We start from the raw sequence: 72,089 nt of genomic DNA on the forward strand, positions 1-72,089 counted from the left end.
GTTGAATAGGTTCACGAGGGATGTTTGAAATATTGATTAGTGTACTTGAAGCAAAACCTTTCTTTTGAGACATGTGTTCTTAATAGTATTGCCATGATTAATCTTTTGTTGCTGCTATGTCTATTGCCTTTTGCTTGAGGACAAGCAAAGATTCAAGTGTGGGGGAGTTTGATGAGTCATTAATTAGTTTATTTTATTGCATTATTTATTTTAGTTTTATAAAAGATTTGATTTTATTTTATTGCAATTTATTTCCTTTTTGAATATTTTACTTCAAATTGCTTTTTATTATATTTTAGGAACAAATATATGGTGGAAGGTGTCTTGGAGCAAAAGAAAGAGGACTGGAGCAATTACAGTGCGAAAATACGAAGATACGGGACAAAAATATATTCCCACCAAGTTAGAAGCTTGGCACGGCCCGTGCCAACATGTGGCACGGCCCGTGCCAACATGTGGCACGGCCCGTGCCAACATGTGGCACGGCCGTGCCACCTCCAGAAGCCACTTTTGCTGCTTTTCTTCAAGCCCAAGTTACCCTGTTGCAGCTTTAATGTTTTGCCCTTTTAGTTGCTTAGTTTCTAAGTCGATTGTAAAGCTATAAATAGAGTAGCTCTCCACCATAAACATTCACCTTTCCTTTGAATATTTTAAGAATTATTTCAATAAAGTCTTTTATTTTATTTACTTTCTTCTTTGCAATTTACTTTACCGTTTTCTCTCTTCTTCCCCCATGTCTACGATGAACATGAGTGAGTAGACTTCTTTGTCTTGGGATTGTTGGATAAGTCTAATGACGTAATCCGGATCAAGCCAAGCCTTAAACCCTAATTATATGTTACCTTAATTCCTAATCTAAATTCACCGCTTTAACATGAATTAATTATTATCAAACTGTGGAAGCGAACGCGGAGGGTTTGATAATGGTTAATTCATCATCTCAAATATCAATTCATAAAGCGAACGCGGAGCTTTGATATTCGAACAAGTGAATTTAGACAAGGTTTACGAAACATGAGAATAGTCTAGCAAACCTTGGGACACATAAAGTTTCGATCTTCAAGGGTCCCAAAGGAAATCACCCATGAGAATAGGTGTGGTTGTTGGAGGGATACACTCACTGACTTCGAGAGAAGCTGTGATATGCTAAAGAGAAACTTGTCCTTAGAAATTAAGATTAACGCATAATTATAAGTTTAAGGCTTGCTTGTGAAAAGATTCGTTATTAGGATGAACCAATGATCCCAAGGCTCTTTATCATTATTGTTATTTACCTTCAGCAAATAAACCTCCTTTTACTAAACTTTCTTCTCCTCTAATCATACTTTAAAGGTTAATTGAATTAAACAACTCCCTAGCGGAACGATACTCTTCTTACTACTATTACTTCGATAGGCCATGCACTTGCAGTTTGGCCCTATCATGAATCCTGAAGGAGACGACGTGATCCTCGACTCTACGATCGATACTCATACCACTACCGTGAGGAAAATGACGGTTTTCCTTCCACCTTCTCCACGTATGAAGAGTTTTCGTCCTCCTCCTCCTCCTCTTCCTCCTCTGTCTTCTCCGATTCCTCCACGGCACAAGACAAATGAGATCCTGACGAAACTGACAAACCTCCTCCAGCAGTAGAATGACAGACTCGAATGTGTAGAGAAAAGGTAAATATTCTGATAATGATCCATACAAAGAATGAGAGCGTTCACCGTAACAAACGCGATTAAACGCTGGTTACGGTGAATGGTACCGCCTAAATCCCAAGGAACCACTGCAAGAGCAGTAAAAGACTTTCCGACGGCTTGAATCAAGAAAATAGTTGGCACTCCCACCACCATGCTAACCATTTTGAACCTCCGAAATGTCCAAATAACGAGGGCCGCCCTCACAGTCGTAAGGTTATTTTGTAACTTCTAGGACAAAAAATTTTGTAACTTCTAGGACAAAAAATTTTGAGTTGTTCCTCGTGACACTGCACAACGACGTCAACAGAGGAACTTTCAAAGAGATGCGACTGAAAAAATATAAAGTCACACGATCAAAGGAAAGAGACGCGAAGGAAAGGTCAGTGAAGTTCAGCCCCGCTAATACCCTGAGCACCAAGATGACATGCACTCGTGACGTTTGTAACAACACCGCCCTCGAGGCGACCTCTGCAAGAACCTCGCAATCCAAAATAAGTCATGGATCGGGACGACAAAAAATACGAACAACCAGGAACGCCACACTTATGAGAAAAAGAAACTGTAAGAAATGACGCTTAAAAGAAGACCGTGCCATGGGAGAGTCGACCAACGGGGCAAGGAATACACCCCGTTAAATACATCACGGGAAGCCATCCTCCAAGAATGTCGTGGCAGGGAGTTCAGGGAGGCAGGAATCACCCCCACCTAGGTCGTTGAAAGAAACCGTGAAGACAAATAAGACAAGGTATTGCCAATACCATCAATCATACGACCACGACACCGACGATTGTTATCAGCTTCGTGAAGCGATTGAAGGGATAATAAAGAAAGGGAGATTGGGCTGGTTCACCAGGAACATGCTGGAAAAAAGCAAGACATGAAAGGAATCCCCGTCTCACATGACATGAAGCGCCAATTGCATTCCGAATCGAGGGCGCATAAGAGCTCACTTATCCAAGAAGGAACGAAGAAGGGACATAAAAGACGAGGATCAAAAGACGCCTACCATCCTAGATCCAAACCCAAGTAGAACATCCAAAAGGAAGACTACTGAACCAAGGGTGGCAAACGACGCGACCTAGGCCGCGAAAAGGGCGAAGACAAGACCAGCCTTGGGATTCACCGTTATTAACACCAACATATTGTGTCACAAGACAAGATAAATGGAGACCCTAACTGGGCTTTTCCACTCGTTATTAACACCAACATATTGTGTCACAAGGTGGGAGGATGCATCGTAGACGAAGGCAACCCTGTTATTAATACCAATATATTACGTCGAAGTCCCATTCCTGGTGATCACCGACGCCTCTGTCTACAACCAGCACCCTACTCGCTGCGCTGGATGTGGTGGCATCCACTGTCCAACTAAAGACGAAGTACCGGGATGAAAGTGGAAAGGTCGTAACCATCCATGTTGACCTCAGCGGCACCAGAAGGCTCTACGAAGCCCTCTAAGATTCCGGACCCCCTTCACCCAAAAAGAAAGACAGAATATGCGACAACATCTGGCGAAAGAGGGGGGGTTCATCCGGAAGGTAGCTAAGTACGAATGAACTCCTAAAATGTGAACCATGAATTTTCAATTACACGAACACTCGAATAAATACCATTTTATAAACATCATCACAATATTAATAAAATGAGCACCTTCGCTTGCAATAAAATGTGTTTGTTTTGTGTGATTGACATGATCGGAGGTCAGAAACTCGCTGGATGATGCAAAGGCGAACGATTGGTATGGCTTCTTCTTTTAGGCAGAACGAAAGCCTAAACAATCGTGGAAGGTCTACCTGGGGGCTAGCCACCCTTCAGGCAGAGTGTCATACCCCTAAATCCCTATAAAGGGGGACTAAACCTTCCCCGGTTGTGTTCCCCAAAGGCATAAAAACAGAGATTCGGTGGACAAGACAACTATTGCATGAATCAAATTGCTTAAGGAAAAGACAAAGAATGGAAGCGCAGACGAAGGAACTCGTCCGAACACGGTGTGAAATAAAACACATACGCAAATAGGGGGAGAAAAAGGCACGCGATTGAGTGCAAAAGCAAGGAGGTGGTGTGCTACAATTGCAGAGATGCTGGACATATTAGTACCAAGCCAAAGAAGGAGAAGTCAGGTGGAAAGGTCTTTGCATTAAATGTCGATGATCATAGGTATTTGATTTATTAACAACACTCATTTGCTTGTTATTATTGATACGGGTGCAACTCATTATTTTACATCTCTTGGTTGTGCTAAGTGTTTGAATCTTATTTTGTCTCTTACGTTGAGAGAAATGGTCATCGATACCCCCGACAATGGATCGGTGACCACTTCCTTGGTTTGTTTGGGTTGTCCTGTGAATTTTGGTATCGTAGATTTTAAGTTGGATTTAGTTTGTTTACCTTTGGAGCACATGTATGTGATTTTTGGTATGAACTGATTGTTGTCTTTTGGTGTGAACATTAATTGTTTAACCGAGAGTGTTACGTTTTCCAAACCGGAGGAGAATGTGGAAGGGAAGTTCTTAACCGCAGGGTAAGTAGATAAGTCTTTGGGTGAGGAAGCTAAGGTGTTTGTGATGTTTGCTTCTTTGAAGGTTGTACATTACCAAACTACTTTGAAGGTCCTACTACTTCCTTCTTCTTCTCAGCTTGCACGTCCTGAAATATTTCATAGCACAAAAACAAATGTTAGCACCCATCTACTTTGTAAAAAACAATTTTTATTTTCATTCTCTAAAACATGTGCTAATTTTAACTTATTAGTAAAATAAGGTGACACTTTTAAAATGAATAATTTTGATGGAGAGAAGATGAAATATTAGTTAGAGATGATGTATTTTTTGAAAATAAATTTTTTGGTATTTTCATTATTTCCAAAAAAAAAAAATACACAAAGTTGTTGACTTCAAGAGTTCAATGTCTTCTATTCTTTTGTCAAGTAGTCTAATCGCTATAACTTCTTCATTTAAGGTGTATAAGTGGGAAATCTGAGGATCAAACTTCACCCCTTGCATATATAATGTAATGGGCTTACCAACTAGTTATGATCATGTGAACTCGATATCTTCTTATTAGTGAGGAATTCTACTATGGTTACAAACATAAATGAATGGTATTTGGACACGCACACATTAATTTTTTTTTTCTTTCTAATAATAAAAAAAATCGATGGTAAAATGATTTAGTATTTGAGAAAAAGTCTTTTTACATGTGTGTGACCAAACACTGTTCATTTATGTTTGTGACTATAAAAGAATGTCTCCTTATTAACAAGTAAAATAAACACAAACTTTGAGAAATGAAAATATAAAATATTTGCCCAAATTAAACATGATCTTATGTTTTCGAGAAATATAATGAACTCCATATTGTATCAAGTAAAATCATTTTATTAAACAATTAATATCAAAAAGAAAATGTACATGGAAATTCGATTTTTGAATAATAGTAAACCTTCAAGATAATCATTTTGTATTTCTTACTAACAAGATTATATAGTTGTGAAGTTTTGGCAAAACAAAATTATAACAATAAATTAATTAGTAATTGACTCAAAAAATAAAAATTAACTAGTAGTAAAATATCTATGCTAGTCACTTTTGTTGGACAAACATATTGCACTCACTTATAGTTGTATTTATTTGCTTTGCAAACAGTAAACATTTTCTAAGAATAAAACATAAAACATATTTGTATAGAAATGAGAATTTTAATCTAATTTGAAAATAAGATTACTCAAAATAAGATATTCCGATATCTTAGAAAGTACAAAACAATTTCAAGTACACGGAAAAATCCCTAAAAAAAAGAGCACAAAGAAAGAATTTAATAAAGGAAAAAACTTATATATTTTTTTTTTTAAAGAAATCAAACTAACCCATCAAAATAAAAAACTTTTGTTATTAAAAATTCATTAGTAACTAAAATTACGAGTGTTGCGAATTCGATGAGAAAACACACCAATAACAAACTTGATGTGTGGAGCAAGGGATAATCAAGCAACCAAAACAAAGTGTATGGAACAATTATAAACACAAGCCAAAAGTAGAAAACAGCGAGAGAAAAGAAGAGAGAACACAAAAGAATTTGTTGACCCAGTTCGGTCCAAATTGACCTAGTCTGGGGGAGAGAGCAGCCCTTCGTTCCACTATATGATGAGTAATGTTACAAAAGAGATATCAATGGGTTACAAGAATAAGTCTCCCGCCTAATTCTACCCAAATCCCAGCCTCTTCCCGTAACCAAGAGACTCAATCCTAATAGTGTTTCCCAAGGTGAATCAACCTTCAAACCCTAGTTTGTTGCCAAGAGACAAACTCTATACAAACCCTAGTTTGATTTCTAAACCCTTGTTTCAACCCCTTCTATCTCAAGGTTTACACTGATACAATGCCTATATTTATAGTAAAAGTAACTCCCATAAAATTGTAACAAATCTGGCCCAAAAATACATTTTCGAAAAAAACCTGCACGCAAAATCGGGCCCCGATTTTACCAAATCGGGCGCCGATTTTTCCAGCACCAAACTGCTCCAACCTGCAGCCAAAATCGGGCCCCGATTTCTCAAATCGGCCACCGATTTCCACTTCCAGCAAACATCAATTTTGGCCTCCAAACTCCAATTTTGAGTCACTTTCACAACAACAAGAAACAATGCAGTTTGTCAGGGGCAGATTCCCTGGGAAAAGAGCAAAAACCCATGTGAAAAGGACGTTTGCCAGGGATTTTGCTAGGGGTGGATTCCTGGGAAAACACTCGTCGCAAACAAAAAAACGAGAGGTTGGGCCCTATCAAATGCCGTCGTTTTTTCCCTGTCAAAAGCCCTGTTTTAACCCCTGTCCTTCTACCTGATGCATTTGCTTTTTCTGCACACTGTTTTCTAACACACCGTTGTACTCACGCAAGATCAAATCTGCATGTTGACAAAAGCGAGGGGTTTTGCGAGGGGTTAAAACCCTGTGAAACAGGACATTAATTTTTTTTTTAAAAAGGTTTTATTTTCTAAAATTGATTTTTCAATAATTAATTAATTGTTTTAAAAATCATTTTAATTAACAAAATTTATTTAAAATAATAAAAAAATGTTTTTTAATTGTTTTTTGAAATATAATTAATCGTTTCTAAAATCATTTTAATCAATAAAATTTATTTAAAATAATAAAAATATTAAATATAATTAATAGGCATATAATTAAAGTAACACCACACATACAATATTAAGTCTAATAGGCATTTATTAAAAAAAAAGTCTAATAGGTATGAAATTAAGATTTGACTTAAGTAATATTACAAACAATGCATCATGAAAGAAGCAAATAAAAATTGTGCCAGGAAGCATAACAACTTCCCAAAATTTTACAAACCATTAATCAAAAGACAATAATTAAAACACACAATAACCACCATCATCATCACTCCTCCTCGTTGGTCTCGACATCATCCTCTTCACCGAACACATCATATGGGTCATCATTATCATTGAAGGCAGGTGTTGGCATTACCATGCTGCTCATTCGTAGGCCAGCCTTGCTTTTGTCTAAATTGTGTCAACTGCTCATCAAAGTAATTTTTATGTTTTTGCAGCAATCGTTGCACAAGCGTCTGTTGGCTGGCCATTTGAAGCACAAATTGCTCCTGAGTCAATTTTTGTGTCATTTCCTGCATTTCAGGAGTGAGCTCGGACTGCCTTGAAGATCCCTCTCCATAATTCAAGGTGAGGCTAGGAGTTGCAGCAATGCCCTTGCGGTAGTTGGCTTCTAAGTTGATGGCGCTAGCCTCATCAACTGAACAACCACGGGAGAGCGCATCTGCTAGCTTCCAATCATATTCTTCCTGCAATAAATAATAACAAAATAGTTAAAGACAAATAAAAATTAATTAAAAATTATAAAATAATTGAAATTAATTACTCCCTCCGTTTCATAATGAGTGTCATTTTAGAGAATTTTTTTTTTCAAAATGATTGTCACTTTACATTTTCAATGCAACTTTAATTTATTTTCCAACTTTACCCTCAATAAATACTCCAACTTTTCTCTCTCACAATTTTTAATGCAATTTTAAGTTTGTCTTTCTCTAATAAAGGAAGGGTAGTTTAGTAAAAATGTTATGTCTATTAATTATTTTATTCCATTCCTTAATCTATGTGTCAAAACCTTAAACGACACTCATTGTGAAATGGAGGAAGTTAAATATATTTATGTAACAATTACCTGGCATCTCCTAGAGCGATCATCGACATACGAACAAGAACTGTATGCATATGTTTTCTTTTGGAGGTCATCACTATCATTGAAGACAGGTGCTCTCACATTTTGGGCATTACCATGTTGCTCATTCATAGGCCAGCCTTGCTTTTGTCTAAATTGTGTCAACTGCTCATCAAAGTAATTTTGATGTTTTTGCAGCAAACGTTGCACAAGTGTCTGTTGACTGGCCATTTGAAGCACGAATTGCTCTTGAGTCAATTTATGTGACATTTCTCGCATTTCAGGAGTGAGCACGGGCTGCCTAGAAGATCCCTTTCCATCAGTCAAGGTGAGGCTATGAGTTGCAGCAATGCCCTTGCGGCAGTTGGCTTCTAAGTTGATGGCGCTAGCCTCATCAACTGAACAACAACGGGAGAGCGCATCTGCTAGCTTCCTATCATCTGTTTCAAAATGAACGTCACTTTACATTTTCAATGCAACTCTAATTTATTTTTCCAACTTTACACTTAATAAATACTCCAACTTTTATCTCTCACAATTTTTAATGCAATTTTAAGTTTGTCTTTCTCTAATAAGGGAAGGGTAGTTTAGTAAAATTGTTATGTCTATTAATTATTTCATTCCTTTCCTTAATCTATGTGTCAAAATCTTAAATGACACTCATTGTGAAATGGAGGGAGTAAAATATACTTATGTAACAATTACCTGGCATCTCCTAGAGCGATCGTCTACATACGGACCAGAACTGTATGCATCTGTTTTCTTGTGGAGCTCATTTATAAATGGCTCCCTTCCAAGCTTCTTGGCCTAATTGACAAGAAACACAAAATTATTAATTAATTAATAAACATTAAATTATATAGCCACACACACAAATTAAAAATGACTACATATTCCATCCTGTAAATCCATTTATTCAAAATTTCAATTTTAATATCAAAACTTAAAATTGCATGTCATTATTAGGGTGAATTAGAGCTCTAAATATTAGGGGCCTAAAAACTATTAAAAATTCTTTTTTCACTTTAAAAATTGCTTTCTAACACCTTAAAAATACCAAAATGACCTCAGTAGGAGTTAATTGCCGCTTGTCTCCACTGGCAGTTAATTGTCGCTCACTAAATGAACAATGACAATTAATTGTCGATGTGTTCTATTTATTCCAGAACAGCAACAACATCCTCCACTTTTACACAAACTCAAAATAACACACACAATTCCCTTCAAACTCCCTCAAATCAACTACATTCATCCAATTTCTTTCTGAAAAGTCAAGCAATTTATCAAGAATATTACAAGTAAGTACTCCTAATCCCTTATTTTCACATTTTTTATTTTGTATGTTATTTCTTTCAAAATTTGGTGGAAATATTAGTGTATAGGGTTGGATACATTATAGAAATTTTGGGTAGTTTGTGATCTTATATATGCATGGTATTATTATAAATGTTGTTTTATTAGGTTTAAGTTCAATGTGGTAGTTTAAAATTTGAAATAATACAATGAATCAATGTTGGGTTAAAAGGCCCCCACGTGCAAGCAGACCATGAGGCAAGGACACCATGAGGCCTCTAGAGCACACTGGGAGAGGCAGGCGGCAAACCCTATTACTAAAAGGGGAAACAGTTGTGGGAATGGTATGGAGTGTACTATTGGAACAAAATTGTCTTTGTATAATTCCTATAGAGTTTTGATGATAACAAAGTATTGAAAAACAATTGGATATGCTAATATATATTCAAGCATGCAGGACCACATATTAAAATTTAATAAGGTCTGAACATGTATAAGAGAAATCAGAAGTGCAAGAGAAGCTAGAAGACTTGGTAGAAGATTTGAAGAAAGGTCAAACATAAGTTAACACTTTGGATCAGAAGAAGGAAGTCACTCAGAAGCTGAAGATCTTCATCAGACTCTAAAGACCATCAGACTCTGAAGAACATAAGACTCTAAGGGTTCCAGAAGCCACGTTAGATTTTTCTTCTTTTGTAGTTATCTCTATCAATCTTTGATAGTACATTTTGTCTTCTTTTGACCACGTACATACAAAGAAATTCAAGGAGAAAGAGAATTAATAGATAACTCCAGTTGCAGCAAAGGAATTTAAAATGTCTATTCAATGGCATTATCCATATCAGGAAATATCCCAACGTCCTTGATTTGAAGCTTCTCAACGAATCTTAAAGCGCTGGCACCTCTACAACGTCTCTCAAATCATTGTCTATATAAGGAGTTGAAGACTTGAAGAATGACAACAAGACTCTGCTGTTTTAACTGTGCCCTTACTCTGTCAAATTCAAAAATGCATAGAACACTTAAGAATTCCTTACTAATTTCATATCTTAGAAATTCTAAGTTCATAGAGTCTGTTCTGTTTGTAATTGTTTACACCTCTAATTGTATATTAAGTGTAAGAACAAATATTTTATTTGTATGCTTTCAGACGTCTACTTCAGTTGTGATTAAGCATTATAAGTCTCTTGCTTTTGTGCTTGAGCACAAGAAGGCTCTTGGTTGTGTCCTTGAGCATTTGTAATAAGTTGTGATTATAGTGCAAAATCCCTTGGAAGTGCAAGGGGACTAAACTACTCCTCGATTGTAGGAGGAAACAGTATAATTTCTTGTGTCTGCCCTCCCCCCTCTCTCTGTCTCTCTCTTTCTCTCTCTCTCTCTCTCTCTCTCTCTCTCTCTCTCTCTCTCTCTCTCTTTATCTTTATGTTTGATTTTATCTGCTACTATCAGACTCTGACCAGTGCTGAAACACTTAGAAAAAATTGAAAAAGTCAACACAATTCATCCCCCCCTCTTGTGTTTTTCTCACCTTCAGTTGGTATCAGAGCACGGTCCTTGCTCATCCACTTAACCGTGTCGCAGTTAAAGATCCAGAGAGAAAAACATGTATGCTGATAAGAGAGGTTCTGGACCTACTGGTTCATCCTTCAGTAGAGATGCTACTAAGTTTTCATGGTGGAAGATCAAGATGTACAATTATATCATAGGTGTTGATGATGAACTTGGGATATCATTGAAAACTGATGTTAGCTTTGATGTTGATACAGAAGGAATTATGGTAGACAAGTAGAGTTTGACTGGGCATCAAAGGAAAATATACAAGAAGCATCACAGAGTACGAGGGATTCATGTATATGCTTTACCTTATTCAGAATATACCAAGATATTTGATAAGTTTACTACTAAAGCCATTTTTGAGTCACTATGCACTACCTATGAGGGAAACCAACATGTAAAAGAGGATAAGGCTAACTAGTTGGTACATCAATATGAGCTTTTTAGAATGAAGGAAAATGAAGATATTGAAACCATATATTCAAGGTTTCGGACTCTTGTATCAGACCTTTAGGTTCTAAGCAAAAGGTATATTGTTCCTAATCATTTTATGAAGATTATTAGGAGTCAGATTTAGACCAAAGGTTACAACCATTCAGGAAGCAAAGGATTTAAACAAGCTAAGCTTGGAGAATCTGATAAGCTCTTTCAAGGGTCCTAAGATTGAGCCTGTTGAAGATGAACTTGATAAGAAGTCCAAGTCCATTGCTTTGACTTCTAAAGGAAAATCAGTTAAAGCTCTCCTGGCTGCTGATTCAGAAGAAGAAACTCCTTATGGAGGTTTTAACAATGATTCGAGTGATGAAGATATGACTCATTTCACCGAGAGTTTTCATTACCTTACCAGTGGGTCAAAGGGATCGGGTTTCAAAAGAAAAAAAGAAGATCAGTAGGTATGCTTTAACTGCAAGAAACTTGGTCACTTTATTGATGTCTGTCTAGAGTTACAGAAGGACAAGTCAAAGTAGTAAAGCTCCAAGAAAGAAAGTTACAGGAGCAAGCTTAAGAAGAGTCTTAGTCAGAATCTAAAAAGGATAATAAAGAATCTAATATGGGTTTAATGGCCACAACAACTTCTGATGTAGAATCTGGTTCATACTCTAATGATGATTATGAGGTATTATCTAAACTAGCTCATGGAGAATTTGTTGAAATTGTCAAAGAACTTGTAGGGTGATGTCTAGACAAATCAAAAGCTTTAAAAACATTAAAGAAACATTTTGATTTGTTGACAGAAGAATAGAAGCTCATGGAACATCAAAACAAAAGTCTGTCAGTTTACAATGAGAATCTCAAAATGAGAAATAAAATTTTGGAGAAAAATGAACTTTCAAACATCAAGAAAATTGGCAGACCTTTGACTAAATATGATAATGCTCTTAAAGAGCAACTTCCATAATGATGAACTTTCAAAAGAAGTGTGCGTGTGCGTGCGCGTATGAAATCATACTTCCCTTCTCGTAATTTCCTTAAAAAAAATTGATTTTAAGAATTTTATATTTTTTGTTTTATTGAAAAAGAAAATTATTTTTATTATATTTGTTTTTTTTGTATTGTTGGTATAACATAAACATAGTTTGTACTATTTCAAAGTTACAAACATCTATACATATGATTTTAATCAACATCAAAATTTCATAAAAAAAAAAAAAACATAATTCTACAAAGTAAGCATTACTTTGATGACTTGATGTTTTATATATTCTGAAGGATCTCACCTTGACTCCTTTTTCAGCATTCTTCTCTTTTTTTCTTTTCCCTTTAGCTTTGCTTTTGTGGTGCGGAAGTAGTCCATATTTTTCATATCTCCCTACTTCTTGTATAGATCGTAAAGTGAAGCCTTTCTTTTTATGAGAATAGAACTGCAACAAATCACATCACATCACATCAAATAAAATTCACTTTCTATTTCATTTATTGGCAATAGAATTGCAACAAATCACATCACATAAAATAAAATTCACTTTCTATTTCATTTAATGGCTAACGGAAATTCCTTATCAGTAGATAAAATTTGTATTATCACTACACAGGAACGACCTCAACATAGTGGTGCAACGGCATCATCAGGGCACAATGAGATATGTAGAGATTATTCTACTTTGTCTTTATATATCATAGATTTAGAAGTAAAAAGGAGTTCATAACGAGATAAATATAAGTTTTTAGAGAGAAAATAAGAGATATATTGCACGATAATTGAAAAAATTATCATATTTGATTCTAATAAAACAATTATGCCCTAACGACAAAATTATGCATATGTACGACTGCATATGCGACCATATTTACAATTTAAAACTGTGGTATAAGCTTTACAAGAACCCAAAACACTTTTACCAAATAGAGCTATGATCTTCCACTATATTTTGTTCAATCGAGAATTACGGTCTAATAAATCAGATGAGATTTTGAACAAATTGAGTGGCCCATAGAGAAACCACCCAAAAGTTGACAATGTTGAATCGCTATGTTCTCATACTATATTCTTCATAGAGATAGTATCTTGGATTTCACTATTTTCTTGGATGCTCTTATATACACAACCCTTCTAGAATTTACCCCTCCAAGAAACAGACGCGGTTTGAAGGAACCTCACTTACATTACAATTCTATTTACTTCCCATTCGATGAAGTTGTTATGCCCTGCACCATTCCTCTAGACAATATTTGTCAAGGACACAACATATCTTTTTAAGATTTTATTAGGAAAAATTATAGATTATACTGGAAAATAAGATTTAAATAAAATATATTAAAGATTTATTTTTACATAACAAAATAAATTAAAGATAATTTCGTCTTCACAAAATTTGTTTTTCTTAAGTTTTTTGTTGTCTTTGAAAATAATTGTGACAAACTGAAAATTAAAGATACATTTCATCTAATTAAATTTTTACAAGAGAGAAAATTTGAAAGATATTGTTTAACCTATATCGCTTAAAAATCAAATTGTGGCAGTAAAACTTAAAGTATATATGTTATTTACCTATAACTCAATAAGACGAGTTAAAATTGGAATAAAAAATTATAATACATTCCATTCCGTCTACTTTCCAAACAATGGAGTGGAAAGTTAACTCTGTTCCATCATGAAATATCCAAACGATGGAATGAAATCTCTGTTCCATTCCGTTTCGTTCCACTCTATTCCGCTCTGTTAGTTTTATGTTATCCAAACAGAGCCTAAGTGAAATGATTTTTGACTAGGTTTTACTTATCTTCTGGGATTACCAGAGTCTCTTTACCTTTACAAATAAAGGGTTAATATATTTTTTTTTATCAATATTCCTTTTTTTAAATAAAATAAAATATATGAATCAACTATAACTACAACACCCAAATAAAAAATAAAAGAGTTACAAAAAGAAGGAGAACAACAATCTAAGCCTTGAAAGCTAAAAAAAAGAAATTAAGAAAACCTAATTTGTTAGAAGACTCTTTTCATAACTATAACGGTTAAATAAGTTTTTCGTCCCTGTAAATATATCAAATTTTGATTTTAGTCCCAAAAAAATAAAATTATATGTTTTCATTCTCATAGAATTTTTTGTTTTATTTTTGGTCCCTAATCGATATGTTTTTACATTTTTTGAACATAATATGAATATATAAAAGTTGAACATAATAAATGGGCATAACATTGATACAATTTGAACATAAAAGAGTTATAATCTTGATGTTCATATGAAAATAAAGTGGCCATTAAGGACCAAAATCAAAATAAACAATTTTGTGAGGTTGAAAACGTTCAATTTAATTTTTTAGGGACTAAAATCAAAGTTTGCTATATTTATAAGGACAAAAAACTTATTTAACCCTAACTATAATAATTAACTGGCTATAAGTTACCAAAAAAATATTTCTTAAGCATGTTCTTTGGGGAAATATATACCTATAATTAGTCATTTTCCATTGTCTTAACTAACTATCACACAAAGAAAATCAAGAAACATGTTCATTTTAATTTTGGGTACATACCTTGTCAATCCTCGTTCCGTTTCTCCGCGATTTCTCTACTACCTCCCAGTTGTCATTCCATTCAGCAAGAAATTTTTTGAAGCATTTTGTCTTTGGTGAAATAGACATGGTTTTCATCTAAATATGTATATGGTAATTATTAAGGTATTAATAAAATAAAAATATGTTGGAAAAATTGTACAGCAAAAGAAATCTACTTAACAAGCAATATGCAAAAAGTACTTTAACCTATTAACATAAGAATGTAAGTTAACAACACAAATAGGAAAACAACATCTGTCAAAGAAGAAAGAGATGTGAGTGTAATAAAATACACCGTTAAAGTAATATTCTACCAACATAAAAACAATTCAAACTATTGCTTAGATGAACGTAATCTAGACTTGTCCAAAAAAATAAAATGAACGTAGTCTAGTGTACTAGTGTCTTAAAAAACAATGATGACCATTGTTCTTAGTTCAAAATCAACAAGCTTCTCAATTCCAAACTTAATTTATAATTATTTTGTTATATAATTTAGTTATAATCTTTCAATGTTAATTTTTTCACTCATCGAAACTTGCAATAAATCACCAAATGAAAATAACGAAAAATTTATGAATTTATAACGAAAAATTCATAAATTAAAATTATTGACTAAACATTGATGAATAATGTGGTGATAAAAAATGTGAGCAATAAAGACTGAGGGGAAAAGGAAAGGGTGGCTTGATGTAGTGATGTGGTGGTGGCCCGATAGTGGTAGTGGTGGCATAGGTATGTAGAATTAGATAAGAGAGATGAAATGAAGATTTTATAAGAGGGTAATTTTGAGAGAAGAAGAAGAGAGAAGTAAAAACAGGGAACAAGATGATGGGAGGTCGCAATCAAAAACCAGGTTAAACGCAATTGATAAACAAATATTTTTCTCTTTCGGTGGATCCTTATGAATGCTCATGATCTGAGATCGAATGATTACCTCTTGTAGCACGATTGACAACACCTCTATTTGTCCACACGAGTTGAATACCTTCAGTCACAATGCGAGTTGATTCGAATGAAGGCTTAGAGAGAGAGAGAGCAGCTTAGGTTTAAGAATGGCTAGGGTTTCTGAAAAAGGAATTAGGTAAAGTGTCATTTGTTTCGGCACAAGGGTTCTATAGAAACACTTGTTTCATCTACAAGCTAAGAAAATCCACATAAGCACATTGTACCTTGTGGTGTAACATATTTTACTTAAACGCATTGTACCTTATGGAGTACCACGTTTCTCTAATTAGCGCCAGTGCATCGTATGACTGCATCACAAAATAAGTATTACCTGTTTATTTAATCTCTCATCATTCTGCTCTTTATATCTGTGACCCAGTAAGTTCTTGTAACCTTGCCAATAATATTAAACCACACATTTAATATTACTAACAGTGAGTGGTATCTAGCAACATATCATTGCTGCTCAAGTGACAAGAATGTCATTTGATCTGAAAAAACCTTCCAATAATAATAATATGAGTATACTTACCATTTTTCCCTCATGTTTATATTGAACACAAGGCATAGACCTTCCAGTTCAATATTAGGGCCTTAACAAATCCTCCTGTTATATATTAAGGGCAAATTTATCTAGGTCAGTCATGTTCCTCAACATGATTTTGGTGTTTTAACTTCCAAGAAATAAAAAATTAAAAGGATTAACTACTCAAGGATGTATATAGTGGTCACAAAAAATGTTGCCAATAGAGATATAGGATAAAAGGTAGGGCCGACGTGACAAATGTGTGGCAATGGCGCGATATTGGCAATGTTAACATGAGTATGGAGGATTGGATATGGGAGAGAATAGGGAGAGTTCACGAGAGGGTAATTTTAGAATAGAAAGAAGAGATAAGTAAACAATAAGAAATGAGGAAATTGGCCATGTTGTTGAATTTATATACATGTTTTCTAGATGCCCTCCAGTAAACCCTTGAAAAAAAATAGTGACCCACTAGTAGTGAAAACATGAATCCCGACGACAAATATTTGGATTTCAAACTCCCACACAAGGTTTTCAAGGGTTAAACCCCTGAAAATTTAATTTCAAATAACATTTTCTTTCTTTATCTTTTATTCTCATGTTGATTTTTTATGTTCTAATATTACTATCGTCATTTTTTACATATAAATCGAAAAAATGCATAAAACAAATCCCAAAGTAAAAAACTCACAAAATACCCAGAACATCATACAAAAGATCAGAAATCCAAATTTCATTATTTTTTTCCTTGACCTAAATGATAAAAATACCCATTAATGTTCAACTAGTACAAAAACCACACTGAAACCCTTTTTCCAAAAAACCACATCGGTATATTAGTAGATCGGCTTATTACAATACTAATCATATAAAGATAATAGCATTTCAACACTTATCCAAAATCATAGATTTTTAAAACGGTGAAAATCAAAATTTTCTTTCAGATCTATTATCACATGGACCTGATCTAACACATTAACAAAGGAAATGGGTACAAAAAATAAAAAAAAATCACAACACCCCCTTCGTTAATGGAGTTAGGGCACAAAAGATAAGGATAGGGGAGGGAAATTGTACCTCTGTGAAGCTAAATACTCCTGGGTGTTGATGGTTGATCCAATTGCAAGCTTGACTGAAAAATTTAAGTGAGAAAAATGGAAGAAAAATGACGTTGGAGAGAGATAGAGGGAGGCTGAGAGTGAGGTAAGTGAGGAGAGAGAGAATTTTCGTAAAACGAGTCAAACAAAGTAAATTTGGTGTATATATATACAAGGAAATAATAATAATAATAATAGTTTTCACTAATTCATGACAATTTATTATTTGAGTTGTGTTTTTTGAACAACTATTTATATGACAACTTATGGGACAACCATAGATTTACTAAGAATAATAAGTATTGACACGAAAATCAAAGCAATAGAGAGATAAAGTAAAAACATAATGTGAATATGCGAGTGTTCTGGACCAGTCAGAAGACCAACCGTATGCTGACACGTGGCATAACTTATACCGCCTCAAAGGCTTCGCACATGAAGGAGCACGTTAGCTTAAATGCACTACACCACACAGAAGCGCGCCCCGCACGAAGATCACCCTACATGTGTCCTCTAACCGTCCCTAGTCACACGCTGTGTGTAACACCCTATTTCTATTAAGCGGTAAAACACACGAATATATCAGAAATATTCTAGAAATAGATGCTACGTCTCCGGATAAACCACAAATCATACATGCATAAAGATCATGTTACACAACATAGCAGCGGAACAACATATAATTCATAGACATATCTGGATCTCCAATAAAATACAAATGTATTCTCCAAACTCCAAATAACATAATAGCTCAACAATTCCAAAATACAAAGTCAAATAACGACATGCAAAGACTATCCTAGATCAGAGCCCTAATCTAGACACTTGCATGAAAAAGAGGACTCCACTCCTCGGCATCAACAAGAAACACTAAGCATCCTGCACTCCATCTACCCGTCCATACAGAAAGGTAGGTGGTAAACCACTGAGGGTTAGCATTACATCATCATAATTCACGAAAAACATTTATCATGAATATTGGAAATGGAAGGATATATTCAAGAATAACAATTCATGCATATTATTCATAAGTAATATCAACATATACATACTATCATTCCAAGTTCATCTCCACAAGTGTATCATACACATATATCCAACTCACCTTGTCAATCAACAATTAACAATCAATAATACAATCCACAATTCACCGTTAGCAGAACAATCATCAAACACATTGCAAATGCAATTCAACCCACCAACAGTTTATGCAATGATTCTAGACTCATTTAGATGCATGTGGTACCAATCACTCCAAGGTCGTCACCTTCGATGCAACAAAAACATCGTACTCACCTCAATTGGATATAAAATCCGCCACCATCAGTCTTGGATATAAAATCCACCACCATTAGTCTTGGATATAAAATCCACCACCATCAGTCATGAATGCATGAACATATGACTCAACTACAAATGCATATGTTCACACAAACAATAATCACCTCACCATCACCAATACATGTATATATGCAATCATCAACAATTCATCACCAATTAACACATATACAATCACTAACAACATCAAAAATCACACAACATAGAGTTGTCACATAATTGCACCACCAATCATCTTCACATAACATAGAACATTTCCCCATAAAGGATTCACAATCAATTGATTCTCAAAAGTCATCTTTAGTCAAGTTCGTCTCTCCAAGTCATAACTTAAAATTAATCGAACAATTAATTCAAAACCAAGTAAACCAGCTCAATAGCCTATGCCTTGTATTCTCACAGTCCACATGTGCGTGCAGTAGAGGATACATAAGCATTTCATCGGCCAAATCCGACGAATTCATAAAAATCACAAAGTTCGTCTCCATTATCATTTTTCAAAGAATTTCCCAAAAAAAAATGAGTAGGTTCACCTCAACACAGCTTAACCATCACTGTTGCACTCTTAAAAATCAAGTTTTCAAAGATTAAAAACATTCCACAAGGATTGGGTCGACTTGGAACGAGTTACGCGGGATTTTTCAATAAAACGTTTCAAGAGTAGTTTCCCCATAACTTGCAAACCAAAAATCGTATTCAAGTCAAACCAACGCCCTTAGAAAGATAAAAATATTCTCTACAATATTCATGTTTTCACCAAAAACCAGTTCAAAACAAAAACGAGTGAAAAGGCACGAAAACGCAAAAACAGGGGGCCTGCACTGAACAGCTCGCAACTGCGAGCAGGTTGCTCGCCATTGCGAGTGCTCGCATTTGCGAGTAAACGTTACTCGCCAGTGCGAGTTGTGACAGGTTCCTCTCGGGAAAAACCCCATTTTCACCCCAAAACCCCAATTTTGACTTCCTAATGTCCAAATTTGATCCCAAAGTTTGTCTAAACATTTCTAAACATGAAAAGGCACTCAATTCCATATAAAATTTGCCCCAAAACATTCTCTAAACAAAAATCATCATTTGACCCATTTTTCATCAAATATTCAAAAACAACACAAAATCATCCAATTATGATTACCCAATGTTTTATTCATCAACAACAACATATATCAGCAACAACAGTAGCTATATCTCATGAATTTACCAACAATTCATCACAACAACATCTCATATCACCATTTTTGGACAAAAATGCAAAGTATACATATAACCACCACTTAAGCATGTAATTTCATCACTAACAACTCAATTATCATTCAAATTACATACTCAAACATTGCATCAAAACATGAACACGAATTTGAAAACAAATAGGTTCAATTCAACAATTTTACAAAAATGGGTAAAGAGAAAAAGTTGTGAATTATGGTTGAAACCTAACCCTCTTACCTCTAACACCAAGATTCTCTAACCCAAGCTTCAATTTTGCTCCTAGATGTTGAATCCCTCTTTGCCTTCTAACCTTTGTTGTTGTTGTTGCCTCTAGTCTCTATCTCTATCTCTTTCTCTTTCTCAAATGAAATGAAATGAATAATGTTTGTAAAACCTAGTTTTACCAACAACTAGAGTTTACATACTATCTCTACTCAATTGGGCTTATCTCTTAAACCTTAATGGGCCTAACCCATTTCTATTCTAACACCCCAAAATGTCACTACTCACTTAATGGTAAATTATAACACTAACGGTCACTTAATGGTAATTAAAATAATTACTACCCCCTCTCTAGTAACTTGGTAAAATAATACTCTTACTAAGCACTAAAAAAAAAAAAAACTTTCTGCAAAATTACAAAATTGCCACTGCCCTCAAATGACCAAAACGCGCCTAAGTTCACGATGACTAAAATACCCTTCTACACCGAATTCTACAATTCCCAACCAAAAATACACACAGAGGCAAATAATCACATAAGAGCACATATAACACACATAAATAAATAATAAAATAAAACTAGCGAAAATCGGGCTGTTACACTGTGAAACTTGGAAGCAGTTATCACCAATGTGCGACAATATAAGGGTGAACTTGCTTCATCCTCAAGGTATGATTCACTTTTCACAACACTTTCTACACACTCTTTCTCAGTTCCATTACTAACTTGAGCAGGCACCTTTCGTTCCACCGCAAGGATTCATCTCCGCCGTACCGAAAACCTTTGACTGTTCTCACCGAACATATCATTTGGTGCTATAAGGAGGGGATCATTTGCTAACCACCAAGGTCAAACGATCCTCCACCGTATCTGTTTTCAGTTACGCGCTCCTTCGTTGTAACCATTTTAAGTTACATGTTCCTCCACCACAACAGTTGATAGTTACCGCTCTTTTTTCCGAAGAAATGGCCGAAACTCGTAGGAGAGCCCCCACAAGCCGCTCCTCCACCGCACAAGAATCACGTCATGTGATTTAAATCCTCAAAGACCGAACAGTTATGATTCTCGAACCAGTGAATCCTGAAGGAGACGACGTGATCCTCGACGCTACGATCGATACTCATACCACTACCGTGAGGAAAACAACGGTTCTCCTTCCACCTCCTCCACGTATGAAGAGTTTTCCTCCTCCTCCTCTGTCTTCTCCAATTCCTCCACAGCACAAGACAAAGGAGATCCTCACAAACCTAACAAACCTCCTCCAGCAGTAGAATGACAAACTCGAATGTGTAGAGAAAAGGTGTAGATTCTGATAAGGATCCATACAAAGAACGAGAGCGTTCACCGAACCGAACGCGATTAAACGCCGGTTACGGTGAATGGCACCGCCTAAATCCCAAGGAACCGCCGCAAGAGCAGTAAAAGACTTTCCGATGGCTCTAATCAAGAAAATAGTAGGCGCTCCTGCCACCATGCTAACCATAGTGAACCTCCAAAATATCCAAATAACGGGGGCTGCCCTCACAGTCATAACCGCCTCGAGAATTTCTCATGTCCACATGGCGAAAGGATATTTCGTAACTCCTATGACAGAAAATTTCGAGTTGTTCCTCGTGATTAGGGCTGGCAATGAACCGAAGCAACTCGATTAGAGTTCGAAATTCGATTCGACAATTGAGTTGTCGAACTTGGTTTATGAACCAAATGAGCCGAACTTGAGCTGAAAATTAAGTTCGTCAACTAATTGTGTTGAACTTGAGTTATATGCAGTTCGACTCGTTTGATTCACGAGATGACTCGATTATATATATAATACTTTAAAAACTAAGACAAACACTTAGCAATAATAGGAATAAAATGAGTTACTTTAAAATAGTCCTGCATCGGAACATGCATGAAAAATGGAGGATACAATTATCTATAATAAGATAAACATATGACATAAGAAGGCGAAATCGGATTTGATGGAAGCATACCGGTGTTAATTACTATGTGTAATAATAGCTAAATTCTTTGACTTTGAGTTATGTGGTTCAAGTGACTTTACTCATTTCCATCCTAAAGTTATGTGCTTTGAACAAACGAATTGAACCTAATGAGCCGAACCAAATTGTTCGTGAACTTTAAACGAGCCAAACTTGAGCTGAAAAACAGTTCGTGTCAAGCTCGAACCGAGGTTCGAATCGAGCCAATTCTTAACGAGTCGAGTCAAGCTTAAACAGGTTCGATTCGACTCGACTCATTTTCAGCCCTACTCGTGACACTGCACAATGACGTCAACAGATGAACAATCAAAGAGCTGTGACTGAAAAAATATAAAGTCACACGATCAAAGGAAAGAGACGCGAAGGAAAGGTCAGTGAAATTTGGCCCCGCTAATACTCTGAGCGCCAAGGTGACATGCACTCGTGACGTTTGTAACAACACCGCCCTCGAGGTGACCTCTGCAAGAACCTCGCAATCCAAAATAAGTTAGGGATCGGGACGGAAAAAACACGAACAACCAGGAACGCCACACTTATGAGAAAAAGAAATCGTCAAAAATGACGCTCAAAAGGAGACTGCGCCATGGGAGAGCTGGCCAACGGGGCAAGGACTACACCCCGTTAAATACATCACGGGAAGCCATCCTCCAAGAATGTCGTGGCAGGGAGTTCAGGGAGGCAGGAATCACCCCCACCTAGGCCGTTGAAAGAAACCGCGAAGACAAATAAAAAAAGGTACTGCCAATGCCATCAATCATACGACCACGACACCGACGATTGTTATCAGCTTCGTGAAGCGATTGATGGGATAATAAAGAAAGGGAGATTGGGTCGGTTCACCAGGAACATGCTGGAAAAAAGCAAGAAACGAAAGGAATCCCCGCCTCGCATGACATGAAGCGCCAATTACGTTCCAAATCGAGGGCGCGTAAGAGCTCACTTATCCAATGAGGAACGAAGAAGGGACAGAAAAGACGAGGATCAAAAGACGCCTACCAACCTAGATCCAAACCCAAGTAGAACACCCAAGAGGAAGACTGCTGAACCAAGGGTGGCAAACGACGCGACCTAGGTCGCGAAAAGTGCGAAGACAAGACCATCCTTGGGATTCACCGACGACGAAAAGATAAATGGAGACCCTAATAGGGCTTTTCCACTCGTTATTAACACCAACATATTGTGTCACAAGGTGGGAGGATGCCTGGTAGACGAATGCAACCCTGTTATTAACTGTAACACCCTATTTCCCAACGATAATTATTAAATAATAAGAATATATTTAATAGTAAGGATGTTACAAAACTCGACATTATATAACAAAATAACGATAAAATGTTTTCTTTTAAAATAAATCCACTGGAGAAGTAGAAAATTATTCACTGATCACATTAATAAATTCATACTTGTCATTCAATAATCATAGATAGGAAAATAGCAAAGTTTCCAAGATTCAACTGAAACTGCAATTAAAATTTAAATCGGCATCCCCAACCCTAGTGTTACAATATCAGAGCTCGTAGTGACTACATGCTTATTCAACTACTAATAACAGAACTAAACGGAGGGCATCTCCTCATCTCCACTTTCTAAAACGTCTCATAGCTACTCCTTGTCAAACTGAGTATCTGTACTCAAGGTACAGCCACCATACAGAAAATAACACAACAAAATAAGGGGTCAGAAATCCTGCCACAACATAATAATAGGGAAAAGCACACATATTAAATAAATATCAAAATAATATAATCTCCACCATATCTTCACTCTCAACAGTTATTATGCACAATCTCTTCTTTCACAGATCACTACAACACATCATTTTCACACTTACAACCACCAAGCACAAAACATCATCATATATATGCATATGGACACTCCTATCGACCTATATGAATGTGGTACCACCCCTACTCGTCATTTTTCCAGAGTTATGTTACTGGACTTTCACTGCATATTTTGCCAGAGGTATATTACTGGACTTTCACTGCATATTTTGTCAGAGGTATATTACTGGACTTTCACTGCATAATTTGCCAGAGGTATGTTACTAGACTTTCACTACATAACAATGCAAGACATCATGCTCTAGACTCTACATGGACGCATAGAATTAAAATCAACAAGTATTACAAGTATACACTCATCACATAATTCCACATACTAATGCAAGATTTCCTCTAAAATGCATGACTCTAATGCAAGCACACAAAACATCATCGCCACTCTCATCATCATCATAGATAAATATCATCACTCTCATCATCGTCATAAATTAGTCATCGATACTCTCATCTTCACAACAACATAGACATCGTCATTCTCACCACTATTATAATATAACCTCATCATTTCTAATCGTACTAATTTCTTTATATATATATATATATATAATATTAATCGTCATCACTCTTTGTTACAGTTATAGGACTCCTCCTTCTTAGTCTTAAGATATTTACTTGTTCATTACCATTGCATATAACGTCTCCTCTCTTTACAACTAGGTCCTGCCCACTACAAGAAATGTTGCATATTGCCAGGGAATAATGCCAGGAGCAAGAACTCCTGGCAAATTTGCCAGGAGCAATGCCAGGGATACCCCTTGGCAACATGACTTTAGAAAAGGTGGGACCCGATTCTTATAAAATAGGGGTTTAACCCTCACAAATTAAAATAACCCCTGGCAAAGTGTAAGGGTGGGACCCGATTCTTTATTATTATCATTATTTTTATAAGGAAAATGGGATATGATTAGAAAGATGGTTCATGTGTTCTCTCTCTTCTTACACGACACAAACCTTCACCAATATTCTGCTTTCTACTATTTCACTTCCTCCTCCATCAAAACCACCGTTGCCCTTCCTTTTGCCTTCTGCGACTTCGTGTGACATCGTATGACTGCACCGCCACCACCATTGCAACCCTCTCTTCTTCCTCTTCAAAAACCACCTATTTATTTTGTTGATTGGGGAGATTTGAAAAAACCCCAATCATCACCTTCTCTCTTATTACCTTGCCATTATGAGCCTCCTTCTGAGAAACTAAGTTGATAATCTTACTCCTCGCCGTTTTCTCAAGAAAACCCCTATGTTTATTTCGAGATTGGAGCACTTTCACCGGCGACCACCGTGCCTGAGTTCACCTCCGCCGCGTTGGAGCTCGCCTCAGCCGCACCGGAAAATTGATTCGCGGCCATTTAATCACTTGTCTTCTTCTTGGTGAGCTTTTCGGTAACAAACTTCGTTGGCGGCGTCGGAGGTACACCCTCACGCCACCGTGAACCAAGGTATGTTCCAAGGATTTAGTGTTTATCGATACAATACACTTCAAAATCTCATTTGGCTTTATTTGATTTGAGTGTGTTAATTTGTTTAAGGAACAAACAGAGGGTGAGTTTCAATTTCTAGAATTTGAACAATTCCCAAATTAATGTAAGGAGTTTCCACTCTTGTTATTAATGAATCCTTTTCTTCTAGGTAATCTTAAATTCATGAAAATTTTGGGTTATGTGAGTTGTTCTTAAATCAAATTGAAGTTTTTTTCCTTTCCTTTTGGGCGTGTGAAAGTAGATTTGGGTATTTCTAATCAGATTTTAGGGACTTCTTACGGCTTATAGTTTTGATTCATGTTTATTGACATGTTGATTTTATAGAATTTTCTATTTTAGTTTTCAAGACAGGAGCAATTTATGTAACTTATCAAAAAGTAACGATAGATACATTGATCCTAGATATCATATTCATAATTATCATCTCAGTAGAGCAATAAATATGAGATGGTGCTGGTTGTTCAATCAAAGACTAAGCTCAAAATGCCTGTTCCTGTAGTCAATGATTGGTGTCAACTCTTAGCATTTGAGTAAACAATTTTCATAATATTTTATTGTATATACTTATTTATTGTCATGGATATAATGAATGTGAATGATATACCTTACCTTAGGACTGTCTGGTAAGCCAATTCCAGCAAGGGCTTTCGAGCACTAGAACTAGAACTACAACATGATTCCTAACCTTAGAACATGAATTTAATCTCATTCTAACTTGTGTACACTTTTATGATGCGAAGGTATATTAGTTTGTGCAACATGAATGATACATATTTGGAACAAGAAGTAGAGTAATTAGACTCTAGAGTCTAGGTTCTAAATGGCACTTTATTTTATCATTATGTAACTTATTCTACGTGTGATATTTATGTTTTCATTTTATTTGAAGAAGAATACTAACATATTTTTGCAATGAGGCAGAGTTTGAAATCAACCTCTTTATTTGGATAATCTCTTAGAGCGTCATCAAAATCAACACTGAAGTTTCATGGACAAAGAGTACTTCAGTCATAACCAAATGTGAAATTAGCGACAGTTTGGTGAGTTTCTTACATGTGTGTTTTATGCGTAGTTGAATGAGTCTGTTTGGGAGAAGCATTGAGAACAATTTCTTTCAAAGTGAAGACAACTTCTTGTGGTGGAACACAATGTGTTAACTCTTTTGGGGATGAGCAGCTTGCAGTGGATATGATGGCTAATAATCTTCGTTTTGAGGTTAGACAATATCAATATTAGTAACGTTGTCAATAAGTACACAAATTATAAAATGAAGCTGTATTGAAATAATTAAACTGATTATGTAGTGGTTACATTAATGAGTTTCTACCTAATGAAACAACAAATTATGATTTTTTAACATCAATAACTCATCTGCTTCGGGATTTTCCGTAAGATTCTGATACTTTTGTTTGATTTTATGCATTGCGATGTTGAATCTTAATTTACAATTCAAGTTAAGCGATTCAAATTAAACAATACAACATGTGGTTAGACAAGACAACTTGATTCACTAGTGATTTTCAAATGAAAGAGCTGCTTGATTTGTGTTCATATAACAGGTAGAAATTAAAACTAAACACTATACTATAATGATATCATGTCAGATACTTTCTATACCATGCAATAGTAGTTTTAGGACAATTTTGTGTCATAAACTTATTCATGATAGCGTTAAGGCGTCAATGGTGTACACGAGATATGTGATCTGTCAATGTCATAAACTTGTTGAAGTTATTAAGTTGCTAGACCCTTTATTTGTGTGACTCTATTAGTGATATAATTAGGTTGCCAGACCCTTTATTTGTGTGGAAATGATCTCAAACATTTAAGAAGGCCAAATCATAATTGTTTCATGTTGACTGATGGTGATACTTTTGTGGCAATTAGGAGATAAGGACATTATGTGAGGCACCTTGTTATGAGGGTCTTGTAGAACGATACCCGAACCTATTTTATCATCCATGTTTCAGAAGCTCCTACGTGTAAGGAGCATATATTCTTACTTTTCATTTTAAATTTTCATTACTGAAACATTGTGAATTGAGATATGCTACTAACTTGGTTGGTTTTTTTAATCTTTTTGAAGGGTCTAAGTTATCTGCACGGAGTCAGATATTTAGTTCACAGAGACATAAAGCCTGCTAATTTACTTGTAAACCTCAAAGGGGAGCCGAAAATTACTGATTTTGGTATTAGTGTTGGCATAGAGAATTCAGTTACAATGGTCAGTCACAGTTTGTTGCTGTCATGCTTTGCTTCAACATACCGATTTGCTTCCACACTTTGTTTGCTTGACTGATGTGTATGTTTATAAGAAAATTCGAGTATGAGTTATTGCATTAAGTATTAGACTATGCTGTTAACGAATTATGAATTGTGTTTGAATTGTTTAGAAATGTTTGAATTGTTTTGCTCCTATAGATAGAAATTGCACTTCAAAAGATGAGCAAGTCCGTATTGAGGATCTTGTTGAGCTGTGAGAGAACGACTAGATTATCTCATTGTTGAGAATGTATATGTTCTTATCAATTTTTATCAATGTACTGTATTAAGTATTAATTTTGGGCCATAAAAATGGCTACTATCTATCTAATAATCATTCCCTAAAAGAAATATCTATCTAATTAAAAAAATTAAATTATTTTTTAAAATTATTTTAATTATTAAATTTTAGTATTTTGATTTTTTAAACAATTAAAAAACATTTTTTTTTAAAAATTCGTACACATTTTGCCAGGGGTTAACCCCTGGCAATGTTCCTGGCATGTTTTGAAAATGACTGCTGACACAGTCTGCAAAAGCCTGCACAACGCCAGAAAAGCTGCATGCAAGCTGACACAATTTGCCAGGGGTTAAGCCAGGGTCTGTGCCAGGAGCGCATTTGCCAGGAGCTAAACCCCTGGCAGGACAATTTGCGATGAGCAGATTTGCTGGTGATTCTGCTCCTGGCAAAACCCCTGGCAAACGTCCAGTTGCCAAGGCTTTTAGCATTTTACCAGGGCTTCTGCCCCTGGCAAAATGCAACATTTCTTGTAGTGACCTCACCATCGTCATTAACTCCTTCATACTTATTCTTCTCAATAAAACGACTTTATATCTTATTACTTCATTCTCACATTTGTCGTCATCTATACATCGATCATTCTCTTAACCTTAACTTCGTTCTATTTTAAAGTTATTATCTTATCTTATAGTTACTTTCGACTTCAGCAACTTTTCTCACTAAGACTTCATTATAATTTAAGGAGTTATTCTCTCGATACCGGTCTATTTCGTCTTATCAATTCTCTCAACATCATCTACCTTCTTAAATCGACCACACTCATTTTATTTTAACCTAAGGTCGTTACTTCACCAATTTCATTATTCCTAACATTATCCCCTACGTTAATTTAAGCCTTTATATTTCCATTTACCTTGTCTTATCCCTTCACCTAGAATCTAAATATATTGACTCATCTTCTTCACCGTCTACTGCCTTAGGCCACTAAAATCATATGCTTGTTTTACTTAGTTTTTGTATTCTTTAATTTTAACTTATGTTATTAGACTTAACCTTTATTCCTAGGTTCTTTTATTACCTCTGTCTCCTGTCTATGAACTATTCCTAATACAATCCTCTTTTCTTCATTGATTCTCGAATTCGGTCTCGCTATTTACACCGTTATGATCTTGTCCAATTATTCATGAGTAACTCGACCTTCATCCTTACCGCGACAGACATCCCTCACCATATCCTTTATTCAACGTACACCCATTTATCATCGGTTCCCTACACCTCATCGTATATTTATCATTACCATTTACCTTGACTCTTCTTCTCTTCAACCTAACAACTTTCTTACGCTCTCGCTCTACATATATACTCGTCGCTACATTTATCCTTTACTCTAATTTAATATTATTTTCATTTTTATTAGTTCATGAATTAACCTTTTACAACTCTCTTTACTTTACCTTCAAGTCTTTCATAAGCATCATTTATTACGTCGTTCATCGTCGTCATATAACATTTATACTATCATCTTACCTCACCATATTACAACGTTAACATCTCATACATCGATAGACATCATATGTACATAAATATATATATATATATATATATATATATATATATATATATATATATATATATATATATATATATATATATATATAGGGAGCATATCAAGTGAGAATGACTATTTTATGTGAGAATGATAGGAATGAATGAGAGACATCAGATTAAAAATAGATGGAAGAGATTAAAAGAGTCATATTAAATAACACATGTGCCCACATCCACTATATCCATCAGTTTTGTCACTCACATTTCATCTTCTTTGCCTTTCACACCCAAGTTTCATCTTCTCCAATCTATAATATTAATCTTTCTCAAATCTATGGTACACTTTCAGATTAAAAATATATGCCTTTATTTTGTTCTTTTTGAACCTGTAAAACGCAATTTCAATTTTAATTTTAATTTTGACTTTAATTTTAGCTTCATCACCATTGAAGCAGGTCGGAAGAAGATTGGAACGTGATGGAAGATGGAGGTTTAATTAACATGAAATTGAAGCCTGTATATTCATCAGATCTGTATTTTGGCATTATTCTTTTTAATTTTGAATCAATTTTTCTCAAATAAAGACTCTAACACCTTATCACGACACAGTACGTCGGCGACCCTTTTATCACAACGAGAGAGATGTGGAGAGAGTCGTCGTGATCCTGTGGTGGAAGGTTAGGGGCGCCGCCGTGATTTTGTATTATATGCGCTGCCGGAATTGGTGGTGGAAGGGGTGACAACCATCCTATGGTGGTGGAAGGTGAGGAGAAGAATAACGTTGAATGAGAAATGAAGAAGAAAGTTTCACGTGAGAAGAAGGGTGTAACATCCCGCTCGTCAGCTAATGGAATTTTATCTGTTAAATGTATCAGAGGACTGATGTTCATGGAAAGCGAGCATGATGAAGAATGATATGTACGATGGAAGATATTAATATGTTGTCAGACGATATCAGTTAAGTAAGAAGTTATGTATCAGTGCCAGGTCAGACACGATTAAGGCGGAGGGCAAGATGGTAAATAGCCGCAAGTAGTTATATAAGGCCACACGGGCCATTTTCCTTCATTTTTACCAACACTTTCTCTCTCTAGGTTTTGAGAGAAAGGATTCCTCTCCTCCTTCTCTCTAGCCATGCCTCCCCCTCTCCATCATAATCATCCAAACTTCTTCCAAATCATGATCAAGCATGGATTAAGGCAAATTAGCAAGCAAGAAACATAAAAAGGAAAGGATTAAAGCATGGTTTGGTTTGAAAGCTAAGGATCAAGAATTGGATCAAAACCTAGGGTTTGGGCTTGAAGCTTGAATAGATGCAAGAAACATGATTAGGTGAGTTCTATAGATAGTTTACCTTCCCTTGGTTGTGTAAATTCATGTTAGAAAGTAGTGATTTATGTTTATGAGAGGTTTAGAACCTTAATGTACTTTTGATAAATTCTTGTTGATTACTTGTTAGTTTTCCATGAAATATGTTTATAAATGTATATATATGTTGCTGGATGATTATGGTGCATTGCATGATTGATTTGAATGAGTTTTGGGGTCAAAATTGCAGATTTGGTACCACAGATCCGAAGAACTGCGCTATTAGCGAAATCTACGCTAATAGAGAAATTCTTCAGGATGAGCCACGCTCCAGGGGAGGTATTAGCGCAGCTCTCTGGTTTGGCCAACATGCTTTCGGCCTGTTGGTCCATTCTAGGGTCCGTGGTGCATTCCGAAGCTTTTCTTTCAATGTTTTACAACTTTATAACCCCAAAACAACATCTAGGCAATGCACATAACATCAAACGATTCTTGAAATGAAAATCATGGCAAACTTAATAAGAATGGCAAGAGTGAATCAAGAGAGTTTAAGCCGAATTACTCGGGTAGCAAGGAACTAGGAAAGGAATGAAAGTAGAGCCTTGACATAGCTTGTCAAGAACTAGAATAGCTTGTCTAGAACTAGAATCGTTAGTAAAGAAATAGAATGTTAGACTTGAGTTTACGCTTGATTAGATGCTTGATTAGATGCAGAATGGAATAGATTGTTCCCTTCGTATCGAAGATAGAAAGCCATACGAGTATGGCAAGACGTGAATTGATTAGATATCTCTTCACATAGAAAGTTAAGCAAGCATTTAGTTTACCTCTAGATGGATCTATTAGGAATCCGAGGTAAAATAGATAGCATGTATAGATTTAACACTCCTGCATTTATAGACTCAGACTTTATTAAAGCTGTGAAGCGATTAGATATCTATTCACATAGAAAGCTTAAACAAGATGTAGGTGTCATGTCTCTTGTGATCCACATTAGGTTGGACATAAGGGGTTTCCACTAGGTGAAACAGGGTTAGCCGTAAGGATCCCGCACGCCACTGCAGGAGTGCCGTTGGTGATACCTTAGATAGGTTCCATCGGTTAGATATGGATTGTGCTAAGGGTTTACTCCACTCCGGGGCTCTCCGTAAAATGAACTCAGATAATATTTGTTGTTACACGCTAACATAATCAATGAATCTGACTATGCATAATTATTAGACATGTTTATGTTATGTCATATAGCCTTGACGTAGATTGTCAAGAATTAGTAGAACCTTGGCGTAGATCGTCAAGAACTAGCATGATAGCAAGATAGAATATGTTGTTAGAAACAACGTATTTATGCATAGAGCAATAGAGAAAGTTATGCCGAGGACGATCTTAGTTTTCCCTTGATCGTCCGGTTTAGAATCGTGTCATGATTATGTTATGCTTAGGCCTCGATACGTAGAGCGTAATCTTAGCAAAGCGGTCCTAGAATCCCCTTAACCGCCATGACACGTATAAGAAGTGAAGCCTATAACAAGGTAAGAAGAATCTTATGACGGCCCTAGCATGCACGACCGTCTAAGTATGCAAGTCCCCACACACGTATAATCAACCGGTAGGTTGTATTGTAGACACGTGGTGACCGTAGGTTTTCCCTGAGGTTACCTATAGCCTACGATTAGGTAGAACTCACTGAGACATTATGTCTCACCCCAATCCTTATTTGTTTCAGATAAATAGGTTGGATGTCAATCTAGTAGCCGAATGGATGTATCAGCATGTGTTCATTCGTACCCGCTGTAGGATGATATGGATATGCAAGGACGCATTCATTATTTTAGAAAAGTTGTGTTACTTTATTATTGTACGAATGCACATTATTGTATAAGATTTTCATTCGGAGTCTTTATGTTGTAAATTGTTTAATGTATCCAGTACTAAATAAATGCACATGCTAAACTTTCTAGGTACGTTTAGTATGGGTATTACAAAGGGTGAAAGCCTAGGTTTGAGGAAAATTTGGCACATGACTTGCACATGACGTACTTAAGGTGTATGCTATAATCACAATAGTCTCTTTTAATCTGATGGCTCTCATTCATTCTTATCATTCTCACATAAAATAGTCATTCTCACTTGATATGCTCCCTATATATATATATATATATATATATATATATATATATATAGTTTATATCATCGTTATTTCAACATTATTCTTAGAACACACTTTCATCTTTAGTTGTATCTCCATTTTCTACATCTTTTGCCTTAGTGACATGTCTTACCCTTCGCTCTCAGTCTTAAGATATCTTTCACTCCATTCGTCATTCCTCATAATATTTCCTCCATTATTTTAGGCTCATTAAATTTAGGGCCCTATCTTCATATATAGTTTCATCGTTACTACCTTCTATTGTCTTACGCCGCTATCACAAGTTCATGTTTTAGACTCGCCATTTCCTTAAGGTAATCACTTCTATTTATGCCTAAACACACTTCCTCATCTAGGTATATAGTTTAAGGACTCTTACTTTTAATTTACACGCTAATGGCTTGCTTAAACTCACTAATGATGTCATAGATGTCTTAGAGTCCACTGAGAGGGTTATGTTGAAATTTCATGGAAAACGCAGCATGACCCACGTGCAGTATTTTAATCATAACTAAAGTTCTAAAAATCTAAATGGGGTCCAACCAAAAGCAACTGAAAGCTAACAAACCATATCTACAACTTTCATAAAGACTCCCAAACCTAATTCAGAACAGAAAATTCCAGAAAAGTTGATTTTCCTAAGCTCGGGGAAAGAGCACGTCCGTGCTGATCCCTGCCGACCCCTGTGTAGTATTTTGATCATATCTTGAGTTTTATGTGCTTAAATCGATTGCCTCCAAATCCTAGTGACATCTAACATCCATATCTACAACTTTTGTGCAGACACCTAAACCCAGTTCGGAACTTAAACTTGTCAAACTGAGATAATAAAAACGCGTTTTGCACACTGACAGCAAAATCGCAGTTCAGCTGCGATTTCGCCTTGGGGAAATCTTTTTGACTCCGTTTTCGATCCAATACTCTCCAAACTTGACCCTAATCATTACCCTATGATTAGAACACTAATTATTCATCAACCTACTGTATTATCCACTCTTTTTAAGACTAGAAACTCAATTCGAAACCTAAACTAGTTTTCTTAATTCTCACCTTTCAATTTCATCTTTTAATTCATTTATCTTCATTCTCTCATACAAATTCACACCATAACAGCAACAACATATTAAAATTTAAGACAATCCTCCCATCATAAATTAAGATACTTCTCCCCCTTACCTCGAATTCTCCGAAAACGCAACGTTTGACTCTCTTCTCCTTAGCTAGGGTTTCTTCTCTCCTCTTTTCTTTTCTCCGGTTCAGCAAAAGTTTTTATTCTGATTTTTTTATCTCTCCATTTATACTAATAAAATTAGGTTTATTATTATTATTATTATTATTATTATTATTATTATTATTATTATTATTCTCCCCTCCACTTATCACAATTTAATCCCTCCTCCCCCCACTTATTTTATTACTTCTATTCCTCACATTCCATCTTCATAATTTATTATTTTATCATCCCTCCACTCGTCATTTTAATTCCTACGAAGTCACAATAACTATCAGAGCTCTATTTTTCTCAGCAATACAATAAAACATCAGCAATACGATGAAAGTGGAAAGGTCATAACCATCCATGCTGACCTCAGCGGCACCAGAAGGCTCTATGAAGCCCTCTAAGAATCCGGACCCCCTTCACCTGGAAAGAAAGACAGAATATGCGACAACATCCGGCGAAAGAGGGGGGGTCATCCAGAAGGTAGCTAAGTACGAATGAAATCCTAAATTGTGAACCATGAATTTTCAATTACACGAACACTCGAATAAAGAACATTTTATAAACATCACCACAATATTAATAAAATGAGCACCTTCCGCTTGCAATAAAATGATTTTATTATGTGTGATTGACAGGATCAGAGGTCAGAAACTCGCTGGAGCATGCAAAGGCGAATGATTGGTACGACTTCTGCTTTTAGGAAGAACGAAAGCCTAAACAATCGTGGCAGGCCTACCTGGGGGCTAGCCACCCTTCAGGCAGAGTGTCATACCCCTAAATCCCTATAAAGGGGGACTAAACATTGCCCGGTTGTATTCCCCAAGACATAAAAACAAAGCTTTGTTGGACAAGACAACTATTGCATGAAGCAAATTGCTTAAGGAAAAGACAAAGAATGGAAGCGCGGACGAAGGAACTCTTCCTAACACGGCGTGAAATAAAACACATAAACGCAAAAAGGGGGAGAAGAAGGCACACAATTGAGTGCAAAAGCAAGGAGGTGGTGTGCTACAATTGCAGAGATGCTGGACATATTAGTACCAAGTGTTCCAAGCCAAAGAAGAAGAAGTCAGGTAGAAAGGTCTTTGCATTAAATGTCGATGATCATAGGTATTTGCTTTATTAACAACACTCATTTGCTTGTTATTATTGATATGGGTGCAACTCATTATTGTATGTGTCTTGGTTGTGCTAAGTGTTTGAATCTTGTTATGTCTCCTACGTTGAGAGAAATGGTCATCGATACCCCCGACAATGGATCGGTGACCACTTCCTTGGTTTGTTTGGGTTGTCCTGTGAATTTTGGTATTGTAGATTTTAGGTTGGATTTAGTTTGTTTACCTCTGGAGCACATGTATGTGATTTTTGGTATGAACTGATTGTTGTCTTTTGGTGTGAACATTAATTGTTTAACCGAGAGTGTTACGTTTTCTAAACCGAAGGAGCATGTGGAAGGGAAGTTCTTAACCGCGGTGTAAGTAGATAAGTCTTTGGGTGAGGAAGCTAAGGTGTTTGTGATGTTTGCTTCTTTGAAGGTTGAAAGTGAGGTCGGAGTTGGGGATTTGCCGGTTGATCGGTGCATTTTTGCATATATTTTATAGCATTGCATTTTGATATCTTGAGAGATTTTTATGCTTAACATTATAATTGTAGCATGTTTTTGTATTTTGGGTTGATTTGAGCGTTAATATAATTTGTGGATTAATTTTCGTTTAAATGTGTGTTTGACCCCTGTTCACTGTGCAGGCAATAACTTTGGCCGAGGTTATCAGAATGAGGCGTACAAATAGGCGTTGGAAAGCTAGGAAAACCATCTACAACTTTCATGTTGAACGAAAGCCTAGTTTGAACTTCTTGATGGTCAAAAAGGTGAATTTCTTAAGCACTATAGCTGACTACGGATTTCTGGGCCATTTAATCTCTTGTAATGGGCCGAATTGACATTTCTATATCCAAACTCTTGCTCAGGCTGGGTTTTATATAGTAGGTTAATTTTTAGACCTATAAATAAGGCTGAAAACAGCCAAAACAGGATCTTCTATAGAGCCATTTTTCATATTTCGATTTTGTGCAAAACCAACCTGATGGAAGCTTAATTATGTTGATCAATTCACTGGTTAAGGGTTTTGTTTTAAGTCTTGAGGTTTGATTTCAATGTCAATTTCGTGTTCTATGATTTAATGTCTTTTCCTTTTCAATCTTCAATTGTATGTGTTGAATGCTTTATGTACTAAACATTTGCTTCAGTTCTTATTTGATTTCATCAATTATAATTTATAGTTTCATATGTTGAACGCTTGTTTCAATCTGATTCTGCTGAATTGTAATCATGTGCCTGCTTAGGGTTACTTGAATTAAATTAGACGCTTCTTTTAATTTATATTTGAGTGAAGATTTTTAGGTTCTTTAACGCTTCATTATTGGTTTGATAGAATTCAGTAATTAGGTTGATGACAGTTTTGTGACGCTTGTTCCCTAATTGTGTTTAATCAAACTCTAGGTTATATCGACGCTTGTTCATATAACCAGTGGAATTCTTACGAATTTAATTGATGCTTAATTAATTGAATTTGTGATCAAACAAGTTATTGAATTGTGGAACCAATATTTTTCACATCAATGATAGACCTGACAGAAAAGTTTTTAAACACTATATCTTTTAATCTGTTACTACGATTGGTCTTTGTCCTTTATTTTATGCGTAATAAGCAAACAAAATAATGATTTGGTATTTTTTCCTATGAAAACATTAAAATTGTATTTGGGCCAAAGTAACCCGGCCCAATTGAATGTGATCCGTGGAGCCAAACATAAATTCTTAATGAATTAAATGTTTTTTTTATCTCTATAAATATTTCAAATTTTTGTTTTAGTCACCCAAAACTTTACTCCAAATTTTGGTCTCTCTAAAAGTTTTCATCCCCACTTTTCGTCCCCACTTTCAAATGGGCTAACAATGTTGACGTGGTGATGACAAGCTGACATTTTTTATAATGATTGTACACTAACCGGAAAGGTCGCGTATGATAATGAACAAATTTAATTAAACAATTTTATAAATTAAACACTGTACAACTTAAGTTGTCTTATTTTTTCATTCATTTGTTAACAGATCAAACACACCTTAAATGTTAGGTCTAAAAACGTATTTAACCTAAAAAAATTAATTATTGAAAAAGTACACTAAAATAAAAAATCAAATATATATATTTATATTTAAATTAAATTATGTTAAAATAAAATTAGACTTATGTTAAAATAAAACATTAATTCTCTCAAAAAAATAAAATAAAACATTAACAAGAGGGCGAAAAGCCCTAATCAAATGATTTTTTTTTTTGTGAATAATGAAATAATTAGTTTGTTCTTAAAAAAAATAGTTTGTATGATATATTTATCACAAATATAAAAGAAAAAAAAGTTTGAAATATATGTATCCTCGTTTTGGAATCCTTTCTCTATTAAGAAATCCTAAATCTCGCAAAACACAAATTCGAACCCAACCGATTTTCTCTTCATCACTCTCCGCCGCCCCACACAGTCGTGCTCAGCCTTTTCAACTGCAGTACGTAACAATAACCAAACCCTAGAGATGGGTAGAGGAGAAGGAAGTGAATCGTCCGAGGAAGAAGGGCAGTTAGTCAGAAATCGTGAAGAGAAGTGCGACCTCCGTGGAGCTGACGTGGAGGATCTCCGCCGGAGACATCGTGGTGGTGAAGACTTACAACTCCACGGTTGGTGCGACTCAGATTAGGCCAGTTGTCCCTTGAAGCGATGCTCTGTCAGTGGTTGGCTAGTGTTGCTTGGTAAATCTCCTATTTCTTGGAATACAAAGAAACGACATATTGTCTCTTGTAAGTCTATTGAAAACTACTACATGTGAGTTGAAATGGTTAAAGGGGATCATCTCCAAGCACAATGAAGCGGACTGTCCACTGTGATAGTCAGGAAACCTTACACATTGCCAAAAAAAAATCATGTGTTCCATGAATTTACCAAGCACAATGAAGCGGACTGTCATTTTGTTCATAACGAAGTTCTAAAAAAGTACATGTCCCACGTATGTCTCTACTACAACTCAACTTGCAGATATATTTACAAAGGCTTTGGGAAAATGCAGTTTCAATCCTTCCTTAAAAAGTTGGGCATTAGAAATCTTCATGCTCCAACCTGAGGGAGGGTATTACTTTATGCAGTAACTATTTACGAGGCAAATCAAAATTGTATGGGAATTTATATAGGAAAATGCTATTTATCTAGAAAAATAGTATCAAGAATTTTTCAAGACACATGTGGCAAGTTTTAATTGCATGATTTATTTATCCACTTCCTATTTTTCAGCCACACCTCCTTGAATTGTGGCAAATAGTGCAGTGTGATTGGTTGCTTTTTATTCTTGAAGAATTCTTGATGTTTTTTTTTCTAGAGATATAGCATTGCTCATTTATATATATCCCTTAACAATGTCATTTTAATTAGCTCATGAGTTGTATTGTAATTAGTCAAACTGTATATTGTAGGTTTGGCATTCATGAGGCACAAATCTAGGAGAATTTGGAGGTGCCTATTTGTGTATATAATCTCCATACCTTTGAGAAATAAAATACAACATTGAACCATTATTTACAACTAAAGAGTGCTCTTAGGGTATTGATTAAGAGGATAAAAATAAAAATATTGTATTGAGAAATGGTGAAAAATGATGAATTTAATTTTTTTAAAGTTAAAATATTGTTGAATCCAATACAAACCTACTATTTTTGGTTGGGTTTATCTAATATGTGCAACATTGCACATGTTAAAACAACTAATAGTAACTTTTTCTTGAAAAAACAACAATTATTTTCAAAAACTTTATTTAATATTAAATGTATAAGTTCCAATACAAAATTTCTATTTTAAACTTTTTAACATGTGCAAATTTGCACATAGTAGAAAAACCCTTTTTGGTTTCCTTAACAAGTGTTAGGATAACCCTTTTTGTTTTGCTGCCCTTGCTTTGGGGTTTGGAGCTATGTGCTAAGAATTTTGGTGGGAGGGGAGTAAAAGTTGAGGAGCGAGAAAACAAATCTCATAAATACAAAATTTAAGATAAACTGATAAACATAAAACATAGTGAGCGAGTTTGATTAAATAGCTCAGAAGGGTGTTTTTAAATATATGGATTACATATTTTACAACTGTTATAAATTACTAGACTTTTGACCCGTGCGTCGCACGGGTTTTCTCGACTATAATAGAGACCAATAAATAATCTTTAATCCATAAGATCATTGATATGGTAGAAAATATTTTCTTCAAAAAAAAAGGCAAGCGGATAGGAATGAAATTGGTGTGCAATGCATTTTTTTAGATGGAATTTATTAGGTTAAATAATTACAAACCTAATAAAGCAAATGAGCGGGAAAAAATTAGGTTAAGTTGCTGCAGAGGTAACAAAATTAATAAATAAGGATGTAAAAAAAAAAGGCATGAAATTAAAAAAAAAATCCAAAATAAGGATAAATAAGGATGAATAAGGATAAATAGGGTATTCTGGTTGTAAACGTATTAAATAAGTGTACAACAACTTGTTAAAAAAAATCTACAGGACAACTGTATACATTAATTTATTGATCCAAATAAAATTATAATAGACAACAAAACTCTAACCCTAGTTTCTTCACCTTCATCCACCAAAGAGGGGTGATTTGGGGTCAATTTTTGACCCAAAATCACCCCTCTAACTCGTTTTTTCTATTTCCCTTCTATTGAAATAAGTGATTTTCACATCTATTTCGCCTTTTCTTTCGTGATTTTGTCGTCTTTGTGCGACGTTGTTTTGTTCGTCGTCTTTGTGCGACGTTGTTTGTCTTTTTTGTTTCGTTCAGGTATTTGTTCGGTTCAGATTGTCAGATCAGCTTCGATCCAGTGCAGATTAAATCAATGACTTTGGAATCATCAATGTTGCAGATCCGGAGACATGAGTATTCCGGTGATTTAAATATAGTCATATGTGTAGGCTTTAGTACTTTGCCGTTTGATGCTATTAACATGGATGTTGTGAGTTTGTTCACAGATTCATCCTTTTTGTTTTTGGCGAATTTTCATTGTATCGATGTACTCTATCAATTTAAATGAATGAATATCATTTATTTTTGTCAAAAAAAAAAATCTATAGGAACAATAGGTTAAGTTGCTGCAGACCTAATAAAATTAATAAATAATTAATAAATAATAAGGATATATGATACAAATTTAGAGCCAAAATTTTAGGATATAGTTGTTGCAAACCTAATAAGGGATTAGTGGAGGGGAAAAATTAGGTTAAGTTGCTGCAGACTTAACAAAACTAAACTGTTCACCCGTGCGCTGCACGAGTTGAATATACTGTAATATATAAAAGTACAGTATAAGAGATGAAATAAAGTATTACCAGAGAAGAAGCGAGTTTTTTGAAGGAGGTATTGAAGCAGTAATTGCCAAAGAGTGATTGTGAATTTATATGGAAAGCGGTGAAGAAAAAACAAAGAAGGAAGAGAGAAATGTTTAATGGGAACGAACCTCGAGAAAATTTGTGGATAGGTAAAGAAAAAAAAAGAGGAAAATATTAGGGTTTTTGTTGAGGTAGCATGAATAATCACAGACTAATAATGCAAATTTAGAGCCAGAATTTTAGGGTTGAGGATTAGATTTAATGATGCAAATTTATAGCCAAAATTTTAGGATTGAGTTGTTGCAAACCTAATAAGGGATTAGTGGAGGGAAAAGATTAGGTTAAGTTGTTGCAGACTTAACAAAATTAATAAATAAGGATTAATAAATAAGGATGAAATTCTTAACCAACTGCAAATTAGAAGGTATGTAAACCTCCGTTAATAAACCAAATATAACTGTGACGAAAATTCTGCACATCACTCTTTCGAGGGTTTGGAACCTCCAAAAACTAAAGCCATCGCAGAATTATTTAAAATCTCACAAAATAAATATATAATTTTTATTTTCTTTTTATATTTTGAAGATGTGTCGTGACCCAACCTATCCCATGAGGGGTTTAGCCACTTATGAGTATTATCCATTCATATCAACAAAAAAAACTCACAAGAAGTTGCTTCAAATTTAAAAAGTAAAATAAAACAAAACATGGGTGTTGTTAAACTGAAAACATACTTCACGAGTTTAGTGTCTCCTTAACCAAATGAGATTTATCGAAATCAAACAATACATTACCAAACTAGTGATGTTGTAACAGAGATTCATATGTTTCCTACTACTTCCTTCTTTTTCTCAGCTTGCACGTCCTGAAATATTTCAAAGCACAAAAACAAATGTTAGTACCCATCTACTTTGTAAAAAACATTTTTTATTTACATTCTCTAAAACATGTGCTAATTTTAACTTAATAGTAAAATAAGGTGACACTTTTAAAATGAATAATTTTGATGGAGAGAAGATGTGAAATATTAGTTAGAGATGATGTATTTTTTGAAAATAATGAAAAATATATTTTGGTATTTTCATTATTTCCAAAAAAATACACAAAGTTGTTGACTTCAAGAGTTCAATGTCTTCTATTTTTTTGTCAAGTAGTCTAATCGCTACAATTTCATCATTTAAGGTGTATAGGTGGGAAATCTGAGGATCAAACTTCATCCCTTGCATATATAATGTAATGGGCTTACCAACTAGTTATGATCATGTGAACTCGATATCTTATTAGTGAGGAATTCTACGATGGTTACAAACATAAATGAATGGTATTTGGGCACGCTTACATTAATTTTTTTTTTCTTCTAATAATAAAAAAAAATCGATGGTAAAATGATTTAGTATTTAAGAAAAAGTCTTTTTATGCGTGTGTGACCAAACACTATTCATTTATATTTGTGATCATAAAAGAATGTCTCCTTATTAACAAATAAAATAAACACAAACTTTGAGAAATGAAAATATAAAATATTGCCCAAAGTAAACAGGATCTTATATTTTCGAAAAATATAATGAACTCCGTATTGTATTAAGTAAAATCATTTTCTTAAAACAATTAATATCAAAATGAAAATGTACATGTAAATTTGTTTTTTGAATAATAGTAAACCTTCAAGATAAACATTTGTATTTCTTACTAACAAGATTATATAGTAGGGAAGCTGATAGGGCCAAACCGCAAGTGGATGGCCTATCGAAGTAATAGTAGTAAGTAGAGTATCGTTCCGCTAGGGAGTTGGTCAATCTAATTAACTTTTAAAGAATGATTAGAAGACGAGAAAGTTTAGTAAAAGGGAGGTTTGTTTGCTGAAGGTAAATAACAATATTAATAAAAAGCTTTGGGATCATTGGTTCATCATAACAACGAATCTTTTCACAAGCAAGCCTTAAACTTATAATTATGCGTTAATCTTAATTACTAAGGACAAGTTTCTCTTTAGCATATCACAGCTCCTCTCGAAGTCAGTGAGTGTATCCCTCCAACAACCACACCTATTTTCATGGGTGATTGCCTTTGGGACCCTTGAAGGTCGAAACTTTATGTGTCCCAAGGTTTGCTAGACTATTCTCATGTTTCGCAAACCTTGTCTAAATTCACTTGATCGGATATCAAAGCTCCGCGTTCGCTTTATGAATTGATATCTGTGATGATGAATTAACCATTATCAAACCATCTGCGTTCGCTTCCACAGATTGATAATAATTAATTCATGTTAAAACGGTGAATTTAGAAGGAATTAAGGTAACAAATAATTAGGGTTTAAGGCTTGGCTTGATCCAGATTACGTCATTAGATTTATCCAACAATCCCAAGACAAAGAAGTCTACTCATTCATGTTCATCGTAGACATGGGGGAAGAAGAGAGAAAGCGATAAAAGTAAATTGCAAAGAAGAAAGTAAATAAAGTAAAGAACTTTTATTGAAATAATACTTGAAATATTCAAAGGAAAGGTGAATGTTTATGGTGGAGAGCTACTCTATTTATAGCTTTACAATCGACTTAGAAACTAAGCAACTAAAAGGGTAAAACAGTAAAGCTGCAACAGGGTAACTTGGACCCGAAGAAAAAGCAGCAAAAGAGGCCTCTGGAGGTGGCACGGCCGTGCCACATGTTGGCACTGGCCGTGCCAAGCTTCTGACTTGGTGGGAACATATTTTTGTTCCGTATCTTCGTATTTTCGCACTGTATTTGCTCCAGTCCTCTTTCTTTTGCTCCAAGACACCTTCCACCATATATTCGTTCCTAAAATAAAATAAAAAGCAATTTAAAGTAAAATATTCTAAAAGGAAATAAAATGCAATAAAATCAAATCAAATCTTAAATAAAACTAAACTAAATAATGCATTAAATTAGACTATTCTATGACTCATCAAACTCCCCCACACTTGAATCTTTGCTTGTCCTCAAGCAAAAGGCAATAGACATAGCAGCAAACAAAAGATTATTCATGGCAATATTAAGAACACATCTCTAAAAAAAAGGTTTTGCTTCAAGTACACAATTACAATTTCAAACATTCCTCATGAACCTATTCTACCCAACATCAAGTCTCAAGTGAGTGTGTGTGTGTGTGCAGTCCAACCCTTTTATTGCTCCTGTATAAGACAGATATTATGAGGAATAGGTTCTATCCTTAATGCTAAAGTAACCGAGAAAAGTCCTTTCTTCATTTCATATAAGGGTGATGGGAATTTGAGTTAAAATTAAATTAGATTAACAATTAAGCACAAGAGGCTGCAGATGCTTAGGGGCTATCTATCCTCGTAGGAAGTCTTCTCGGATGTAATTGTCCTTTCCCCCTAGATTCAAAATCACCCTAAGCAGTGCTGCAAAATTTTATTTTATTTCATCTCCGCGTAGGAAGTCTTTTTGGATGTAATTGTCCTTTTCCCCCTAGCATTGATGAATTTGTTTCACTTTTAAGTTCAAATTAGGGAGTCACCACCACAATTAGGAAGTTAGGGATTGTCCTTTCCCCCACATGTTGGTGCCATTCTCCCGCCCCATTATAACTTTAACAATTTAAAAATTTAACAATTAAGAACATTGATTAATTTCCCACACAAACTTATACTACTTTTACTCTTAAGACTTTAAAGGGTCTAAGTTAACACTAAAGATAGAGCGTGTTCCTTAAAATACCTATTCATACATTTGCTCAAGGATTGCAACCGAGTGCTTTTCTCATTGGAGAATTTCACAAAAAACAAGACATGGGTATAGCAAGAACATAAGAAACACAAGAAACTACTTTCATGTACAAGAAGCAACCTTTAAAGGAGAGACAAAAACAAAAAAATATATGCCATATTTTACATTAAAAACAAGCTACTTAATCATGTCTTTCGCTATAAAAACAAAACAAAAGAATAAAGTTCAAGGGAGTTTGGACACCACGACTCTAGACACTTTATTAGCCCCCCCCCCCCCCCCCCCCCCCCCACACACTTAGGGGAAGCATTGTCCTTAATGATTCAAAAGAAAAAGAAATTAAAAGAAGAGAAGGAGAAGTAGAAGAAGAAGAAAGAAGGAGAAGAGTAGAAGAAGAATTAGGGAGAGGGAAGAAGAAGAAGGAAAGAGAGGAAGAGGAAAGCTCACATTTGTTTATTGAGGTCCGTAAGGAGGACCTTGAAGTTGGAGGTGTTGCATCATCCGACGGAGCATCTCATTATTTTCATCATTGACACGGTTGCCCCTTTGAACTTCATTGCGAAGGCCGGAGATTTCAACACCTTGCCTTTGTTGCTCGGTGCTCATCCTCTCGATTTCATTGTGAATCCATGCCCATCTTTGATTTTCATTAAGCTCACCGGCTTCATGGCCATGGTGCCCCTCTTGGTGCAAGTTAGCACCTTCTCCTTCATCATGGTGCAAGTTAGCACCTTCTCCCTCATCATCATCTTGCTCACCAAGAACCTGCACATCATCAACATACAACCAATTTTCTTCCACCTCGGTGGTAGTCCGAGATGGGTTAGGCAATAAAAACATGATTGGCACATTTAGCTTAAGTTGGTAATGGAGGGGTGTGGACGATGTTTGATGAAATTCATAGCAATAAGGGTTTCAATGTTAAGCCTATTGTTTCCCTCAATTGGTTTGATCCCCTCATCTTCATCTACTCCAAAACACCTAGCTATATATGTAATGATGCCACCCACCACTATGTCTCCTCTACCGGCCGGTCTAGTACCGACAAAGTCTAGGTAATCAATCAAATAAAAACAAGTATTGACGGGGTGGTCGTAGAGCATTGCCCATAACATGAACAACTCATTGGTTCTAGTGTTTCCTAGCTCGGTTCTACCCGAAATAGTGCAAGCCATTACCCTCTGAAGGTACCTAAGTACGGGGTTGTGGATGTTGCTAGCTTTGTTTGCCCTAGGGACATAGTTATCAAGGCCGGTGATGCGGTTCCAAAAGGCAGCTGGGTCATAGTTATCTGGTTTTAGACTATCATCCCAATGATCATGAATATACCCCTCATTGACAAAACCTAAGGCTTCATAAAAGTGCTGAAGAGACATATTATAATCAATATTCATTAACCGGAAAACAACTCTATGATTAGGGTTATCAAAATTCAACTTATCTTTGGTAAAAATAAGTGAGCTTAAAAATTCATAAGTGAAATTCTCATAACCCCTCATAGGTGTTAGCATATTAGTCCAACCTAGCCTACCTATCAACCTAAAAACATCATCTCTAAGCCCTAGCACATTCAAATCATAGGAATCAGGATATCTAGAGGGATGTAAGGTTTTAGAAGTAAGAATTTTGTACCTGTACCTTTGTTTGTTATCTTTGAATTGAATTCCATGATTCTTGACTTGTGTTTGCTTCTTTGGGGGAGGACCTCCTTGAGATCTTGCTGGTTCCTTACCACTTCTTCTTGAAGCCATTTGACCCTTGTTTGAATTGATTGGAAGGTTTAGGGTTTGGAAAGATTTTGGTGGAAAGGATTGGTTTAGTGTTGGGTTTGATGTTGAAGGAAGGTTTGTGGGTTTTGATATGGAGATTGGTTAAGGTTTTGTGGTGTTTGGGTTAGGTTTTGAAAGATTAGGGTTTTGGTGAATTATAGGTTTGGATGGATGAAAGATGTTTTTGATTGGTGGTTTGTGTTTGGAATGATGTTTAGAATTGGTTTGGTGAAAGAATGGAGTGATTTGGTGAAGATTTGATGGAGATATGAAGGTTTGAGGTTTGATAGTTATGGAGGTTTAGAGAGAGGTTTAGAAGATGAAAGAAGGTTGTGGTTTGTGAATGAGGAAGAAGAAGAGAGAAATTTATGTATATAGGCATCAAGACATCGGGCACGGCCGTGCCACCCTTGGCACGGGCCGTGCCAACACTCTGTGGCTCCTGGCTTCTTTTTCTTCATAAACCATGGCACGGCTGTGCCAGCTTTAGCACGGGCCGTGCCAACCTTCTGGTAGGGGGCTTCAAAAAATTTCCTTTTTTCAATTTTTTCGAATCACACTTGGACAATTACCTACAAAACAACTTAAAAACAAAGAAAAACAAAACAAAACAAAGCAACTAAATGCGTGGGTTGCCTCCCACGAAGCGCTCTTTTAATGTCATTAGCTTGACGATTAGAAAGAGTCCTTAGAATGGATCAAAGATATCATATTATGTAGATGACGCTCTAAAACGTTCTTTCACAACATGATCGTTAAGCATGCAGCAAGAGTAAAGAGCGGGACCCTTCATAACATTTTCTAACTCAAATCCTACCATCTTATCACTCACTTGAAAAACTATCCTACCGTTCTTGACATCTATAAGAGCTCCCGCAGTGGCGAGGAAAGGTCTACCTAGGATTATAGGGACGTCTTCGTCCTCCACAATGTCAACGACTACAAAATCAGTTGGGATATATATCCCTTCTATCTTAACGGGTATGTCCTCGACAAATCCTACAAGTTTCATGGTAGAACGATCAGCTAGCTTTAACTCTATTTCGGTAGGTTTCAATTCTCCTATCCCTAATATCCTTTTGAGAAGAGACAAAGGCAGCAAACTAACACTAGCTCCTAAGTCACATAAGGCTTTGTTTATGGTTTCATTCCCAATTTCACATGGTATGGCAAAGCTACCTGGATCTCTAAGTTTAGGGGGTGCTTCTTGAATGATTGCACTAGTGTCTTTAGCCAAAGTTATTGTCTCACTATGCTCTATAGGTGTTTTCTTTGAAAAAATTTCCTTTAAAAACTTGGCATATAGAGGCATCCTAGACAAAGCTTCAGCAAAGGGGAGTTTAATGCAAATCTTCCTAAGTATGTTGACAAATTTTTCAAACTTACCCTCTAGTTTAAGCTTATCAAGATTTAAGGGGGATGGAGTTTTGTTTTCTTCAAGCGGTTTTGCTTCTTCTATCACAATTTTATCACCTAAAGGCTTGACATTTTCTTTCCCAATGTTTTTAACCTTAGCAAAAGTTTCGCCTAACTTACTACCCCCAAAAGATATGACATTAACTTGGGCTTTGGGATTGGCTTCAGTTTGACCAGGAAAGACTCCCGGTGTTTGGGAAGAGGTAGCCACATGTTGGGCTATTTGAGCGATTTGGGTTTCAAGCATTTTAGAGTGAGTAGCAATAGAATCAACCTTGGTATTGAGCTTGAAAAGAGAATCATTCAGAAATCCTGTTTGGTTTTTAAGTTCTTGAAGTTGTTTGGTTTGGTTGGCAATAGAGTTTTCCAACAAAATTTCCAAATTGGATTTCTGAGTGAATCTTTGGTTGTTTGCATAACCGGGTGGTGCTACTTGTCCATAGGGATTTTGGTTTTTATAAAAATTTTGATTTTGTCTCATCCCTTGGTTGTATTGAGCATAATTCATTTGCTCAACACCATTAATAGCACTACCTAGTTGGCAATCAACACCAGCATGACCAGTTATACCACAAATTTCACAAGAAGGAGTAGAAGCAGAATTGATAGCACTAACATTGAGTTTTTCAAGTTTTACAGTTAGTGTATCAATTTTAGAAGCAAGGTGGTCATAGTTAGAGACTTCGTACATACCTGCCTCCTTTTTGGAGGATGAAGAACTAGTGATGGCTCTCTCGTCGGTCCATTTGTAATGATTTTGAGCCATGTCTTCAATCAAGGCATACGCCTCTGTGTAGTTCTTATTCATAAGTGATCCACCTGCAGCTGCATCCACAGACATCTTAGTGGTATAAGACAAGCCATTATAAAAAGTGTGGACTATAAGCCACTTCTCTAGGCCATGGTGGGGACAAAGTCTTAGCATTTCTTTGAAACGCTCCCACGCATCGTAGAGAGATTCCCCATCTTTTTGGTTGAACCGTGTGATTTGGTCTCTAAGTTTAGCGGTTTTAGATGGTGGAAAGAAACGGGCAAGGAATGCTTGCCTCATCTGATCCCATGAAGTAATGGAACCGACTTCCAGGGAATGGAACCAAGCGCTAGCTCTATCCCTTAAGGAAAAGGGAAAGAGAAGAAGTCTTACGGCCTCTTGGTTCTCCTTTATGGTCCCACTAATTCTTAGGAAAACAGAGATGTGAAGATTGGGATCCTCAGTGGGGGATCCCGAGAATTGATTTTGCTGGACCAAGTTAAGTAGGGCAGACTTAATTTCAAAATTGTCATCTTCAACCGTTGGGTACACAATAACAGCTTGTGGCTCGGCCGTAGACGGCGTTGCATACTCTTTGAGAGTGCGATTGGCCATGGCGGTGTTATTTAGTGCGTCTCTCTTTCGTTTATGCAAATACCTTTCGATCTCGTTGATTATTACAACTCGATTTCTGGTTTTTCGCATAAAAAATTGAGAACCCAAGAAGTTAACGATAACAGAAAAATAAAAAGAAAAAGAAAGAGAAAGAGAAGAAGAGAATTCTAATCACTAAAAAAAGGTTAATCAAATTAGTTAACTCCCCGACAACGGCGCCAAAAACTTGATAGGGCCAAACCGCAAGTGCACGGCCTATCAAAGTAATAGTAGTAAGTAGAGTATCGTTCCGCTAGGGAGTTGGTCAATCTAATTAACTTTTAAAGAATGATTAGAAGAGGAGAAAGTTTAGTAAAAGGGAGGTTTGTTTGCTGAAGGTAAATAACAATATTAATAAAAAGCCTTGGGATCATTGGTTCATCATAACAACGAATCTTTTCACAAGCAAGCCTTAAACTTATAATTATGCGTTAATCTTAATTACTAAGGACAAGTTTCTCTTTAGCATATCACAGCTCCTCTCGAAGTCAGTGAGTGTATCCCTCCAACAACCACACCTATTCTCATGGGTGATTGCCTTTGGGACCCATGAAGGTCGAAACTTTATGTGTCCCAAGGTTTGCTAGACTATTCTCATGTTTCGCAAACCTTGTCTAAATTCACTTGATCGGATATCAAAGCTCCGCGTTCGCTTTATGAATTGATATCTGTGATGATGAATTAACCATTATCAAACCCTCCGCGTTCGCTTCCACAGTTTGATAATAATTAATTCATGTTAAAACGGTGAATTTAGATTAGGAATTAAGGTAACAAATAATTAGGGTTTAAGGCTTGGCTTGATCCGGATTACGTCATTAGACTTATCCAACAATCCCAAGACAAAGAAGTCTACTCACTCATGTTCATCGTAGACATGGGGGAAGAAGAGAGAAAGCGATAAAAGTAAATTGCAAAGAAGAAAGTAAATAAAGTAAAGAACTTTTATTGAAATAATACTTGAAATATTCAAAGGAAAGGTGAATGTTTATGGTGGACACCTACTTTATTTATAGCTTTACAATCGACTTAGAAACTAAGCAACTAAAAGGGTAAAACAGTAAAGCTGCAACAGGGTAACTTGGGCCCGAAGAAAAAGCAGCAAAAGAGGCCTCTGGAGGTGGCACGGCCGTGCCAAGCTTCTGACTTGGTGGGAACATATTTTTGTTCCGTATCTTCGTATTTTCGCACTGTATTTGCTCCAGTCCTCTTTCTTTTGCTCCAAGACACCTTCCACCATATATTCGTTCCTAAAATAAAATAAAAAGCAATTTAAAGTAAAATATTCTAAAAGGAAATAAAATGCAATAAAATCAAATCAAATCTTAAATAAAACTAAACTAAATAATGCATTAAATTAGACTATTCTATGACTCATCAGAAGCTTTGGCAAAACGAAATTATAACAATAAATTAATTAATAATTGACTCAAAAAATAAAAATTAACTAGTAATAAAGGTCATTTGGTTCGCTACGGTGGGGAAATCTGGAAGGAAAGAAATAACAGGCTTTTCAATGACAAAGTATGTTCGGTTATACAGGTGGTAGATAAGATTAAGTCCCTTGCTTTTACCTGGTTGAAGGCGAAATTTGTTTCTCTTCCCTTCAATTACCATGGGTAATGGCTTAGTCCGTTTGCCATTCTGGGCATGGGCTAGTGGTTATTTCTTTTCCTGTTATTAATCATGTACAAGTTCCCTTTGGAAATATTGTTTCGACTTTGTTGTCTCCTCCTTAGTACATCTTGTGCTAAGGAAGACACTTTATTTTGGTAATATATTTCATTTTAGCCTCTTACAAAAAAAAAACTAGTAGTAAAATATCTATGCTAGTCACTTTTTTGGACAAACATATTGTACTCACTTATACTTGTATTTATTTGCTTTGCAAACCAGCAAACATTTTCTAAAAATAAAACATAAAACATTTTGTATAGAAAAGAGAATTTTAATCTAATTTGAAAATCAAATTACTTAAAATAAGATTTTCTGATATCTTAGAAAGTACAAAACAATTTCAAATACAGGGAAAAATCCCTAAAAAAAAAACCACAAAGAAAAAATTTAATAAAGGAAGAAACTTATATAATATTTTTTAAAGAAATCAAACTAACCCATCAAAATAAAAAAACTTATGTTATTAAAAATTCATTAGTAACTAACACTACGAGAAACATTGCAGTTTGTTAGGGGCGGATTCCTTGGGAAAAGAGCCAAAACCCATGTGAAAAGGACGTTTGCCAGGGATTTTGTCAGGGGTGGATTCTTGGGAAAACACTTGTCGCAAACGAAAAAAAACGAGGGGTTGGGCCCTGTCAAATGTCGTCATTTTTTCCCTGTCAAAGGCCATGTTTTAACCCCTGTCATTCTACCTGATGCATCTGCTTTTTCTGCACACTGTTTTATGACGCACTGTTGTACTGACTCAAGGTCAAATCTGCAGGTTAACAAAAGCGAGGGGTTTTCCGAGGGGTTAAACCCCTGTGAAACAGAACATTAATTTTTTTTTAAACGTTTTATTTTCTAAAATCGATTTTTTTAATAAATAATTAATTATTTTAAAAATCAATTTAATTAATAAAATTTATTTAAAATAATAAAAAACCGTTTTTTTAATTGTTTTTTGAAATATATTAATTGTTTCAAAAATCATTTTAATTAATAAAATTTATTTAAAATAATAAAAAAATAGTGTTTTAAAAAAATTAAATATAATTAATAGGCATATAATTAAAGTAACATCACACATACAATATTAAGTCTAATAGGCATTTATTAAAAAAAGTCGAATAGGTATGAAATTAAAATTGTACTTAAGGAATATTACAAACAATGCATCATGAAAGAAGCAAATAAAAATTGTGCCAGGAAGCATAAAAACTTCTCCAAATTTTACAAACCGTTAATCAAAAGAAAATAATTAAAACACACAATAACCACAATCATCATCACTCCTCCTCGTCGGTCTTAACAACATCCTCTTCACCGAACACTTCATATGGCTCATCATTATCATTGAAGACAGGTGCTCTCACATTTTGAGCATTACTATATTGCTCATTCGTAGGTCAGCCTTGCCTTTGTCTAAATTGTGTCAACTGCTCATCAAAGTAATTTGGTTGTTTCTGCAGCAATCGTTGCACAAGCGTTTGCTGGCTGGCCATTTGAAGCGCAAATTGCTCCTGAGTCAATTTCTGTGTCATTTCCTGCATCTCAGGAGTGAGCTCGGGCTGCCTTGAATATCCCTCTCCATCACTCGAGGTGAGGTGAAGAGTTGCACCAATGCCCTTGCGGTAGTTGGCTTTTATGTTGATCGCGCTAGCCTCATCAACTGAACAACCACGGGAGAGTGCATCTGCTAGCTTCCTATCATATTCTTCCTGCAATAAATAATAACAAAATAGTTAAATACATATAAAATTAACCAAAAATTATAAAAATAATTGAAATTAATTACTCCCTCTGTTTCATAATGTGTGTCATTTTAGAAAAAAAAATTGTTTCAAAATGAATGTCACTTTACATTTTCAATGCAACTTTAATTTATTTTACCAACTTTACCCTCAATAAATACTCCAACTTTTCTCTCTCTCACAATTTTTAATGCAATTTTAAGTTTTTCTTTCTCTAATAAAGGAAGGGTAGTTTAGTAAAATTGTTATGTCTATTAATTATTTCATTCCATTCCTTAATCTATGTGCCAAAACCTTAAACGACACTCATTGTGAAATGGAAGGAGTAAAATATACTTATGTAACAATTACCTGGCATCTCCTAGAGCGATCATCGACATAATGGCTAGGACTGTATGGATGTGTTTTTTTAAGAAGCTCATTTATAAATGGCTCCCTTCGAAGCTTCTTGGCCTAATTGACAAGAAACACAAAATTATTAATTAATTAATAAACATTCAATTATATAGCCACATACACAAATTAAAAATGACTACATATTCCATCTTGTAAATGCATTTATTCAAAATTTCGATTTTAATATCAAAACTTAAAATTGCATGTCATTATTAGGGTGAATTAGAGCTCTCAATATTAGGGGCCTAAAAACTTTGAAAATTGCTCTTTCCACTTTAAAAATTGCTTTCTAACACCTTAAAAATACCAAAATGACCTCACTAGGAGTTAATTGCCACTTGCTTCCACCGGCAGTTAATTGTCACTCACCAAATGAACAATGACAATTAATTGTGGTTGTGTTCTATTTGTTCCATAACAGCAACAACAACCTCCACTTTTACACAAACTCAAAACAACACACCCAATTCCCTCCAAACTCCCTCAAATCAACTACATCCATCCAATTTCATTATGAAAAGTCAAGCAATTTATCAAGAATATTACAAGTAAGTATTCCTAATACCTTATCAAGCAATTTATCATTGAAGACATGTGCTCTCACATTTTGAGCATTACCATGCTGCCCATTTGTAGGCCAGCCTTGCCCTTGTCTAAATTGTGTCAACTGCTCATCAAAGTAATTTGGTTGTTTCTGTAGAAATCGTTGCACAAGCGTCTGCTGACTGGCCATTTGAAGCGCAAATTGCTCCTGAGTCAATTTCTGTGTCATTTCCTGCATTTCAGGAGTGAGCTCGGATTGCCTTGAAGATCCCTCTCCATCATTCAAGGTGAGGCAAAGAGTTGCAGCAATTCCCTTGCGGTAGTTGGCTTCTATGTTGATGGCGCTAGCCTCATCAACTGAACAACCATGGGAGAGCGCATCTGCTAGCTTCCTATCATATTCTTCCTGCAATAAATAATAACAAAATAGTTAAATACAAATAAAAATTAATTAAAAATTATAAAATAATTGAAATTAATTACTCCCTCTATTTCATAACGTGTGTCATTTTAGAGAATTTTTTTTTTTCAAAATGAATGTCACTTTACATTTTCAATTCAACTTTAATTTATTTTTCCAATTTTACCCTCAATAAATACTCCAACTTCTCTCTCTCTCTCTCTCTCACACAATTTTTAATGCAATTTTAAGTTTGTCTTTCTCTAGTAAAGGAAGGGTAGTTTAGGAAAACTGTTATGTCTATTAATTATTTCATTCCATTCCTTAATCTATGTGCCAAAACCTTAAACGACACTCATTGTGAATTGGAAAGAGTAAGATATACTTATGTAACAATTACCTGGCACCTCCTATAGCGATCGTCGACATACGGGCTAGGACTGTATGCATCTGTTTTTTTATGGAGCTCATTTATAAATGGCTCCCTTCCAAACTTCTTGACCTAATTGACAAGAAACACAAAATTATTAATTAATTAATAAACATTCAATTATATAGCCACATACACAAATTAAAAAAAACTACATATTCCATCTTGTAAATCCATTTATTCAAAATTTCAATTTTAATATCAAAACTTAAAATTGCATGTCATTATTAGGGTGAATTATAGCTCTTAATATTAGGGGCCTAAAAACTTTGGAAATTGCTCTTTTCACTTTAAAAATTGTCGTCTAACACCTTAAAAATACCAAAATGACCTCAGTAGGAGTTAATTGCCGCTAGCTTCCACCAGCCGTTAATTGTCGCTCACAAAACGAACAATGACAATTAATTGTCGTTGTGTTCTATTTATTCCAGAACATCAACAACAACCTCCACTTTTACACAAACTCAAAACAAAACACCCAATTCCCTCCAAACTCCCTCAAATCAACTACATCCATCCAATTTCTTTCTGAAAAGTCAAACAATGTATCAAGAATATTACAAGTAAGTATTCCTAATACCTTTTCCAGCAATTTATCATTAAAGACAGGTGCTCTCACATTTTGGGCATTACCATGCTGCTCATTCATAGGCCAGCCTTGCCCTTGTCTAAATTGTGTCAACTGCTCATCAAAGTAATTTGGTTGTTTCTGCAGCAATCGTTGCACAATCGTATGTTGGCTGGCCATTTGAAGCACATATTGCTCATGAGTCAATTTCTGTGTCATTTCCTGCATATTAGGAGTGAGCCCGGGCTGCCTTGAAGATCGCTCTCCATCATTCAAGGTGGGGCGAAGAGTTGCAGCAATGCCCTTGCGGTAGTTGGCTTCTAAGTTGATGGTGTTAGCCTCATCAACTGAACAACCACAGGAGAGCGCATCTGCTAGCTTGCTATCATATTCTTCCTGCAATAAATAATAACAAAATAGTTAAAGACAAATAAAAATTAACCAAAAATTATAAAATAAATGATATTAATTACTCCCTCTGTTTCATAACGTGTGTCATTTTAGAGAAAAAAATTTGTTTCAAAATGAATGTCACTTTACATTTTCAATGCAACTTTAATTTTTATCTCCAACTTTAGCTTCAATCAATACTTCAACTTTTCTCCTTTCACAATTTTTAATGCAATTTTAAGTTTGTCTTTCTCTAATAAAAGAAGGGTAGTTTTGTAAAACTGTTATGTCTATTAATTACTTCATTTCATTCCTTAATCTATGTGCCAAAACCTTAAACGACACTCATTGTGAAATGGAAGGAGTAAAATTTACTTATGTAACAATTACCTGGCATCTCCTAGAGCGATCATTGACATACGGGCTACGACTGTATGGATGTGTTTTTTTATGGAGCTCATTTATAAATGGCTCCCTTCCAAGCATCTTGGCCTAATTGACAAGAAACACAAAATTATTAATTAATTAATAAAAATTCAAATATATAGCCACATACACAAATTAAAAATGACTACACATTCCATCTTGTAAATCCATTTATTCAAAATTTCAATTTTAATATCAAAACTTAAAATTGCATGTCATTATTAGGCTGAATTATAGCTCTCAATATTATGGACCTAAAAACTTTGAAAATTGCTCTTTTCACTTTAAAAATTGCTTTCTAACACCTTAAAAATACCAAAATGACCTCAGTAGGAGTTAATGAGCGGCAGTTAATTGTCGCTCATTAAAGAACAATGACAATTAATTGTCGTTGTGTTCTATTTATTCCAGAACAAGAACAACAACCTCCACTTTTACACAAACTCAAAACAACACACCAATTCCCTCCAAACTCCCTCAAATCAACTACATCCATCCAATTTCTTTCTGAAAAGTCAAGCAATTTATCAAGAATATTGCAAGTAAGTTTTCATAATACCTTATCAAGCAATTTATCATTGAAGACATGTGCTCTTACATTTTGTGCATTACCATGCAGCCCATTTGTAGGCCAGCCTTGCCCTTGTCTAAATTGTGTCCACTGCTTATCAAAGTAATTTGGTTGTTTCTGTAGAAATTGTTGCACAAGCGTCTGCTGGCTGGCCATTTGAAGTGCAAATTGCTCCTGAGTCAATTTCCGTGTCGTTTCCTGCATTTCAGGAGTGAGCTCGGGCTGCCTTGAAGATCCCTCTCCATCATTCAAGGTGAGGAGAAGAGTTGCAGCAATGCCCTTGCGGTAGTTGGCTTCTAAGTTGATGGTGCTAGCCTCATCAACTGAACAACCACGGGAGAGCGCATCTGCTAGCTTCCTATCATATTCTTCCTGCAATAAATAATAACAAAATAGTTAAAGACAAATAAAAATTAACCAAAAATTATAAAATAAATGATATTAATTACTCCCTCTGTTTCAGAACGTGTGTCATTTTAGAGAAAAAAAATTTGTTTCAAAATGAATGTCACTTTACATTTTCAATGCAACTTTAATTTATATCTCCAATTTTAACTTCAATAAATACTTTAACTTTTCTCTCTCTCACAATTTTTAATGCAATTTTAAGTTTGTCTTTCTCTAATAAGGGAAGGGTAGTTTAGTAAAACTGTTATGTCTATTAATTATTTCATTCCATTCCTTAATCTATGTGCCAAAACATTAAATGACACTCATTGTAAAATGGAGGGAGTAAAATATGCTTATGTAACAATTACATGGCATCTCTTAGAGCGGTCGTCGACATACAGGTCAGAACTGTATGCATGTGTTTTCTTATGGAGCTCATTTATAAATGGCTCCCTTCCAAACTTCTTAGCCTAATTGACAACACAAAATTATTAATTAATTAATAAACATTAAATTATATAGATACATACACAAATTAAAAATGACTACATATTCCATCCTGTAAATTCATTTAATCAAAATTTCAATTTTCATATCAAAACTTAAAATTGCATGTCATTTGTAGGGTGAATTAGAACTCTCGATATTAGGGCCTAAAAACTATGAGAAATGCTCTTTTCACTTTAAAAATTGCTTTCTAACACCTTAGAAATAACAAAATGACCTCAATAGGAGATAATTGCCGCTTGCTTCCACCGATAGGTAATTGTCGCTCACTAAATGAACAATGAAAATTAACTGTCATTGTGTTCTAATTATTCCAAAATAGCAACAACAACCTCCACTTTTACACAAACTCAAAACAACACACTCAATTCCCTCCAAACTCCCTCAAATCAACTACATTCATCCGATTTCTTTCTGAAAAAGTCAAGCAATTTATCAAGAATATTAAAAGTAAGTATTCCTAATCCCTTATTTTCACATTGTTTATTTTGTATATTATTTCTGTCAAAATTTGGTGGAAATATTAGTGTATAGGGTTGGATACATTATTGAAATTTTGGGTAGTTTTTGATCTTATATATGCATGTTATTATTATAAATGTTGTTTGGATTAGGTTTAAGTTCAATGTGGTAGTTTAAAAGTTGAAATAATACAACGAAACAATGTTGGGTTAAAAGGCCCCCAAAGGCAAGGAGACCAAGAGGCAAGGACACCATGAGGCTCTAGAGCACGCTGGGAGAGGCAGACGGCAAACGCTATTACTAAAAGGGAACATAGTTGTGGGAATGGTATGAAGTGTACTATTGGAACAAAATTGTCTTTGTACAATTTCTCTAGAGTTTTGATGATAACAAAGTATTGAAAAACAATTGGATATGCTAATATATGTTCAAGTATGCAAGACCAAATATTAAAACTTAATAAGGTGTGAACATGTATAAGAGAAATCAGAAGTGCAAGAGAAGCTAGAAGACTGGTAGAAGATCTGAAGAAAGGACAAACATAAGTTAGCACTTTGGATCAGAAGAAGGAAGTCACTCAGAAGCTGAAGATCTTCATCAGACTCTGAAGAATATAAGACTTTGAGGGTTCCAGAGGCCACATCATATTTTTCTTCTTCTGCAGTTGTCTCCATCAAACTTTGATAGTACAATTTGTCTTATTTTGACCACGTACATACAAAGAAATTCAAGGACAAAGAGAATGTCTAATCAATGACATTATCCATATCAGGAAATATCCCAACGTCCTTGATTTGAAGCTTTTCAATGAATCTTAATGCGTTGGTACCTCTACAACGTCTCTCAAATCATTGTCTATATAAGGAGTTGAAGACTTGAAGAATGACAACAAGACTCCACTATTTTAATTGTGCCCTTACTCTGTCAAATTCAAAATTGCATAGAACACTTAAGAATTCCTTACTAATTTCATATCTTAGAAATTCTAAGTTCATAGAGTCTGTAATGTTTGTAATTGTTTACACCTCTAATTGTATATCAAGTGTAAGAACAAATATTTTATGTGTATACTTTTAGAAGTTTATTTCAGTTGTGATTGAGCATTATAAGTCTCTTGATTTTGTGCTTGAGTACTGGAAGTCTCTTGGTTGTGTCCTTGAACATTTGTAATAAGTTGTGATTATAGTACAAAATCCCTTGGAAGTGCAAGGGGAATAAACTACTCCTCGATTATAGAACCAGTATAATTTCTTGTGTCTACCCTCCCTCTCTCTCTCTATATATCTTTATGTTTGATTTTATCTGCTGCTATCACAGTCTGACCAGTGCTAAAACACTTAGAAAAAATTGAAAAAGTCAACACAATTCATCCCCCTCTTGTTTTTTTCTCACCTTCAGTTGGTATCAGAGCACTGTCTATGCTCATCCACTTAAACGTGCCGCAGTTAAAGATCCAAAAAGAAAAACATGTATGCTGATAAGAGAGGTTCTGGACCTATTGGTTCAGGCAGAAACAACAACACTGTTGTTAACTTTGATAACAACACTTCCATTGCTAAAAAGCACAATTTTTTTGTGTGACCTTCATCCTTCAATGGAGATGCTACTAAGTTTTCATGGAGGAAGATCAAGATGTACCATTATATCATAGGTGTTGATGATAAACTGTGGGATATCATTGAAAATTGATGTCAGCTTTGATGTTGATACAGAAGGAATTATGGTAGACAAGAAGAGTCTAACTGGGGATCAAAGGAAAATATACAAGAAGCATCACAGAGTACGAGGGATTCTTGTATATGTTTTTCCTTATTCAGAATATACCAAGATATTGGATAAGTTTACTACTAAAGCCATTTTTTAGTCACTATGCTCTACCTATGAGGGAAACCAACATGTAAAAAAGGATAAGGCTAACTAGTTGGTGCATCAATATGAGCTTTTTATAATGAAGGAAAATGAAGATATTGAAACCATGTATTCAAGGTTTCAGACTCTTGTATCAGGCCTACAGGTTCTAAGCAAAAGCTATACTGTTCCTGCTCATTTTAAGAAGATTCTTAGGAGTCTTCATGCAAGATTTAGACAAGTTGAGCTTGGAGAATCTGATAAGCTCTTTCAAGAGTCCTAAGATTGAGCCTGTTGAAGATGAACTTGATAAGAAGACCAAGTCCATTGCTTTGACTTCTACAGGAAAATCAGTTAAAGCTCTCCAGGCTACTGAGTCAGAAGAAGAAACTCCTTATGGAGGTTTTAACAATGATTCAAGTGTTGAAGATATGACTTATTTCACCGAGAGATTTCATTACCTTACCAAGAAGAAGAGGTTTCCAGGTAGAAGTAATGGGTCACAGGGATCAGGTTTCAAAAGAAAAAAAGAAGATTAGAAGGTATGCTTTAACTGCAAGAAAATTGGTTACTTTATTGATGTATGTCCAAAGTTATAGAAGGACAAGTCAAAGTAGGAGAGCTCCAAGAAAGAAAGTTACAGGAGCAAGCTCAAGAAGAGTCTTAGTCATAATCTGAAAAGGATGATAAAGAATCTAATATGGGTCTAATGGCCACAACAACTTCTCATACAGAATCTGGTTCAGACTCTAATGGTGATTATGAGGTATTATCTTAACTAGCTCATGAAGAATTTGTTGAAATTGTCAAAGAACTTGTAGGGTGATGTCTAGACAAATCAAAAGCTTTGAAAACATTAAAGAAACAGGTTGATTTGTTGACAGAAGAATACAAGCTCATGGAACATCAAAACAAAAGTCTGTCAATTTATAATGAGAATCTCAAAATGAGAAATGAAATTTTGGAGAAATATTAACTTTCAAACTTCAAGAAAATTGTCAGACATTTGACTGAATATGATAATGCTCTTAAAGAATTTATCATTGATGGTAATGACAAAAGCAAGTTGGCTTCTATGATTTATGGAGTAAGCATAAACAAAGGAGACGGAATTGGTTTCGCAACTGAATCTCCTTTCAAAAAGGTGTAAACTCATATGAAAACAAAGAAATCTCCTTGTTTTGAGTGTATACAGAAGGGTATGTATTCCCACTTTGTTCTAGATGATGAAAACGCTAAGGTTCTGAACAAGTCAGAAACTAAGAACTCAGAGTCTAAGGTTCTGATTAAATCAAAACTAAAGATTCTTGAGCTCAAGATTCAGAAGAGTTCAAAATCCAAACCCGAGAGGAATTCGAGACCAAACATTTTTATAGAAAAAGTCTTGAATAATTCTAAGCCACATAGCTTAAGGCTCAATGTTATAAAGATTGAAAACTCCTTTAGAACTAAACCCAAAAGACCCCTTAAGATACAGGTACATAAGTGTGATATTGTGAATGGTTGAAGTATGCTTCATGGAAAAGTAAAAGCACCAGTCATGGTACCTAGACTATGGTTGCTCATGACACATGACAGGAGAAAATCATATACTCCAAATCCTAACCATGAAAGAGGGAGGCATTGTGCGTTTTGGAGGAAACCAGAAAGGAAAGAGTGTTGGTACGAGGACTGTTAATAATTCTTCTATCTCAATCAATAATGTAAGGTTTGTTGATTGAATAAGACATAGCCTACTTAGCATAAGTAAATTTTGTGATAGTGGTTATAAAGCGGTTTTTGATAAGAACACGTGTACAATCATCAATAGCTATGACAAGTCCATAGTGTTCATAGGTCAGAGGAAATGCAATATAAGATTAATTTTTCTAAACTATTTGATCATAAGGTTGTTTGTCTTCTGTCAGTGAGTGATGAAAAGTGGATATGGCATAAAACGTTAGGACATGATAACTGGAGATTAATCTCTAAGTTTCGCAAGTTAAAACTTGTCAAAGGACTGCCAGGGTTACACTATCACTCAGATGCTCTATATGAAGCATGACAGAAAGGAAAAAATATTTAAAACTGCTTTTAAACCCAAGAACATTGTCTCTACCTCTAGATCTTTAGAACTACTTCACATTGATTTATTTGGATCAGTTGGTATTGCATCAATCAATGGGAATAAGTATGGATTAGTCTTAGTTGATGACTATAGCACGTGAACGTGGGTAAAATTCCTTAAAACTAAATAACATTGACTAATCAGTATGGATTAGTCTCAGAAGTGATCATGGAGGAGAATTTGAAAATGAGCCATTTGAAAACTTTTGGGCAGAACTTTAATTGTCAGAACTATGCTCCATGAAACTAAAATTGCTAAATACTTCTGGGCAGAAGTTATGAACACAACATGTTATGTATAAAACATGATCTATATCAGACCTATTCTGAACAAAACATCATATGAAGTATATAAAGGGAAAAAAAATCAAGCATTTCTTACTTTCACCAGTTTGGATGTACTTTTTATATCTTAAACAACAAGGTTTATCTAAAGAAATTTGATGATAAAGCCTAGAAGTACATCTTTTTAGGATACTCTGAAAGATCAAAGACATACAAAGTGTATAATTCTGAAACTTACATAGTTGAGGAATCAATACACATCAAATTTGATGATAAAGAGCCTAACAATAAAATCTTAGAACTAGTTGAAAGCTTTGTAGATAAACATATCTCTAAGATGCATCAGAAACTATACAAGCATCTGGATCAGCTTCTGAAGTCTCAGAACCTGATGGTGTACCTGAAATACTAGAAGATGATGTACCCCCTCAAGCACATCCATATGATGAAGATTTTGAAGAAGCCCATGATGGTTTAGAAGAATCTACACAATCCAAAAGGACATTCAAATACAAGTCTACACGTCCAGAAGAGCTAATCATTAGGAACAAAGATAGTCCTTTGAAGACAAGATCAGTTTTCAAAAATGAATCTAGGTTGGGACTGATCTCTTTGATTGAGCCAACTTCTGTTGATGAAGCATTATCATATGATAGATGGATTGTAGAAATGCTAGAAGAGTTGAACCAGTTTCAAAGAAATGAAGTCTGAGATCTGGTTATCAAGCCACCTCATAATAACATTTTGGAACAAAATGGGTATTCAGAAACAAGCTTAATAAGCAAGGTGAAGTGGTAAGAAACATTGCAAGGCTTGTAGATCAAGGATACAGTCAGCAAAAAGGTATTGATTATACTGAAAACTTTGTACGTGCTGCTAGATTAGAAGCAATTAGATTACTCATATTACATTTTGTACATTATGGTATCACTCTATATCAAATGGATATTAAGAATGTGTTCTGAATGGTATCATTTCTAAAGAAGTTTATGTTAGACAACCTCCTGGGTTTGAAGATTTAAAACACCCAAAATATGTTTTCAAACTTAAGAAATCACTATATGGTCTAAAACATGCTCCCAGAGCTTAGTATGAAAGACAAAGTAATTTCTTGTTATAAAAGGATTTTAAAAGAGGACAAGTTGATACTATTTTCTTCAGAAAGACTATGAAGACAAACATCTTAATTGTTCAGGTTGATGATATCATTTTTTGTTCTACTAATGTTACTCTTTGCAAAGAATTTTTCGATACAATGCAGGCTGAAATTGAAATGAGTATGATGGGAGAATTGAAAATCTTTTTGGGGTATCCAAATCAATCAATCCAAAGATGAAGTTTATGTTCATCAATCCAAGTATACAAAGGAGCTTCTAAAGAAGGTCATACTAGAGGATTGTAAACTGATGACAACACCAATGCATCCAAACTGTAACTTAAAGAGAGAAGAAACTAGTAGCAAAGTAGATTAGAAGTTGTACATTGGTATGGTATAGAGGGGATTGTTGGAACAAAATTAGTTTTGTACAATTCCTTTAGAGCTTTGATGATAACAAAGTATTAAAGAACAATTATATATGCTAATAGAGAAATGATATTTTGACAACCACTTTTTGACAACTTTTGGACAACTTTTTCTCTCATACTCACATAATGTTGTTATTCTCTCTCTTCCTTTTTCTCTCTCCATTGTTTTTGACCAATAAGAAGTGAGAAAAACAAGGTTGTCAACAAAGTTGTCATCAAATGGATGTCAAAATATCATTACTCATGCTAATATATGTTCTTGTATGCATGACAAAAGATTAAAATATAACAATTTCTTAACATGTATAGGAGCAATCAGAAGCATAAGAGAAGCTAGAACACTTGGTAAAAGATCTGAAGAAAGTTCAAACAGAAGTCAACATTTTGGATCAGAAGAAAAGAATTCACTCAGAAGCTGAATATCTTCATCAGACTCTGAAGGATACCTGTCTCTGAAGGCCATTAGACTCTAAAGAACAGAAGATTCTGAGGGTCCCAAAAACCAAGTCAGATTTGTCTTCTTCTGTAATTATCTCTATCAAGTACAATTTGTTCTTTTTTAACCACGTGTAGAAACAGACAAAGAAATTCAAAGACAATGAGAATGAACAGATAATTCCAGTTGCAATAAAGGAATTTCAAATGTCTAATCAACAACATTATCCATATCAGGCAATATTCCAACGTCCTTGATTTGAAGCTTCTCAACGACTCTTAATGCACTCACACATATACAACATCTCTTAAATCCTTGCCAATATAAGGAGTTGAAGACTTGAAGAATGACAACAAGACTCTGCTATTTTAACTGGGCCCTTACTCTGCTATTTCAGTTGTGCTTGAGCATTGGAAGTTTCTTGCTTGTGTGATTGAGCATTGGAAGTCTCTTGGTTGTGTCCTTTAGCATTTGTAATCAGTTGTGATTGTAGTGGAAAATCTCTTGATGTGCAAGGGGATTTGACTACTCCTGGATTATAGGATGAACAAGTATAATTGCTTGTGTCTGATTTCTCTCTCTCTCTCTCTCTCTCTCTCTCTCTCTCTTTCTCTATATATATATATATATATATATATTGTCTCTTTCTCTCTATGTGTGTGTATATATATATATATATATATCTTTGTGTTTGATTTTATCACTGCTATTAGACTCTGAATCAGACTCTGAATTCATCAGACTTTGACCAATGCTAAAACACTTAGAAACTTTTGAAAAAGCCAACATAGTTCAACCCACCTTCTTGTGTTTTTCTCACCTTTAGGGACCTAAAAAACGAGTGTATCCCAGGTTGTGGACACTTCTATGGACCAATACTATGTCACTGAGGATCAATACTACAAGGCCACTGAGAAGTACTGCTTGGATGAGGAGCCTGGGCAGCATGGCGCACAAGCACCTGATGCTTTTCCTAGGGCCTTTATGATCCTTCAATATTGTCCTCATTCGGTAATCAAGTCGCCTGCAATATTTGGGGTGGCGTTGATGTACGTATATTTATACTACTTTATCATTCTAATGTTTATTCTTGTTAATATTTTTTAATAGTTGTATTTCAATTTGTTTTTGTGTTTCAGAGTCACGAACATGTGGTAAAGGCCATCAAACATGGGAGGAATATTGCTACACTTACATTCCCGCCAAACCATTTCGACCGGTTTTGCACTCTAGATTAATGGATTCGGTTTTCTAAGATAGCTTCAATTGAGTTGTCTACGATATTTAGTGTCATGCTTATCGTATTGCCAGATAGGTGGCATAAAAAGACCAACAACTTCCATCTGCTTGTTGGGAGATGACCGTCACGCTGGATGATGTGGTGTGTCATCTACACATCTCCATCATATGGAGTATGATGATGCATGAAGAGAGTACCTTTCATGAGTGTGGTGTGGAGCTGGTGATGGGGTTGCTCGCTGTTGCTAAGGGTCGTACGATTGAAGAGTGTGAGAGACAGTGGGGTGGATTTATAAGCATTCCATTTCTGAAGCAATTATATGATGAGCACCCCAATGTGGCAACTCACTTAAAGAATGAAGTTGGGAAGGAGGAGGAGGAGGATAGATAAGATGAGGCAATGGTGCGTGAGGGCTTTCTTGCTCTTTCTAGTCGAATGTACCATACTCTGCGACAAGAGAAACAAGCACATTAACCTCATATGGCATGATGCAATGTGGGATATGACCAGGATACATGAGTAGTGATGGGGTGGGATGCCACTATCTAATTTGTAACATTATTTGGCTAAGGCTAAAGATTCCACGGTGACCTCCATTGGCGGATATTTGACCTTACTTAAGGTAGTATTTTATTTCATTTTTATGTTTTATGTATATCCTATTATAATATGTTGCTGTAAATGGGTTTGTTTGCATTTTTAGGCATGTGCTCTATAGGAGTTCAAATATTTATTCACATGGAAGCCTAATCCACGGTATACGTCACACTTGCAACGTGATGGACATCATATTCAGTTGACTCCCTACGTAGGCGTCCTTTATCGTTTTCAGGTGAAGGACTTCATATTCATCCCTTAGTGAAGCCCTAGGAGGATATATTTTGATATTCTAGTTGGATTATGGCTGGCAAAGGGAAGAAATACCGACACGTCACAGCTATCTATGGCAGTATGCGCAAGGGTACGTGGCATGGTTCTTTAGCGTTTCTCATCCGTTCTTACATATATATATATATATATATATATATATATATATATATATATATATATATATATATATATATATATATATATATATATATATATATATATATATATACTCAAAATTTTTGAAATAAGACCAAGAAGTGGGCAACGACAATAACACAACACATAATGCAATTCGGGCCAGACACAAATTCACATAAGAGGGAACCATTAAACATGAACATAATAGAGGTTGAATAGAAGATATTTTTTAATTTAGGGCTTTTTTTCGTCTAGTATGAATATTGTTGGGAAGTTTCTCTTTAGGCACCTAGCAATTTCTCACAAGCACCTAAAAAAAATACCTCTAACGATTGTTAACTACCGTTCACAGATGAACAGTAGTTACAAACAGCTCATCACTTTTTAAATTGGTTAAACCGAATTAATAAATATGCAAACAATTTGCAACCAGTAGCTAACTATCACTAAGAATATTTTTAGTAGTTCCACGTGCATGTGAGAAATTGCTAGGTGCCTAAAGAGCAACTTCCATAATGATGAACTTTCAAAAGAAGTGTGTGTGTGCGTGCATGTGAAATCATACTTCCCTTTTCCCAATAACATAGTTTAGAGCATAGTTTTTTCAATAAATCGTTTTTTCAACCAAAACACAATAATAATAATAATAATAATAATAATAATAATAATAATAATAATCTATAGTAATATATAAAGGGAATACATGATTTTTCTTTGCTATATTTTTCATTATTCTCATGATATCCATAAACAAATTTTTTTTTAAAATTTTATATTGCTGGTTTTATTGAAAAAGATAATTATTTTTATTATATTTGTTTTTTTTTTTGTATTATTGGTATAAGATAAACATATTATGTACTATTTCAAAGTTACAAACATCTAAACATATGATTTTAATCAAAATCAAAATTTCATAAAAAAAAAAAAAAACATTGCTTATAATTGATTACACGTTAGCACGGCCAGTAATAATAATAAAAATACATAATCCTACAAAATAAGCATTACTTTGATGACTTGATGTTTTATTATTCAGAAAGATCTCACCTTGACTTCTTTTTCAACATTCTTCTCTTTTTTTCTTTTCCCTTTTGCTTTGCTTCTGTGTTTCGGAAGTAGTCCATATTTTTCATATCTCCCTACTTCTTGTATAGATCGTAAAGTAAAGCCTTTCTTTTTATGAGAATAGAACTGCAACAAATCACATCACATAAAATAAAATTCACTATCTATTTCATTTATTGGCAATAGAACTGCACAAATCACATCACATAAAATAAAATTAACTTTCTATTTTATTTATTGGCTAACGGAAATTCCTTATCAGCAGCTAAATTTGTATTATCACTACATAGGAACAACCTCAACATAGTGGTGCAACGACATCATCAGGGCACAATGAGATACGTACAGATTATTCTACTTTGACTTTATATATCATAGATTTAGAAGTAAAAAGGAGTTCATAACTAGATAAATATAAGTTTTTAGAGAGAAAATAAGAGATGTATTGCACAATAATTGAAAACATTATCATATTTGATTCTAATAAAAAAATTATGCCCCAACGACAAAATTATGCATCTGCCCGACTGCATCAGCGACCAAATTTGAAATTTAAAACCATGGTATAAGCTTTACAAGAACCCAAAACACTTTTACCAAATAAGTTGGAAGATTTCTTTATGCGCGTTGCTCAACCTCGGAAATAAGTTGATAGAGAGTTATGATCTGATACAAAAAATGTCGATTGGATCATATCTTCCATTATATTATTTTCAATAGTTTGTTGTCTTTTTTGTTACAAGAGAGAGAATTTGAAAGATATTGTTTAACCTCGCTTAAAAATCAAATTGTGGCAGTAAAACTTAAACTATATATGTTATTTACCTATAACTCAATAAGACAAGTTAAAATTGGAATAAAAAATTATAATACATTTCATTCCGTCTACTTTCCAAACAATGGAGTGGAATGTTAGCTCTGTTCCATTATGAAATATCCAAACGATGGAATGAAATCTCTGTTAGTTTTATGTTATCCAAACATAGTCTAAGTGAAATGATTTTTGACCGGGTTTCACTTATCTTCTGGGATTACCAGAGTCTCTTTACCTTTAGAAATAAAGGGTTAATATCATTTTTTTTTATCAATACTCCTTTTTTATAAATAAAATAAAATAAAATATATGAATCAACTATAGCTACAACACCCAAATATAAAATAAAAGAGTTACAAAAAGAAGGAGAACAACAATCTAAATCTTCAAAGCTAAAAAAAAACTGAAACTAAGAAAACCTAATTTGTTAGAAGACTCTTTTCGTAACCATAAGGGTTAAATAAGTTTTTCGTCCCTGTAAATATATCAAATTTTGATTTTAGTCCCTAAAAAATAAAATTATATGTTTTCATCCTCACAAAAAATTTTGTTTTATTTTTGGTCCCTAATCGATATAATTTTGAAATGTTTTTGACATTTTTTGAACATAATATGAATATATAAAAGTTGAACATAATAAATGGGCATAACATTGATACAATTTGAACATAAATGAGTTATAATCTTGATGTTCATATGAACATAAAGTGGCCACTAAGGACCAAAATCAAAATAAAAATTTTGTGAGGATGAAAACGTTCAATTTAATTTTTTAGGGACTAAAATCAAAATTTGCTATATTTATAAGGACGAAAAACTTATTTAACCCTAACTATAATAATTAACTTGCTATAAGTTACCAAAAAAATATTTCTTAAGCATGTTCTTTGGGGAAATATATTCATTTTCCATTGTCTTAACTAACTATCACACAAAGAAAATCAAGAAACGTGTTCATTTTGAATTTGGGTACATACCTTGTCAATCCTCATTCCGTTTCTCCGCGATTTCTCTACTACCTCCCAGTTGTCATTCCATTCAGCAAGAAATTTTTTGAAGCATTTTGTCTTTGGTGAAATAGACATGGTTTTCATCTAAACACGTATATGGTAATTATTAAGGTATTAATAAAATAAAAATATGTTGGAAAAATTGTACAACAAAAGAAATCTACTTAACTAGCAATATGCAAAAGGTACTTTAACCTATTAACATAAGAATGTAAGTTAACAACACAAATAGAAAAACAACATCTGTCAAAGAAGAAAGAGATGTGAGTGTAATAGAATACACCGTTAAAGTAATATTCTACCAACTTAAAAACAATTCAAACCATTGCTTAAAAGAATGTAGTCTAGACTTGTCCAAAAAATAAAATGAATGTAGACTAGTGTACTAGTGTCTTAAAAAACAATGATGACTATGGTTCTTAGTTCAAAATCAACAAGCTTCTCAATTCCAAACTTAGTTTATAATTATTTTGTAATATAATTTAGTTATAATCTTTCATTGTTAATTTTTTTCACTCATGGAAACTTGCAATAAATAATCAAATGAAAATAACGAAAAATTTATGAATTGACTAAACATTGATGAATAAAGTGGTGATAAAAAATGTAAGCAATAAAGACTGAGGGGAAAAAGAAAGGGTGGCTTGATGTAGTGATATGGTGGTGGTACGACTAAACATTTAATATTACTAACAGTGAGTGGTATCTAACAACATATCATTGCTGCTCAAGTGACAAGAATGTCATGTGATCTGAAAAAACCTTCCAATAATAATGATATGAGTATACTTACCATTTTTCCCTCATGTTTATATTGAACACAAGGCATAGACCTTCCAGCTCAATATTAGAGCCTTAACAAATCCTCCTGTTATATATTAGGGGCAAATTTATCTAGGTCAGTCATGTTCCTCAACATGATTTTTGTGTTTTAACTTCCAAGAAATGAAAAATTAAAAGGATTAACTAATCAAGGATGTATAGAGTGGTCACAAAAAAATGTTTCCAATAGAGTTCTAGGATAAAAGGCAGGGCCGATGTGACAAATGTGTGGCAATGGCGCGATATTGGCAATGTTAACATGGGTATGGGGGATTGGATATGGGAGAGAACAGGGAGAGTTCACGAGGGTAATTTTAGAACAGAAAGAAGAGATAAGTAAACAATAAGAAATGAGGAAATTGGTCATGTTGTTGAATTTATAGACATGTTTTCTAGATGCCCTCCAGTAAGCCCTTGAAAAAAATAGTGATCCACTAGTGGTGAAAACATGAATCCCGACGACAAATATTTGGATTTCAAACTTCCTCACAAGGTTTTCAAAGGTTATACCCCTGAAAATTTAATTTCAAATAACGTTTTCTTTCTTTATCTTTTATTCTCGTGTTGATTTTTTATGTTCTAATATTAACACTATCATCATTTTTCACATATAAATCGAAAAAATGCATAAAACAAATCCCAAAATAAAAAACTCACAAAATACCCAGAACTTCATACAAAATATCATAAATCCAAATCTCGTTAATTTTTTCCTTGACCTAAATGATAAAAATACCTGTTAATGTTCAACTAGTACAAAAACCACACTGAAACCCTTTTTCCAAAAAACCACATCGGTAGATTAGTAGATCGGCTTATTACAATACTAATCATATAAAGATAATAGCATTTCAACACTTTTCCAAAATCATAGATTTTTAAAATGGTGAAAATCAAAATTTTCTTTCAGATCTATTATCACATGGACCTGATCTAACACATTAACAAAGGAAATGGCTACAAAAAATAAAAAATCACAACACCCCCTTCGTTAATGGAGTTAGGGCACAAAAGATAAAGATAGGGGAGGGAAATTCTACCTCTGTGAAGCTAAATACTCCTGGGTGTTGATGGTTGATCCAATTGCAAGCTTGACCGAAAGATTTAAGTGAGAAAAATGGAAGAAAAATGATGTTGGAAAGAGATAGAGGGAGGCTGAGAGTGAGGTAAGTGAGGAGAGAGAGAATTTTCGTAAAATGAGTAAAACGTAGTAAATTTGGTGCATATATATACAAGGAAATAATAATAATAATAGTTTTCACTAATTCATGACAATTTATTATTCGAGTTGTGTTTTTTGAACAACTATTTATATGACAACTTATGGGACAACCATAGATTTACAAAGAACAGTAAGTATTGATACGGAAATCAAAGCAATAAAGAGATAAAGTAAAAACATAATGTGAATATGAGAGTGTTCTTGACCGGTCAGAAGACCAACCGCACGCTGACACGTGACATAACTTACACCGCCTCAAAGGCTTCGAACATGAAGGAACACGTCAGCTTAAGTGCACCACACCACACAGAAATGCACCCCCGCACAAGGATCACCATACATGTGTCCTCTAACCGTCCCTAATCACACGCTATGAAACCCGGAAGCGGTTATCACCAACGCGCTCCTATATAAGGGTGAACTTGCTTCACCCTCAAGGTATGATTTACTTTTCATAACACTTTCTACACACTCTTTCTCAGTTCAATTACTGACTTGAGTGTTGGAGTGTTAACGTGCCTGCGGACACCTTTTGTTCCACCGTAAGGATTCACTCCGTCGTACTGGAAACGTTCAACCGTTCTCACCGAACATATAATTTGGTGCTATAAGGAGGGGATCGTTCGCTAACCACCACGGTCTAACGATCCTCCACCGTATCCATTTTTAGTTACGCACTCCTCCGATGTAACCGTTTTCAGTTACACGTTCCTACATCGCAACAGTTGCCAATCACCTCTTTTTTTGAAGAAATGGCCGGAGATCTAACAAGCCGCTCCTCCATCGCGCAAGAATCACGTCATGCGAATCAAATCCTCTGAGACCAAACAGTTCTGATTCTCGAACCAGTGAATCCTGAAGGAGACGACTTGATCCTCGATGCTACGATCGATACTCATACCACTGCCGCAAGGAAAACGACGGTTCTCTTTCCACCTCCTCCGCATATGAAGAGTTTTCCTTCTCCTCCTCCGTCTTCTCCGTTTCCTCCATGACACAAGATGAAGGAGATCCTGACGAACCTGACAAACCTACTCTAGTAGCAGAATGACAGACTCAAATGTGTAGAGAAAAGCCAAAGATTCGAATAAGGATCCATACAAAGAACGAGAGCGTTCACTGCAACGAACACGATGAAATGCCAGTTACAGTGAATGGCACTGCTTCAATCCACAGGAACCTCCACAAGAGCATTAAAAAACTTTACGACGGCTTGAATCAAGAAAATAGTAGGCGCTCCTCCCACCATGTTAACCACAGCGAACCTCCAAAGTGTCAAAAAACGGAGGCCTCCGTCACAGTCGTAACCGCCTCAAGAATTTTCATGTACGTGTGACGAAAGGATATTTCATAACTCCTAGGACAGAAAATTGCGGTTGTTCCTCTTGAC

The 72,089-nt window shown here is 35.0% G+C and overlaps 2 protein-coding genes, 1 long non-coding RNA gene and 1 other non-coding gene across 5 annotated transcripts; 2 read left to right on the forward strand and 2 right to left on the reverse strand.

Moving 5' to 3' along the window:
- Positions 1-6,884: 6,884 nt before the first annotated feature.
- On the reverse strand, positions 6,885-8,546 carry LOC146937594 (uncharacterized). The gene is made up of 3 exons (XM_085749469.1): positions 8,543-8,546; positions 7,886-8,322; positions 6,885-7,505 (listed from the first exon to the last, which is right to left on the reverse strand). Exons 1-3 carry the CDS (start codon positions 8,544-8,546, stop codon positions 7,149-7,151), a joined length of 798 nt encoding a protein of 265 aa, XP_085605595.1. The 3' UTR covers positions 6,885-7,148.
- A 16,023-nt stretch (positions 8,547-24,569) lies between these two features.
- On the forward strand, positions 24,570-27,905 carry LOC146937595 (uncharacterized). 2 transcript variants are annotated; one of them, XR_015030985.1, is made up of 4 exons: positions 24,570-25,337; positions 26,301-26,594; positions 27,267-27,361; positions 27,466-27,905. It is a non-coding gene; the product is annotated as an uncharacterized LOC146937595 (long non-coding RNA). The 2 variants fall into 2 exon arrangements; XR_015030986.1 differs by having other exon boundaries at positions 26,452-26,594.
- A 20,403-nt stretch (positions 27,906-48,308) lies between these two features.
- Positions 48,309-48,415, forward strand: LOC146937596 (small nucleolar RNA R71). Its single transcript, XR_015033654.1, has one exon. It is a non-coding gene; the product is annotated as a small nucleolar RNA R71 (small nucleolar RNA).
- Positions 48,416-51,704: 3,289 nt separating this feature from the next.
- On the reverse strand, positions 51,705-57,149 carry LOC146937597 (uncharacterized). The gene is made up of 9 exons (XM_085749470.1): positions 57,069-57,149; positions 56,713-56,814; positions 55,943-56,326; positions 55,348-55,449; positions 54,580-54,963; positions 53,970-54,071; positions 53,192-53,575; positions 52,582-52,683; positions 51,705-52,197 (listed from the first exon to the last, which is right to left on the reverse strand). The coding sequence occupies exons 1-9, from the start codon at positions 57,147-57,149 to the stop codon at positions 51,886-51,888; spliced, it is 1,953 nt and encodes a 650-aa protein (XP_085605596.1). The 3' UTR covers positions 51,705-51,885.
- Between the last annotated feature and the right edge of the window lie 14,940 nt (positions 57,150-72,089).

Source organism: Medicago sativa, chromosome 3 (genome assembly GCF_051527215.1).
Source record: "Medicago sativa cultivar Bolivia chromosome 3, Bolivia_mono, whole genome shotgun sequence".
Classification (NCBI taxonomy): domain Eukaryota; kingdom Viridiplantae; phylum Streptophyta; class Magnoliopsida; order Fabales; family Fabaceae; genus Medicago; species Medicago sativa.

Bases quoted from the DNA above. Each gene is read 5' to 3' on its own strand.
- LOC146937594 (XM_085749469.1), bottom strand. The intron at 7,506-7,885 runs GTAATTGTTACA...TATTTATTGCAG, and splicing joins ATCGCTCTAGGAGATGCCAG to GAAGAATATGATTGGAAGCT.
- LOC146937597 (XM_085749470.1), bottom strand. From the start codon at position 57,149: ATGACAGTTAATTTTCATTGTTCATTTAGTGAGCGACAATTACCTATC. The intron at 55,450-55,942 runs GTATTATGAAAA...CTTGTCAATTAG, and splicing joins ATGATAAATTGCTTGATAAG to GCCAAGATGCTTGGAAGGGA. The intron at 52,684-53,191 runs GTATTAGGAATA...CTTGTCAATTAG, and splicing joins ATGATAAATTGCTTGATAAG to GCCAAGAAGCTTCGAAGGGA.